A 65,684-nucleotide genomic window follows, 5' to 3' on the forward strand; every position below is an offset into this window, starting at 1 on the left:
AGCAATTCCACTGGGTTTTAGATGTGAGATCAATAGTTCTTAACTCCTGTGCATTTGTAAACCCTTCTTTACTGTTAGAATGTACTTCCTCCTCCTCCTCCTAGAAGCTCTCCATTAGAATGTAAGCTCTCTGTGGGCAGGAACTGGTTTTCTTTTTTCATAATGTGATCAAATGAACTTAACATTTGCAAAGACTTTTGGAAACCTTCAAGTACTCTATAAATGTCAATAATAATAATTATTATTATTCTAGAACTGGTTCAACTTACTATAAGCACTTAAATGTTTTTACATTCATTCATTTCTCCTCTTCTCTCATTTCATTTTTATGCTCCAGGAAGAATTAGCTTGGGTGTCCCCTTTTACCCAGCCCTCCAGCTAAAAGTTTCTGCCCTCAAGAGCTGAAAGGGAGTTCAGAAACCAATTAGTCCAGCCCCACCTCCTTTTTCAGGGGAAGAAATTGGTTAATTGACTTACCCAAAATTCACCCAGGTGGTAGACTCCAATCTGAGTCCCCTGACTATAGAATTAATGTTCTTTCCATTGTACCAAGCTGACCCCTAAGTGTTCTCTTCTTTCTAAATTTTTCCAGAGCAGTTCATATGGATCTGTTTGCTTGAGACCAAACCCTAACTCAGATATTTAGTAGCTGTGGGACCCTGGACAAGCTGCTTTCTGCCTCAGTTTCCCTATCCCTATCCCAGAATTGTTGTAAAGATTAAATACAATAATTTCATAAAGCATTTAGAAAACACTAAAGCCCTATGTAAATACTAGCTAGTATTTTTATTTTATTTCTTAATGTTTTATCTTTATTTTATTTTAATAACAAATTTCCACATATGCTTTCCAAAGTTACATGATTCATGTTGCCTTCCTCCTTTCTTCCTTCCCTGTTCCCAGAATTGACAACCAATTCAATCTGGATTATACATGTATTATCACACAAAACACATTTCCATATTATTCATTTTTGTAAGAGAATAATTTTATTAAACCAAAACCTCAAATCATACTAGCTATTACTTTTAAAATTATATATTTATTCATTTTTTTAAACCCTTACCTTCCATCTTAGAATCAATACTGTGTATTGGTTCTAAGGTAGAAGAGTGGTAAAGTCTAGGCAGTGGAGGTTAAGGGACTTGCCCAGGCTCACACAATAAATTTATTTTTATGTTTATTGATAATTTTGATTTCTTTAACTGAAAATTGCCTATTCATGTCCCTTGCCCATTTATCAATTGGGGAATGGCTTGATTTTTTTGTACAATTCATTTAGCTCTTTGTAAATTTGAGTCATTGGACCTTTGTCAGAGTTTTCGGTTATGAAGATTTTTTTCCCAATTTGTTGCTTCCCTTCTGATTTTAGTTGCATTGGTTTTGTTTTTTAAATGTATTTAAATTTTTTTTAATTTTTAAAATTTTGAAATATTTTAAAATTTATTTCATTATACATATTGTAATCCCTACACCCTCAACAGAATAGCTGTTCAGGGACTTGGTCATATTTTTTCTTTGTATGCCTAGAACCTAGCATGATTCTTTGCATATAGTAAATGATATGTAAGACTGACTGTATGAATGACCTATCTAAATAAGTTCAGGTATTACTTTTTGGTGGGGATAAGGAGAAGGGAAGCTATTCCTTTTTGGCCACAACACTGGTAGCTGGCCCCAAAGCCCAAAAGAGTCCAATCTACCTTAGGGGAAGGACTGATGACATCACATATCCTTGACTTACTTAAAAATGAGTAAAACATCAGGATCCTACTACTTCTGTGCCCAAATCCTCCTTCTATGCCAGCATCCTGCCTCTTAAACCCTATAATCTTGTTCTTATTGATGATGGGGTGCACACCTGGTCCTCCAAGGAAGGCCAAGAAAATTTCTATGGATTAGTTCCAAACTGGGCATGATACAACCTGTCTGGACACTTCTAAATAAACCTGTTTTCTCGGCTACTACCTATCTTCTCATTGCTGGGGTTTTTTGTTGTTGTTGTTGTTGTTGTTTTTTAATTAATGTGCCTGAGTGAACAGAGCCCACCTCACTTGATGACCACTCAACTGTCTTCAGATGTTCTCCAGGATAATCTCAGTAGGAACATTTTCATCAATCCATGATCCCAAAGCAAGGGAGCTTAAAAACACACACACACACACACAACCAAAAAGCCCCCAAAGAAATGATCAGTCAATCAACATCATCATTGAAAAAACATTCCTTATACATCAGGAATGATGTTAAGCAAAGGACATACACGATAAATAAAGGCCAACATGGCCTCTGTTTTGCAGAGATAAAGGGAAAAGCTTTAGGGAATATTCTGTTCTGACTTGACTTTTTTTCCTTTTCATTAGCTTTCCATGGTATTTAGAGTCAATGGGTGTATTTGGTTACAGGTTAGTACTTGTGTTTGCCCTGTGACCTAGGGAACAAATAAGTTATGAGAACAAAGAACATGAATCCATGAGAACCAGAGGTTCAGAGAAATGGGAGAGCTGGCCAGAGAATATGGAACACAGGAACAAAGAGACTTGGAGCTGAAAGTTGGAAGAGAAATTCCAGTTGGAGGGTCTGTAGGACCCAGAATGTCAGAGCTGGGAGAGATCTTAGAACAGAGAATATCAGAGCTGGGAGAGAGCTTAGAACACAGAATGTCAGAGCTAGGAGGAACCTTAGAACACAGAATGTCAGAGCTGGGAGAGATCTTAGAACAGAGAATATCAGAGCTGGGAGAGATCTTAGAACACAGAATGTCAGAGCTGGGAGAGATCTTAGAACAGAGAATGTCAGAGCTGGGAGAGATCTTAGAACACAGAATGTCAGAGCTGGGAGAGAGCTTAGAACAGAGAATGTCAGAGCTGGGAGAGACCTTAGAACAGAGAATGTCAGAGCTGGGAGAGACCTTAGGACATGGAATATTAGAACTGGGAAAGTAATTTAGAACAGAGAATGCCAGAGCTGGGAGGGGGCATAAGAAAGTGAAAATATTAGAACTGGAAAAGTCCTTAGATCACAGAATGTTAGAATTAGTTTAAGATCAGATATCAAATGCTAGAACCTGAAAAGGCTCTTTAAATCCTTTTACAGACATGTACTGGAGGGAGTTTTTCTCTCTCTTTCTCTCTCCATCCTTTTTTCCCTTCCTCCCTCCCTCCCTTCATCTCTCTCTCTCTCTCCCCCTTCTCCCTCTCTCTCTGTCTCTGTCTCTGTCTCCCTCTCTCCCTCTCTCCCTCTCTGTCTCTCTCTCTCTCTCTCTCTCTCTCCTGTCTTCCTGTGACTGTCAATCTGACACTCTCTCCATCTTTCTCTGTTACTTTCTGTCTCTCTGTCTCCATCTGTCTGTGTCTCTCTATCACCATCTCTCTATCTGGCTCTCTCCCCCCCACTCCTTCACCAGAAGCAGAGCTCTTAGTCATTTCTTAACTTTCCTCAACACCAATTTCATCTCTCAAAAAGGGAAGAGAAACCACTAAGGGGTATTAATATCCTGGACCTGATTTCTTCCCAAACAGGCAAAATGTCATCTCTAGGCAGAGGCCTGACAATCTCTCTCTGAAGCTCCAGTCCTACAATCCCACTCCCTTGCAGGACTCCAGCATAGGCATCCCGGGCCCAATATGTCCAAAAGGGAACTCATTCTCTTCCTCCTCGACCTGCTCTCTTCTGGACTTTCCTATTTCTGTTGGGAGTAAGCTATCCTCCCCATCATCCAGAATGATCAGCCTCCCCTCTAGCCTTTTCCCATGACTCACACATACAAATGAAACAACCTGTGTAGAGCCTTTGGCGAACCTAAAAGCAACCTAAATTCTGATGGTTGTTTTCATTGTTATCATGATCCAGGCATTCTGTCTGGTCCTTCCACCATGGCATCTCTTCGGCCTTTAAGTAATGATGTGTCCTTGTTGCCTGACTGACCCCAAAGCCTCAGTGGCTCCCTACTGATTCTGCACTGAAAGCCATCACAATCTGGCCTCTACCCACTTTATTTTATATTTTATTTTTTTAAACCCTTACCTTCCATCTTGGAGTCACTACTGTGTGTTGGTTCCAAGTCAGAAGAGTGGTAAAGGCTAGGCAATGGGGGTTAAGTGGCTTGCCTAGGGTCACACAGCTGGGAAGTGTCTGAGGCCAGATTTGAACCCAGGACCTCACATTTCTAGCCTGGCTCTCAATCCACTGAGCCACCCAGCTGCCCCCTCCTACCTATTTTATTTTATTTTATTTTTAAACCCTTACTTTCCATCTTGGGATCAATACTTTGTATTGGTTCCAAAGCAGAAAAGTGGTTAGGGATAGGTAATGGGGGTTAAGTGACTTGTCCAGGGTCACACAGCTGGGAAGTGTCTGAGGCCCAATTTGAACCCAGGATCTCCTGGCCTCAGGACTCTAGGCCTGGCTCTCCATCCACGGAGCTACCCAGCTGTCCCCCCTCCTAACTATTTTAGAAAATTATTTTTTCACAAGGCTATGTTCCAGCCAGTTTGGTCTATCTTGTCCCTTGAACTTGACCACTTATGTCAGTACTTTTGGCTCAAGCTCTCTCTCTCCCCTGCAAGAATACACCACCTTCTTCCTTCCCCCTACCTGCCTTAGGAGCTCTTTATAATTCAGCTCATGTGCCAACTCCTATAGAAAGCTGATCCTGACTTCACCAGTTGTTCTCTCCCTATTAAATGGCATGAAAGTGATGAACCTGGAGACAGGTTCAAATGTGACCTCACATCCTTCCCAGCTGTGTGACCACAGGCAATTCTACTTAACCACTCTATCCTTTCCTTCCCTTCATTTTGGCAGACAAGGAACTGAGGCAAATGGGGTTAAGTGACTTGTTCAAGACCACATAGCTACTAAGTGTCTGAGGTTGGATTTGAACTCAGGAACATGAGTCTTTCTGACTCCAAGCACAGAGCTCTTTCCATGTACCATCCACCTAGAGATGATACTGAAATTCATTGAGATTTCGGTAACCAAGAGAGTGAAAGGTCATGCTGTATAGGGAGTTTGAGGGACTAAGAATGTTGAACCTGAAGGAAATATGTAGGGGAAACATGACAATTATTTTCAAATATTTGAAAGGAATTTACTGTTATCAAGATGGTATAAAATTGAACACTTTTCAAAATTTGGCAATTTTTTTTAACCCTTACCTTCTGTCTTGGAGTCAATACTGTGTATTGGTTCCAAGGTAGAAGAGTGGTAAGGGCTAGGCAATGGGGGTTAAGTGACTTGCCCAGGATCACCTAGCTAGGAAGTGTCTGAGGCCAGATTCAAACCCAGGTCCTCCTGTTTCTAGGCTTGGCTCTCCATGCACTGAACTACCTAGCTGCCCTCCAAAATTTGGCAATTTTGATGAATGAAGGGACAAAGACAAGGACAAATGTGAGAACTATACATGAAAAAAAACACTAAGAAAGTAGTCCACTTAATTATCAAGAGCTACTATGCCCAGTTATATGGCACCAAATATGATAATCTAGGTGAAATGGACAAATATTTATAAAAAAAAATAAAATGCCTTGATTAGCAAAAGAGGAAATAGAGTACTTAAATAATCCCATCTCAGAAAAAGAAATTGAATAAGCCATCAAAGAACTCCCCAAGAAAAAAATCCCCAGGGCCTGATGGATTCACAAATGAATTCTATCAAATATTTAAAGAACAACTAATCTTAATACTACACAAACTATTTGACAAAATAAGCAAAGAAGGAGTCTTACCAAATTCATTTTTATGACACAAATATGGTGCTGATTCCCAAACCAGGAAGACAAAGAAAGAAACAAAGAAAGAAAACCAAAGTAGTACACAGAGAAAATGATCTTGCTCAGGTAAAAGCTGCCCGAGTGCTTTGTTTCCTAGCTGTTCTTTATAATTCATAGATTTTATAATCAACATGTTTAAAGTTAATAACTACAACACCAAGAACCCAGAACTGTTTTGTGGTTATTGGACAAATGTACACTGCCCAGTTATGGCTTAGCCAACAGAGTTGAAAATTTCGTAATTTGATCACTTTCAGTTGGAATGAGGTCTTTCTACTTTGAAGGAAGAAGACTGGTCTAATGAAAGAATTCAAAATTATGTGGAAGAAAGGCAAAGCCTCTGTATTGCCATTTGCTACCAAAGAGAGCTGGTTGGCAAATGGGAGGCTGTATCTATCGGTTTCCTTGGAGGCAGAAATTTTTCAGAACCTAGTAAGGAAAAAAAACTAGAGAAGCTTCTGTAAATTCCAGGCTAAGGATTTTTGCTTTTCCTTAAGCAGTACATAATGACCTAGCAGAGAAAAGGATTAGCCAGGGGAGCCTATTCTTACAGGAGCAAGAGGACTTATCCCAGCATATAAAATAGTATGACCCAGTGGCAAAGCAGCCTTATTTTGGAGCAATCCAGCGTAGGTTCTTTTTTTTAAACCCTTAACTACTGTCTTAGAATCAATACTATGTATTGGTTCAAAGGCAGAAGAGTCATAAGGACCAGGCAATGGGGGCTAAGTGACTTGTCCAGGGTAACCCAGTTAGGAAGTGTCTTGAGGTCCAATTTGAATCCAGGACCTCCCATCTCTGGGCCTGACTCTTAATTCACTGAGCCACCCAGTTGCCTCCCCAGCATAGCATCTGGACAGCCAGTCTTAGCAATAATCACTTGTCCAATACAAACACCACCCTCATTAATGAAATTTATAAAAGGACAGGCAAATCTTTTGATAGAAAAAAAAGGAGTTCCAGAGTTGTAAGTCACTTCAGTCACGTGTTCCCCTTGTGTGTATCTTATTACCACATTAGTTTAAATTTGTGCTACTTTCTTCCACAAATACTGAGGGGATTGGTTGGAGAATGTTTCCTACAGTCTACAGGTAGAATGTTAAGTGATCGTTCCTTACTTTACCTTTTAAGTAAATCCTTTTTGTGTCATCTGGCTCTGTCATTAATGAGTAGTCCACCAGTGGGGGCTCATTAGTTATATTATTAGTGGAGTAAGCTACCTAACCTTAGAATCCTGAGAGTAGTTGTGGCAGATGCCCTTCTGGGAAATTCTAAAGTGCTAGCATGGGTACAGGTGGGAGGAGGGAGCCAAAACAGGAAGAGAGCCTGAGGGTGGTTTGGACAGCTGCTAGAGTGGGATTAATTTATTCTGCTTGATCCCTAAAAGCAGAGTTAGGAATAATAGATAGATGGTGCAGAGAAGTCCTTTTAGCCTAGATTAAAGGGGGAAAAGAACTCTAACCATCAGAGTTATCCAAAAGAAGAATGGTTCCTTCAGAAAAGCAGCAGCAAAGATTATTAAAGCAGATGACCACTGATTGGGGATATTGCAGAAAAGATTTCTGCCCGGGTCCTAATGGATGCTACTGCCCAAGGTCCCTTCCTACTCTAAGATTCACCTACTTCATATTACTAACTGACACTTAAGGCAAGGAAGCCCTTAAGTAAGGATTTGTTTCATTCCAGATTGTTTTAGGCAAATCTACAAAATATTCTGTGGGTTAAACCACATAGCTTTGTGATCTTCCCTCTCCCCTTACCAGCTGGCCAGGCATCTATCTTGGGCTTGCCTTCCTCATTGAGGGTTTCCATTTACTAATAAGTTCTTTTATAATCACCTAATTGGTGTGCCTTATCCCATCTTCGGTTCTTGGGGTCCTGGAAAGGTATGTTCTACCCTTTCCGACCTCAATACTATTATGGCACCGACTAGTGAGGCAGCAGAAAGAGTAGGAGAATTAGCTCCATGACCAACAGATCAAATCATATTAAATTTATTAGGAGGTGCTTAATAAATGCTTATTGATGATGAGGAGAAGGATTTGGTCATTGGAAACTGTTTCAACACAGAGACAAACTACGTTGCCCAAGAACTACGGACTTGAGGGGCAATGACCTGTTTAAGGACTTTCCTTTCAAAATTCCAAATTATTGAGGGCAGCTGGGTGGCTCAATGGATGGAGAGCCAGGCCCAAAGATGGGAGGTCCTAGGTTCTGTAACAATTAAAATTTTGGGAAACTGAGGCAGGTAGAAATTAGTTTCTCTCTGCAAGGAGTATTATATTTTTATGAGGTTTATTAAAGGTTTAAAATATGAAGAAAACACAAGTAAGAAAAACACGTGTCTAGGCCCAGAGAGCCTATTCACGACCACTCACATCTTGCCTGCTAGGTGGAGAGCCATGCGTGTGCTCCGAAGCTGAAGTAAAAAAGAGGCCGAGCCTATTCACAACCAGGTTTAAATACCCCATCTCCCTCTCGGCCCAGGTGGGAATTCAGTGAGATTAGAGGGCATTCTGGGGAAGTGGGGCAAGGGTTTCTGGGGATTGAAGTCCTGGATTTGAGTCTATTTTTACAGTTCATATCTGGCCTCAGACACTTCCCGGCTGTGTGACCCTGGGCAAGTCACTTAACCTCTATTGCTTAGCCCTTATCACTCTTCTGTCTTAGAATTAATACAAGTATTGATTCTAAGACAGAAGGTAAGGGTTTAAAAAATTTTTCAAATTATTTTCTAGAATTATGGCACTAATTTGCAGCTTCATCAACAATGTATTGGTGTACTTTTTTCCCCACAGTTCTTCTATCACTGACTGTTCCCATTTTTTAACATCTTCTCCTATTTGAGGTGTATGAAGTAAAACATTGGAGATGTTTTAGTTATGCATTTCTTTTATTAACAATAATGTGGGACATTTTTTCATTTGACTTCATTTGCATTTCTTCTTTTGAAAACGATTTGTGCATATCCTTTGATGATTTCTCTAATGATAAATCTATGGTCTTATACCAATGTCATTGAGGGAGGAGTGGGAAAAGGGGGAGAGGAGTGAGGAGCAAATCACTGTACTTGATTGTGTGTGGATGCAACATGGAATCTGGTGTCTGAAAGGTTAGGTTGAGAAAAGAGAACCAGGCCTAGAGTGAGGAAGATCTAAGTTCAAATTTAGCCTCAAATACTTATTTGTTGTATGACTCTGGGAAAAATCACTTAAGCTGTTGGCCTTATTTTCTTCATCTGTAAAATGGGGCTGAAATAGCACTTACCTCTCAGGTTGTTGGAGAGGATCAAAATGAGATAATAATTTGACTCTGAGTTATGATTCTTCCTCACTACATGACCCTAATGTAGAACTTCTCCATTAAGCCTCAGTTTCCACATTTATAAAATGGACCTAATAATGCTTACACTCCCTACCTCACAAATTTATGACGATGAAGGTCTTACAAACTTGGAAAACCTCAAAGCCTTGTGGAAATATGATGTTATTAGCAATAAGATGTCACAGTTCCCAGTCATATAGACATTGTAAACCACCCTCTATTAACTCTGCTGATTAGCTGACAAAGTTCCCTTTTTTTCCATAGTGTTTGAAGGCATGCCAAGTACTTTACGTATATTTCTCCATTTGTTCCTCACAACAGCCCTGCAAGGTAGATGCTTTTATTATCTCCATTTAGGAAACTGAGGCAAGCAGAGGTAAGGTGACTTGTTCAGGATCACACAGCTAGCAAATGTCTATGGTGGGACTAGAACCAGGTCTTCCTGGCTCCAAGTCCAAAACTCTATCCATTCAGATACCTACTGACCTCAAAGCAGAAAACTCTAGTTTGTTATCAAGTCAAGGAACATTGATTAAGTATTTCCCATGTTCTAGGTCCTGTGGAAAGTGCTGAGGAGACACAGAAAGGCTAAAGCTGTCCTCTGATGCTCCCCCTCCTCTGCCCATTCTAACTGGGGAGATAATATGTGAAAAGTTAGTAAATGCAAGGAATATACAGGGTAAATTGGGGATCCTCTCCAAGGGAAGGAAGGGTCTCACTTTCCTTAGTCCATCAATCCCAGAGATTCCATGACTGCAAAAGAAATCTGGCCAAAGTCACCCTTTCATCTCATGATGAATCGCTCAGATCTTTGTCAAATCTGTAATTAATTTGTACCTCCTCCTCTTTCTTGAGTCACAAAAGCATATGTCTTTATCTGCCAGCCCAGGGGGAAAATATCCAGGTTGGCTTTTATCTTCTGGTTTCTTTCTTTCTTTTTTTTTTAACCTTTACATTCAGTCTTGGAATCAGAACTATGTATTGGTTCCAAGGAAGAAGAGTAGTCAGGGCTAAGCAGTTGGGGGTTAAGTGACTTATCCAGGGTCACCCAGCTGGGAAGTGTCTGAGGATAGATTTGAACCCAAGATCTCCCATCTCGGGGCCTGGCTCTCCATCCACTGAGCTACCCAGCTACCCCCTATCTTCTGGTTTCTATGAACTCCATCCAAGCTCACGGGTATCCTTAGAATGTTGAAAGAGGTGTTGAAGACCCTCAGTAGGTAAGGGGGTACTCCATGGGGGATTTATCACAGAACATGAGAAAGCATGAATGGCACAGCTTCTGAAGGTGCCATTTGCTGTCGAAAACAAGGAGAACAGAATGATTGGACACGGATAATATGCTGGGTGGATGTATGTAGGAATGGATGGAGTAGATGTATATGGGATCATGGTCTTCTGGAGGGCTGTTGAACTGGAAATGTAAGTGACTCACAGGGTGGTGGAAAGAGGTGGGGTGGGTGAAATGCATCGCAGCCATTTGCTATTGATAATCTGGCAAGAGAAGGAGGTGAGATGGTTATGTTGCAGAAAAAAGTGATAGAGAGCAAATGAATGGCTCAAGTATTGAATTGAGCCTCAGTTTCTTCCTTTATGTAATGAGAATAATAATATCGTGATACTATTATTATCATCGTCATCATCATTATTAGTATTATTAGGTTTGGTAGGAGGCTCAAGGGAAATCATAGGATCATAGGACAAAAATTGCAAGAGAATATCTAATCGAATGCCCTCATTTTCTTCATAAGGAAATTAAAATTTCCTTTAGAAGTAATTGAGGCCTAGAGAATGGAAACCCTGGCTTCAAATCTGGTCTCTTCCCAGCTTGATGACTTTGGGCAAGTCGCTTAACCTCCAATATTAGCCCTTACCACTCTTCTTTCTGCCTTGGAACCAATATATAGTATTGATTCTAAGACTGAAGGTAAAAATAAACAAAAAATTTAAAGGCTGTATGACTGCTATTTGGGAGCATTAAGAGTGGTTATATGCCAAACTTATTTATCTATTTAGTGCCATACCCATTGAACTACCAAAATACTTCTTCACTGATTTAGAAAAAACCATAACAAAGTTCATTTGGAAGAACAAAAGATCAAGGATATCCAGGGAAATAATGAAAAAAAACACATATGATGGGGGCCTTGCAGTCCCTGATCTAAAACTATATTACAAAGCAGCAGTCATCAAAACAATTTGGTACTGGCTAAGAAACAGAAAGGAAGATCAGTGGAATAGACTGGGGGAAAGCGACCTCAGCAAGACAGTATATGATAAACCCAAAGATCCCAGCTTTTGGGACAAAAATCCACTATTTCATAAAAACTGTTGGGAAAATTGGAAGACAGTGTGGGAGAGACTAGGAATAGATCAACACCTCACACCCTACACCAAGATAAATTCAAAATGGGTGAGTGACTTAAACATAAAGAAGGAAACCATAAGTAAATTGGGTAAACACAGAATAGTATACATGTCAGACCTTTGGGAGGGGAAAGACTTTAAAACCAAGCAAGATATAGAAAGAATCACAAAATGTAAAATAAATAATTTTGACTACATCAAACTAAAAAGCTTTTGTACAAACAAAACCAATGTAACTAAAATCAGAAGGGAAACAACAAATTGGGAAAAAATCTTCATAGAAACCTCTGACAAAGGTTTAATTACTCATATTTATAATGAGCTAAATCAATTGTACAAAAAATCAAGCCATTCTCCAATTGATAAATGGGCAAGGGCCATGAACACGCAGTTCTCAGATAAAGAAATCAAAACTATTAACAAGCACATGAAGAAGTGTTCTACATCTCTTATAATCAGAGAGATGCAAATCAAAACAACTCTGAGGTATCACCTCACACCTAGCAGATTGGCTAACATAACAGCAAAGGAAAGTAATGAATGCTGGAGGGGATGTGGCAAAGTAGGGACATTAATTCATTGCTGGTGGAGTTGTGAATTGATCCAACCATTCTGGAGGGCAATTTGGAACTATGCCCAAAGGGCGACAAAAGAATATCTACCCTTTGACCCAGCCATAGCACTGCTGGGTCTGTACCCCAAAGAGATAATGGACACAAAGACTTGTACAAAAATATTCATAGCTGCGCTCTTTGTGGTGGCCCAAAACTGGAAAACGAGGGGATGCCCTTCAATTGGGGAATGGCTGAACAAACTGTGGTATATGTTGGTGATGGAGTACTATTGTGCTAAAAGGAATAATAAAGTGGAGAAGTTCCATGGAGACTGGAACAACCTCCAGGAAGTGATGCAGAGCGAGAGGAGCAGAACCAGGAGAACATTGTACACAGAGACTAATACACTGTGGTATAATCGAACGTAATGGACTTCTCCATTAGTGGCGGTGTAATGTCCCTGAACAACTTGCAGGGATCCAGGAGAAAAAAACACCATTCATAAGCAAAGGATAAACTATGGGAGTGGAAACGCCGAGGAAAAGCAATTGCCTGAATACAGCGGTTGAGGGGACATGACAGAGGATAGACTCTAAATGAACACTCTAATGCAAATACTATCAACAAAGCAATGGGTTCAAATCAAGAAAACAGCTAATGCCCAGTGGACTTACGCATCGGCTATGGGGGGTGGGGGGGAGGAAAAGAAAATGATCTATGTCTTTAACGAATAATGCTTGGAAATGATCAAATAAAATATATTTAAAAAAAAAAAAAGAGTGGTTATATGTCAGAAAAGGGACTTGAATTCAAGTCTTCTGAGCTCCTGAGCCTGCTCTCCATCCATGATGCCATATTTCTTTTCCATTAAACAAATGGAAACCCAATGAACAAATTCAAAGAAATAACAGAAGACTTGTATGAAATAGTCTATAATAATTACAATTATGGAAAAGAAAATGCAATACTATATAAAAGATGCACAGAAAAAAAGTTAAGAAGGAAATGTATAAAGAAACGTGCTAATTTTATTATATTGTTACTAAAATGAATAAATACCTTATAGCATATTATAACATTATACACGATCATTTTTTTAAAAGCACTTTGTGGGGTCAGCTGGGTAGCTCAGTGGATTGAGTCAGGCCTAGAGACAGGAGGTCCTGGGTTCAAATGTGGCCTCAGACATTTCCCAGCTGTGTGACCCTGGGCAAGTCACTTAACCCCCATTGCCTAGCCTTTACCACTCTTCTGCCTTGGATCACAGTACAATACACAGTATTGATTCCAAGATGGAAGGTAAGGGCTTAAAAATAAATAAATAAACAAACAAACAAACAAATAAAAATCACTTTGTGAACTGCAATAATGGATTTTATTCATAATTATCAGTTTAGGCAAAAACTCTTTTTCTAAATTCATTATTTATTTATTTATTTAAACCTCTAGTTCTGGCTTTCAATCCACTGGCAAAAACTTAAAAAAAAAAAATCAGGGTAGAGGGCAGCTGTGTCACTGGTGGATTGAGAGTCAGGCTAAGAGTTGGGAGGTCCTAAATTCAAATCTAACCTCAGACACTTCCTACCCTTGGGCAAGTCATTTAACCCCTATTATCTAGCCCTTACTGCTCTTCTGTCTTAGAACCAATATACAATATTGACCTGAAGGTTAAGGGTTTAAAACAAAAAACAACCAGTGTATTCTGGAAGTGCTGAACACAATGGTATGAGCTCTTTAAGAGAAGTTTTTCTTTTGCCTCAGTGCTTAGCCCACTGTCCAGCACATAGTAAGTATTTAATAGATGGTTGTTAGTTGACTGATTGATTAAAATCTGAGGGGAATGGGTATGAAGGATAAAGCAAGGCTTCCTGGAGGAGGTGGCATTGCCTTCTTGTTACCCATGTGGCTTCCCACTTGGATTTGCCCTCCCTGGGTAGGGCTTTAAGATCTAAAAGAGTTAGATCCTCCCTTAAAACTCCCATTTATGATAAAGCAATTCAGAGTAAGTTATGACAGTAGGTAAGTAGTTAAACTAGTTCCGCCCTACTCAGAGGCTCCCCAACCAAGTTATGGGGATGCAGTGGGAGCTCTTGAAACTTGACCTTTATGGTATAGCCACAGCTGCTCATCAAATCTTAAGACTTAGGGATTCTTAGAATCCTAGGCTCATGGAATTTTCGAGTCATCAAACATCAGGGTTTTTCAAAAGTAGCTATAGTTCCGGCTTTGACCTTACTAGCTGGGGACTGTGAGCATGGTATTCAGAGTTTCTCAGCTTCAATGTCCTTATTCATCTGCAGAATGGGGAGAAGGATGCCCAGACTCCCCAATTTACAGTCCTAGAAAGGAAATCAATCAGCAAACCTCAAAGCTCTGTGGAATATGGGGTGTTATTCAAATCAGACTCACAGCATTTTAGAACCTTAGAATTTTTAGTTTAAGAGGTGCCTGGGCAGTCATTTAGTCTAACCCCATGATTGATGCCTGGTGGGTTGATGAATAGGGGGACGCCCTCCCCTTTCCTTCCCCCCTTCCAGAGGATAGGAGAATCAGGTGGTTTGGTTTTAAAGGCAAACAAACATTAAATGTTTTAAGGCCTAAAGAAGACTAAGAAATCTTTGTTTATTTTTTTTCTCCTTAGAGGACTCTGCACAGAGAAGGAACAGATAGGAATAGATTCTCTATGAAGAGTTTATTTGGAAGCATTCAGAAGCACAGTCAATGGAATGTTAGAACTGAAAGAGACTTTAGACCACAGAGTGTCTGAAGATAGAATATCTGAGCTGGGAGAGACTTCAGAACCTAGAATGGCAGGGCTATATTAAAATGGAGGATGTTAAAGCTGAAAGTGACCTTAGAAGAGAGTTGAATATTACAGCTACAAAGGATCTTAAAGGGAACATCTAGTTCAGTTCAGCTTTCAAGCTCTTGGTCAGAGCGGCCTTAGCTGGCCGTCATCAACATGGTGTAGCTTAGTTCTCCCACTCACTGGCTGTATGACTTTGGACACATCACCTCCTTCCCCGAGTCTCAGTTATTTAATAAAAATGAAGGCACACGACTTAGATAATTACAAGGTTTCTTTCTAGCTCTAAAAGGCAATTGTAGAGAGCAGGGAAATGGTCAGAGTGTCCTCAACATACCAGACTTCTTTAAGCCAACCCAATCTTACCATCAGACTATCCTAGGACCATTCCTAATTGTTTTTAGTAAGATGATTTCCATAAGCCAAATACCAAATATTTTCACAGCTATGGTCCCAAATGAAAGTCAGCGTTGTGTAGTTGTGTAATGAACAGAGGATCAGACCTGGAGCAAGTCACAAGCTCTTAGTACCCCAGGAAATTCTTTAAAACACTCAGTCGCAGAAGAATTGCCCTTTCAATGAAGTTACAGGTACAGTACCAGAGAATGGCTCAAATATCTCATGATGAAATGATCAGGGTAACAGGGACCGGTCAAGATTACCTGCTTCCTTCTTTCTTTCCTTCCTTCCTTCCTTCCTTCCTTCCTTCCTTCCTTCCTTCCTTCCTTCCTTCCTTCCTTCCCCCTCCCTCCCTCCTTCTTTCCTTTCTTCCCTCTTTCCTCCCTCTCTCCCTTCCTCCCTACCTTCCTTCCTTCCTCCTTTTTTTTTTAAACCCTCATCTTCCACCTTAGAATCAATACTAGGTATTGATTCCAAGGTAGAAGAGTGGTAAGGGCTAGGCAATGGGGGTCAAATGACATCTCTGGGCCTGGCTATCAATCCACTGAGCCACTCAGTTGCCCCCACTTCCTCCTGTCTTTTTTTCCCTTCCTCCCTTCCTCCCTTCCTTCCTTCCTTCCTTCCTTCCTCTCTTCCTCCCTCCCTCCCTTCCTTCCTTCTTCCCTTCCTTCCTTCCTTCCTTCCTTCCTTCCTTCCTTCCTTCCTTCCTTCCTTCCTTCCTTCCTCCCTTCCTTCCTTCCTTCTTTCTTGTGCAAACATTACATGCTTCCTGAGCATGGACGGTGCTGGGCACTTTGAAAATGGACTCAAACTTTTCAGTTTACAGATGAAGAAACTAAGGCCTAGAAAAGTGAAGGACTTCCTGAAAGTCCTGTGGCAAATAGATTAGCAGGATAAGAAGCTCCCCTTTTTTACCCCCAATTCTATACTTTTCCCAGTGAAGCACTCAGTGGGCACTCACCAATGGAATTCAGAATTTTAGCATTGGAAGGGACCTCTGAGGGTATCCTGGATAACTCATACATGAACAAGAACCTCAATGAATGTTAAGCCCAAAGGGGTTGCCTCCAGCCTCAGCTTGAAGTCCTCTAGGAAACAGGGAGCTCCCCATCTCCCAAGCTCATCCATAGTATTTTTGGACAGCTCCATTAGGAAGTTTTCTCTGGGAAGTTGTCATTTCTCACTTCTAGTTTCTGGCCTCTGGGGCCAAACCTCATCTTTTTTCCATGTGATTGCTAGAGAGATGTTCTCTCTAGGCATTCTCTAAACCAACAAGCATTTATTGAGTGCATATTAGGTGTGGGCTAGGGGCATCAAGATGGCATAGTGGATAGAACATTGGTCTTAGAGTCAGGAAGATGCCATCCTGAGTTGAAATCTAGCCTAGACACTTACTAACTGTGTGACTCTTTGAAAGTCACTTTATCCTGTTGGCCTCAGTTTCCTCATCTGTTGAGTGAGCTAGAGAACGAAATGGCAAACCACTGCAGAACCTTTATGTGACTCTTTGAAAGTCACTTTATCCTGTTGGCCTCAGTTTCTTCATCTATCAAATGAGCTGCAGAAGAAATGGCAAACCACTCCAGTATCTTTGCTGGGTGACTGTGAAAGTCATTTCACCCTATTGGCCTCAGTTTCCTCATCTGTCAAATGAACTGGAAAAGGAAATAGTGAACCACTCCAGCATCTTTGACAAGCAAACCCCAGTTGAGGTCATGAAGAGTCAGATACCACTGAAACAATTGAACAGCCCCAACACTGGGCTAGGCACGGGGATATAAAGATAAAACAAATTAAACAAACCAAAAGAATCCCTCCTGTCCGCTACAGTTCCTTCCTTCCTGATTCTTGCCTGGCATTCTCCCTGGTCCTTTCCCCATTGGAAGAGAAGCTGCCTGGTTAAAATTAGAGTGAGCATCATGGCATATTTTCGAGGAGGAACTGGCATTTCCACCTCATTCACCGAGGTACATCTCGCTTTTAGAAGCCTAACACAAGGCCCAAAAGGACACCTCCCCGCATGAGTGTGGAGCACACTCCCTGCGTGTTGGACTGGGCTTTGGCCTTTCCTGGATGGATGGCTGTGCAGGAGGGAGGCCTGCCCTAGGGAAAATTGCTTCGGTGGCCTGACAAGTCGGGCCAGTCCTTTGCTGTTCCAGAGGAGGTGCATCTTCCTCTCCAGAAAAACCAGTTTGGACAACACCACGCCTAGTGGAGCCTGTGATGCAACTGGCTGTTAAATGTCCAATTGCATCAGGGTTTTCGATCCAAGTGTCCTTCCCTCCCTTCCTCCCGTGGGGGCGGGGAGCGTCACCCTTGGGAGAGAAAGACCTCTTCTCCCCCAAGGTTCTCTCTGAAGGTTGGCCAGGCTGTTTGGGGCTAAACACATGGCGTGGACAAGTATCAACATGCTATTTCCCGGAGGGCCCGGGATGCTGGCGGGTTAGCTGAATTCTGGTTCATGCCACTTTGAGCTTCAGACGCCAAGCGACCTGCCTCCCGTTGGGGAGGGTCCCGGTGCTCCCCCCCTTCCCCCCCCATTCTTTAGGCTGTAGAATCCGAGCAGGACCAGCCTGAAAGCCTGTGCAGGAAGGCAGAATTTGCTGGAGTCGGCCCGGGAGCCCAGGGGTCACTCCTCCCTATTCTGGCTGAGAATCTGATCCCAAAGGGTTTTCCCACTTCAGCTTCCAATCTAAGACACTGAGGACAGTCTCTGGAAGAGCCAGAATGCTTTCAACACCTCCTGGGTGCCCAGCAGATACAAAGTCTCCTTGAGACAGTCCCTCCCTTCTGAGAGCGGCCACAGGGTCAATCCCAGTGGAAAGGTCAGGGGATGAGCAAGTCTCAGAGTTGCTCCAGAAGCCAGAGCAGGAAGATCCCGGGGACTAGCCTTTGGGGCTAGCGAGTGCTGCTCAGGGCCTCTCATTTAGCTAGAGTACAGGGTAGAGGCTGGATGGCAGAGGACAAATGTTAATTTTATTCATTTTCAAATCCTTACCTGCCCTCTTAGAATCCATACTAACTATACTAAGAAAAGGCATTCCCAGGGTTACACCCAGGTCACATTTGAACCCAGATCCTCCCAATTCCAGACCTGGCACTCAATCCTCCTAGCTGCCCCTACCACTGTGGATTAAGCGCCTACCGTTGGCATTTTCCTTTTGACTACAGGCATTTTTTAGGTGCTAAGGATACACAGAAAGGCAAACACAAGAGAGGAGGCTTCTCATTAAAAAATCTTTTTTTCACCTTTTAGACTTCTAGGATCCTGAAATTTATTTTTTAGTCACTAAAGGAAGAAAATGAGCTGAAAGGAGGATCCTGGGATTCCATATGTAAGAGAGCCCTTGGCATCTTTTCCAATCCCCTTGGGCTTCAAGGACTCATTCATTCATTCATTTATTCAACAAATATTGCTGGAGGGTTACTATTCAAATTCAAAAATCTAATTAACATCTTTTCAAGGCTTCAGCCTTCCAGAAGCTTCCTTTCTAACCAAAGGTCATTGGGGGAGGTCACCAAGTCCAGAGGCATCCTTGGAGTAGAAGTCCAGGGACTGACTTGGCCTAGGTGAGGGGGACCCAGGGATAGGTGGGATTTGAACCCTGGCCCTCTGAGATCACACCTAGAAGCATTTTGAGGGTCTGTGGTTTTATTAGCAGGGCTGGGGGCTGGGAGGGGGCACTGCCTCTAGGGTCATTTCAGTCCTGTCTGGCTCTTGGGGACCCTGTTTGGGGCAAAGACTGGAGTGGGTGGCCACATCCTCCTGCTCATTTTACAGATGAAGAACCGAGCCAAATAGAGTTAAGTGACTTCCCCAGGGTCATCCAGCTAGGAAATGTCTGAGGCCAGATTTTAACTCCAGAAGGAATGTTGGGGATTCTGGCCCTTCTATCTCCTCTGCCTCCAGGGCCTCCGTTGCTCTAGCTGAGACCACTCATTACTGGGTAGTCAGGCCAGAGGCCGCTCTGGCACTTTCAAATCCGTGGAGCTCGGTAGGACCTCCCTGGCCTTTGGGGAGCTGAGGGCCCCTTCGGCACCCCAGTGGGAAATCTGAGGAAGACTTTGGTAGAATTGGCAGTCTGTGATGAAGGGAGCTAATTCAACTCCATAAACATGGATTGAGTGCATCCTTTGTGCCAGAGACTGCGCTGAAGGCATAAAAATGAGCATTCACCGGGCAGCTGGGTGGCTTAGGTCTTGGGTTCAAATGAGGCAAAGTCACCTGAACCCCCTGACAGCTCTTCTGCAGTATGGATTCTAAGAGGGAAGCTTAGGGTCTAGGGGAGAAAAGAAGATTAAGGCTTCTTGCCCCGGAGAAAGGGGTATAAAGGAGATGCAAATAAGGATGTTATCGCAGATCTGGGATAGGTGAACTTATTTTGTCCTTCCAGGGCCCTCCCTGCAGATTCTCTCCCTTCTGCCCTTTCTCTCTCAGTCTCCCTCCCCGGATCGAATCCTGGCCAGCCTCGCCGGAGTCCGCACCTAGAAGGCCCTTCCGTGTTTACTGGCCCACGGACTGAGTGGACCATGAGGGCACAAAGCCCAGTGCGAGGCAGGCTCCTTCCGATCCCTTGGGGATTATGCTTGCCCTGATGCCCCTGCGGTGGGTAGCACGAAGAGAGCCTGGCCGCACGGTCCCAAGTTTAGCCTCCCACACTTCCTCTGTCCTCCTCGCCAGCAAAATGGGCATGAGAAAACCTCTCCCGCGGGCGTCACGGAGGAAGTCCCAAAGTGCCCTCGAATTGCCCCCCACTATTGAATAAAGTTGGTACCCACACAAGCGGACACACGGCCTCCCTTGTGCTGATTCGGTATCATTGTTTATTAGTTATCTCTGAATGCAGACTGAGGCAGCGGTGCCCTGGGAAAGAGCTGCCTCCGCCCGGGGTCAAAGGCTGGATTCTGGCTTTGCTGCTTGGCACTCAGGATTTCATCGCTGTGTCAGTCTCTTCATCGGCAAAATCCGAGGGGTGGCCGGACCACAGACCTCCGGCGGAGCCCCTTTGGCTTTACATCCGCGATCCCGCGGTGACCCTCGCCCGGGTCTTCTCTCCCTTTCTTACCCCCCACCCCGGCTGCCCTCACGGTAGGAACTAAAGGGAACGAGAAATGGGAGCCGGCGTTATCATTCCCTTGGCCAAAGCGGAGCCATTTTCTAGCAAAAGTCCTAAAGCGACAGCTCAGACTTGGGCAGGAGAGCTGTTTTGCGGCATCTCTGCCCATGGGCCCGGAGCGCGAGGTCGAACCCTCCGCATGCCTCTACTCTCCGGGGTTCTGGGGCACCTATTCCTGGGGAGTGCTCCCAGATCGTAGCCCAGCCCCCAACCTGGCCTTCCCATTAAGTCGAACCTAGCGTTGGGCTCCCACCTGAGATGGTCGTCCCCCCCCCCCCCCCCCCCGACCCCCCGGAAGGAGCGGTTCGGAAAGTTTTTGATAGAACTCAGACATCCAGAGAAGGGGAAGAGGAGGGAGCCCTAGGGTGCCTCGTGGGCCCCCACCAGGAGGGCTCCGAGCACAGACTCGGCCCGGGGTGGATGGGAGGAGGCGTAGGCAGCCCGAGCTACGCCGGGGATGGGGGGGTGGGGGAGGGAGGGAAAGAGGGAAGGGGACCGGTCGGCTTGCGGGCCTTTGGGTCCTCCAGACCTGGAGAGGGCGCGGTGGGGAGGTTCGCTTCCCCGGCTCTCCTCTAGCTCGCTCGTTTTCCGCTGCTCGTCCATGTGTTTCTGTTTTGTAGTGGAGCATTTGTCCTGGAAGCTCGTATTTACATTTTAAGTGTATCTGGTGAGTGGGTTGAAAGCCTTTTCTTTCCTGGGATGGGGAGGGGGATGCGGGGTGGTGGTGGTGGGTAGCTTGAAAGGAGAGGCGTCCAATTCCTTTTTTTAAAAATCGGAGGGGGGGCGGTTTTCATCACTTTAAGTCCAGGTGGGGGGTGGGGGGTGGGGGTGGGCTGAAATTGAAGTGCGATCAGTTTTGCGAGCTAAGGGGAAAGTTTGGTGTTTCCTTCTCTTTAAAGAGAAAAGGTTAAAAAAAAACAAACCACCACCCAACCTGGGGAAAGAGAGGAGGGGGGGTAGGGGGGAGGTTTGAATGAATAAAAAAGGGAAGGAAGGCGGATCCACGTGGTTTAATCGGAGACAGACAGAGATCCCATTGTTCAAAATCAATAAAAAAAAAAAGGCAGACAGAGCAAAAGAAAAGAGAAGCGCCGGAGGAGAGGCGAGGGTAGCCCGGCGAGCTCTGCAACCTGGGACCAGAGAGGGAGAAAGCCGTCTCGGGGGCACCCGTCGAAGGGAGAGAGAAGGACAGGCTCAGAGTTGGGGGCACCTAGTAAAGTTGCGGAATTTTCTGGTTGGAAGGAAAACAAAACAAAAAAAAACAGGTGGTGCTTTTTTTCTTTTTTAATGGGGAGAGGTAGGGGTTTTTTTTTCTTCTCTCCGGGAGAAATGTCTTTTCTCTCCACCAGCACCCCTCCCTTATTGGGGTCCGGCTTATCCCAGAACCCCCTCTCCCCCAGGTTAGTCCCTTTGGGATGGATGAGGCCGCAGACTTGGCTTGGGATAGACCCTCCAGCCGTTTGCGGCGGGGGAGGGAAGGAGGTTAGAGGAGAGGGGGAGGGGGAAGAGATAATTGCTATTAATTTCACTGTGGGCTTTTAAACCGGGTAGGAGGGTGGTGGCAGGCTGCCTCTCAGACAAAAGCAGCAGGTGGGGGAGTCGGTTGGCGTGACCCCCCCCCTTTTTAAGCTCGAACACCCTACCGGAGACCCTCCTGGAGCTCCTTAGAAGTGGCTCCAAATGCTTTGCATTCAGGATTTGGGGGGGGGGGAGAGGGTTTAATCTTAAATACCCTCCCCGGTTTTACTTTGGGGGGGATGTCGCTAGGGGCAGGGGCCTGCAGTAAGCACTTTTGGGTGACTTGCAAGCGTTGCATAGGTCTCTCTAAACTTGCCCCTGTGGGGCTGGCTCGGGGACGCGGGTAGGTTCGGGTTGGACTGGTTTCGCTTTCTTCCCTTTCCTAAATTGACCCCCCGCTTCTATTGTGTCTTGGATGTGCCCGCCTGGCTGCGTGCGTGTGTGTGTGTGTGTGTGTGTGTCTGTGCGCGCGTGTGTGTCCCCAGCCGGGAGACCCAGCGCGGCCGGAGCAGGAGCTAGAGGACGCCGATCGGGGACCAGGATGCCCAGGAAGAAGCTCGGCGCCGGGCTCGGGGCCGGCGCGAAGGCGACGGCGGCCTGGGAACAGCAACAGAGCTCGGGCAACGGGACGGCGGCGGCGGGCGCGGCTGGGGGCCGAGGTGGCCCCCCGAGGAAGGCACGGGGTGGCGCGGCTGCGGGCAGGAAGCGAGAACGGCCCGAGCGCGGCAGCTCCAGCGGCGGCGGTAGCAGCGGTGACGAGGACGGCCTGGCCGAGTTGGACGGCGGCAGCCTCGGCCCCGGGGCCAAGCGGGCGGCCAAGCCGGCGCCGCCGGGCAAGGCGGGGGCGGGACAGGCCGTCGTCATCACGGAGCCCGAGCACACCAAGGAGCGGATCGTGAGTGCGGGGCCGGGAAGGCCGGGAGGGCCGGGCGCCGTCTCTGCGGGGGGCCGCCGCGCGCCGCCCCGGGCTCCTCTATACTCCCCACCTCCCACGGGCAGACCGGCGGTGGTAGGGGGGAAGGGGGCCAGACCCCGCGTGCGCCGGGGGTCGGGGGGGAGGGGATGGAACGGAGCGGGGAGCAAGGGGGGTCATGGCCCCGCCCCCGCCGGCCGCTGGGAGCTGCCTCCTCCCCTCCCCCTCCCTGGGGGGAATTGAGTTTTTAAGTTCGGTTATGAAGGGGGGGAGGAGCCGGCGGCGCCTCCGGGCGGGAAGCTGGGGGGGGAAGCCTCCCAGTCTCCCTCCCCCCTGCGCGCGGCGGGTTAGTCATGGCGGGGTGGGGGAAGGGGAAAGGAAAGGAAGGGGAGGGAGAAGGGGGGGCCGGCGGCCCGCCCGCCCGCGAAGGCTCTGCAGGGAGCAGCGGTTTTGCCGGGGCTTTGAGGTTCCCGCCGCCTCGGCTCCGGCGCTCGGCGAAGGGGAGGGGCCGGCGACGCTAGTCAATGCGCATGCTCCCTCCATCTCGCTCCCCGCCCCATTCCCGTCGTCCTGGAAGCTAGGGGAAGCCCTGCTTCGGGGATGGGAGGGCTGAGCCGAGAGCGCGCATGCCCTGTAGGGCACGCCGCCTTGAAAGTTGGGGGAGGCGGGGGCGCCCGGCAGTGAGGTGTTGGGAGCTTTGTTTCCTGGTTTGTCTTCCCCACGAGAGTGGGAGGGGGCGTGGGGATCCCCCGGGGACTGCTGAACTCCTAGTCCCTGTGGGATACCTGAAGCCCCTCCCTTCTCCTGGAAGGGTATTAAATAGCTCATTCTTAATGCTAACTGGGGTTAACTGCTGAGACTGACTAATAATGGTAGCTGGCATTAATGTAGATTTTTGTGGTTTGCTAAGTGTTCCTGGTCCCTCATCCCACCCATCCTTTTTTTTTTTTACTGGCGTGGGTCACTGAGGCTTCCTCATCTTCATTTGGTTGACCCCTGTCTATGGCTAATTACTCTGCTAGACTTCCTAAGCCCAAAGTGCAATAAGGTTCTTCCTCTCAGATAGTGAGTCTCCCTTCACTGGAGGTCTCCAGGCTGAATGACGGCTGGCCCAGGCCCGGTCAAACTGAGCTGCCCTTCTCACTCCTGGAACAGATGTCTTCCCCAGAGCTCTTTTGGGACTAGGTAGTGAAAGTCTCATGATACCGGTTTCTCAGAGGAGAGAACTGAAGTCCAGAGTGGTCCGAGATTTTCCTAGTAAGCCACAGTGTCATGTCAGGACTGGAATCCAGGTCTTTTATACAGCTTCTGCCCTGAGAAAGGAGACTACAATGACAATAATTCTTTCTCCATTCCCAGCATACTCCTGGGTGTTTTAAGGGCTTAAGTGTAGTGCTCAGGATGTCCACAGAGACGTTAATCATTCCCGAGCATAAAACATCACTGGAGGAAGGAAGGAAAGCCGCTTGTGGCAGTGGCAGAGAGGCCTGAGAGCAGAGATGGGGTGCAAGTCCTGGGACCCTGTGGATCCTTCTCTGCCCACACCTTCCCCATGCCTGTGACCAGTGACTTCCCTTTCCCTATACTCAGCTTCCTGGTCTCCTAAGTTTCACCCTGATGGCTGGCCACATCCTCTTGCTCCTGGGGCTCTGATGAACTGACGGTGGGCCCTATTTGCTCAGATGGTGCCAGGGAAAGCCCAGAGGATACACCCATAACTGGGTATTTGTCTCAGGTCAGCTTCAGGCTCCTTCACCCCCACCCCCACCCCCACAAGTTATTAGATAAAAGCTGGTATTTCAGATGCTCACCCAGCCAGTATTTCCTTTTTAGTTTTCCCTGAAATGAAAGTGAGGGTTCCTCCAGAGTAGGCTGGACCCCTGACCCATTCTTCCTGCCTTCATGGGTGCAGCGATCTTTTCTAAGAGGCAAAATAATATTCAGCAGCTTTTTGCTGCCTTATTCCAGGGATTTGTTCAGAGAATTCCAAACAATCCCAGAAAGAATGGGTTTGGGTCAAGGCATATATTTCTTACCTGAGCTATCTTTCACTTTCTCTCTTTTAACTAAGAAATCTTTACACATCTCTGGGAAGATTAACATTTAGAAAAAGGCACCACGGCACAGTAAACGCAATTGCATCTTTTTTGTTTGCTTTTTAAACCCCTTCCCTCTTAGCATTAATACAGAGTACCCTTTCCAGGGCAGAAGAGAAGGGCCAGGCAATAGGGATTCATTGACTTGCCTAGGAAGAAGTGTCTGAGGCTAGATTGGAACTCTGGGACATCACCATCCCCAGCCTGGCTCTCAATCCACAGATATAGATAGTTATAGGTCCCTCTCTTTTCTTTTTCCTTTTTTTTTAAAGCAAAATAGCTGAGCGGCACAGCGGATAAATGTCTGGTTCAGAATTCAGGAAGACCAGATCCTGCCTCAGACATGAGCTCTGTGATCCTTAAGTCATTCCCCCCAACACCCCCCGCCTCGGTTCCTTCATGTGTCAAATGGAGGTGGCAATAGCACCCCCCTGCCCAGGGTTGTGAGGATCCAGTGGGGCACACAGGCGGCATTTAATCAGCACTTACACCTTTCCCCTGGCAGGATGCGCCCCATGGCAGGTGAACAGAGAAGCCCCTGCAGAGTAGATCCCAGCGAGAGATGGCCAGCACAGACTGCGGGCTTGGACGCTTTTTTCAAGCCCTTCCTTTTGTACAGGTGACAGTTCTTGAGGGCCCAGAGGGGCTTAGTGACTCCTCCAGGGCCACACCAGGAGGATGTGTTGGAGGCCAGCTTTAACCTTCCTTCCGGCCTGGCCCTCTGACCCCTTCCCAGCTGCCCGCCGCCATGCCATGCCAGTGTCAGGGGACCTCGGGAGCTGCCATTCTGTTTTATGCCCCGTTATGTCTGAGGAGGCCCACGTTCTTATTCTTCTGCCCACTGGCTATGTTCTAGAAAAACTGCTCAGGAAACAGCCCAGACTTGTGCATGAGAGAAACTAAGTATTCATTAATTTGGTCCTCCTTGCCAATCGGAATGTAAGGGGAAACCTTCCCCGGGGTTATCATTTGCATTCGGCCAGTGATGAGGAGATGTGGGCCGCCTGGCTTTTCCTGGGCTTGCCTTCCGTCGTGGCTTTGGCCATCATTGGCCTCCCCTTAGGAACAGGGCAGGAAGGGTTTTTTTAAGAGCTCAGAAATCTAGGGAAAAGGAGGAGACCACCAAGGCCAGAAACCCGTCACTGACTTCCCTCTGCCTCTTCCCCTGGTCGGCCGGGGACAGAGAGGTACAGTCGCACGGTCGCCGGGTTTGTTGTGCTGACAGCGGTAGAGAGGGGCAGAGAAAGACCTTTCCCTCATTTTACGAAGCGCCCGTTCTATCCCGCCACATAGCCAGGTTCCGTTTGGGACATGCGGTCCGCTTCTTAGAAATAAGGTGAGTCTTGGGGACCCCCGGATGCCGCCCCACCCCCACCCCCGCGCTTTGTCATATTAGAAAGATTAACATGGAGAGATTGGTGAGATTAGTGAGAAACAGCAGGCAGATGAATAGAAAAATAAATGGAAAATAGGAGCACAGTCATTTCTTGGGAAGGGATTAGCTGCAGGGGCTTAGAGGGGAAGTGGGCACCCCAGCCGAGTTTTGGAAGGAAGATTTTTTTTTTTTAAATAACCATTAACCCTTTGCCTTGGAGTCAGTATTGATTCTTTCTTAAATCTCTGACCTTCTGTCTTAGAATCAATACTGTGTATGGGTTCCAAGGCAGAAGTGTGGTCAGGGCTAGAATGGGGGTCAAGTGACTTGCCCAGGGTCACATGGCTACGAAGTGTCTTGATCAGATTAGAACCCAGGACCGCCCATCTCTAGGCCTGGCTCTCCTTCCACTGAGCCACCCAGCTGCCCCCAATAACAATTCTAAGGCAGAAGAAGAGGAGGGGCTAGGCAATGGGGGTTAAGTGACTTAGCTAGGACGGGCTCAAGGCCAGCTCTATCTGCTCAGCCACCTAGTTGCCTCTAGAAGAAAACAATTTTTTAAAATTAAATTAAATTTTTTTTTGGAAGGAAAACTTCAGAGAGGAGGGGGCATGGGCCCAGAACAGGGGCTGAGGAAGAGTGTCGGGGACCTGGTTTCCAGCCCTGACTGCCAGAGAGAACTTGCGTCCCTTCCCTCTTGGCCTCGCTCCCCAATCTAGGGGGGCCAGAGCTGCCCTCTAGAACTTGGTGTCTTCAGCCTTCCCCTCTGAGCCTCATCTGTAAAATGGGGATGATAATACTGTCCCCATCCTTGCCAGGGAGGCCCTGCATCCCCTGTGCTTTAAACAGGACTGGAAGGCTGGGCAAGGAGGCTCCATGCTGCCCTCTAGGGGCCACACAGCCTTGGATGGGGACCAAGCCACCCCCTTCCCCAGGGCAGAGGGACCTCAGGGCCCTGTCCACCCGCCCACACTGCCAGGCCAGGTCCCTTTTGATCCTCCCCCCACCCCATTTCTCACTCCTGTTCAGGCACAGTTCTTGTTCATTGGAACACACCGTGTCTACCCCATGGTGGCTTTTCCAGGCCAGAATGTGATGAAGTTAGACCCCTGGTCTTGGGTTCAAGTCCTGACCTGACTTTACAGCCCTGTGACTGCCATTCTGCAGCACATGGGGCGGGGGTGGGGGGGACCGCTGTGGAGAATCATTCAATGGGAGCCTCTCATGTGTTAGAAGTAACATTTAAAATAAAAATTTAAAGAAATGGAGCCACTAAGTCTACTGTCAGGTAATTTAAATGCAGTTCTGGCAGAATCGTTTTCTAGAAGAAACATGAAAAGTGTTTTAAGCAGCTCCTGAGCCTCCTCCTGGCTGCCTTGGTCCCCTGGGGTAAGGACTATCACTAATAATATGGTTAATGATCCTGTGTGTGGTGCGGCGCAGGTACGGCTGCTCTGCTGGGCCCTTTCCCAAAGAGTGCTGAAATTGGTTGTGAACGCAATCCTGGTAGGGAAGTGCTGGTATTAACTCCTTTTTTACAGCTGAGGAAACTGAGGCAAGACAGAAATGGCTTACCCAGGATCACGTGGGTAAGAAGTATCTGAGGCCAGATTTGAACTTGGAGTCTTCCTGGCCCTAGGAAGGGCCAGCAGAATATCCACTAAACCGCCTAGCTCCCTTGTGGAAGTGGGATGATTTGGATGGGAACGTACTCATTTATTAGTCCTCACTTTTGTATCAGGTCTAAGACAGAAGAGTCCATGGAGGTTAGGCAAAAGGGGTTCAGTGTCTGGGGTTGCATTTGTTTTTATTTATTTTTAATGTTTTATCTTTAAAAAAATTTTTTTAAACAGATTTCTAAATAAGTTCTCCAAAATCATAGGATCCACATTGTCTCCCTCCCTGCTTCCTTCAATTAGGGTTATACATATATTATCACACAAGACATAATTTTTCTTCTGAGGTCAAATTTGAACCCAGGTCCTCCCAATTCTGGGCCCGCAGCGCGCTCTACTGTGCTACCTTAGCTGCCCCAATGAGAATGTGTTTATTAAAAATTGTAACTCCTATGGATATTGATGCCGACGAGCATGTGAACCAGCTGGGGCCGAGCACTTTGCCTGGTGGGGGAGGGGGGCCCTTGACCCAGGCCTGACCCTAGTCTTCCCTTTCTCTGTCTCCCAGGGTATTCTCCTGGGTTTGGGCCCCCTGGATATGCAGGAACACAACCATTCCCCAGTTTGGGGTTCTATTGTTTTCCCAATGCCAAAAAAAGCTGCTGACCCTGGAGGGGACCCCGCTCAGAGCCCATCCTCTCATTTTACAGATGAGGAAACAGAGTCCCGAGGCGGTGACCTGACTTGCCCAGGCAAACAGGTAGTAGGCCTCCAAGATGAGATTTGAAGGATGACAGACAGAGGTAGGGCTCTTCCCGCTGGACCACCCTGCTTGGTCCTCAGTAGGAGAGTCTCCAGGTCAGAGGGTTTTTTTGCATGAATAAGTAACTTCCCTTGCCTGAGATGCTTCTTCCTCCCTCCCTCCCCCTTTTCCCTTTTTTCTTTCCTTTTCCCTTTATTTCTCATTTCCTTCTTTACACCCCCTTCTTCTACCCCATCTCTCCCTCCTCCAGCCTTCCTTCCTCCCCTCCCTCCTTTCAGACTCTTCCAAAACTAGCTATAGTTGGGGGTGATCCAAAATCACATCTGAATGCTGGTTCTTATGGGCACCTGCAATTGCCTACAATTTACCCATTAACTATCAATAGCGATTTCAATGTACTTTATGAATATAATAATGAATAATATCACCATAGTAATATAATAACCAGGTAGTAACTAAAGTAACTTTTTTGAAAGCGGGGCCAATGGCTCTTAGCCATTGCAGAATGGTTAATTTATTATGTCCACAAATATTAGCCTGGGCTCCCGGAGCCTTAAAACACAGCCGGTCGGAGCTGGAGCTGGGGGCAGGGGACCCTTAGAGCTCCTCTAGCCCAGTCCCTTTCACGCGATCGCCGCAGACTGGAGGGCAGCTGGTAAATGGCCGAGCGAGGCTCCTGACCTCGGCCAAGTGTGCTTTCTCTGCCATACTATGCTGCCTTGAAAGCGTCAGACGTCGATTTTTACAGCTCTGAGCAGTCCCGGCTGTAGAGGATGGCAGAGATCGTTCTTGCCTGACTACCTGAGCCTCTTCCAGGCAGACAGACCGCCTTATTGTGGAGAATAATGGTGGCTTTGGTTCCCGTGCCCTGACCTGGCCCTCCTTGACGGCGTCCCCTCTCCAGGGGGAGGCAGTCAGCCGCAGAGCAGAAGGCATCTCGGGCTCATTTTTCCAGGGTAGCGCTGCCCAAGGTGTAGTGGACCCCGAAACGAATCCGTCCAAGTGGAATGGAGCAAATAAATATCTTGGAGAACTGGGCTGGAAGCCTGTTTTTAGCTGATAGCCCATCAGGGAATTTATTGTTGAAGGCATTTTTCTGAACAGCCTTGCGTCCTAGGGGAAAGGGAGAGAAGAGAGGCTTCTAAATGAATGTATGTTAAGAGGTTGACTCTGAAACCCTCCAACATGCTTCTTGGACTTGGGCAATCGTTCAAAAGTCACTTTGGACCAGAAATCCCATTCTGTTGATTGAAGAAGGAAGCTCAGTGTATTTTTTTTTTTTAGTTTTCTATGGCTGTCTATCTCAGCCCAGGTTATGTGACCAGGGTGCCGGAACAGCAAGATTAAATGAAGTTGGGCTCAGACACTTCTTAGCTGTGTGATCTTGGGCAAGTCCTTTAACCCCCGTTGTTCAGAAAACTCCTTTTAAACATTTTTTTTGCCTTGGAACTGGTTACTTAGTATCTGTAAAAAGTTTAAAAATTAAATCCAGGGGCAGCTGGGTGGCTCAGCAGTTGGAGGCCTAGAGAGAGGAAGTCCTAGGTTCAAATCTAGCCTCAGACACTTCCTAGCTGGGTGACCTTGGGCAAGTTTTTGAACCCCCATGGCCTAGCCCTTACGACTCTTCTGCCTTGGACCTAATACATAGTAAAGGGTTAAAAAAAAGAACTAAATCCACTTACCTGGGTTCTTTTTTTTTTTTAAGATTTCTTACTGCAGCCTTTGGATATGAGCCATATTAACCAAAGCCAGCATCAGCCAGTAAGCAAACTGCCCCATCAGTGACCAGTAAATGAAACCTCTAAGGGTCAATTACCATTTCTCCCACCTGGCTTCCCTCCCTGTGAATGCCTCTTGTGGGGGGCACCTGCTCCTCTGTGATAGCCATTATCTCATTGCAGAGTCCCTACCCGGAAGCTGGCCAGTCTCTTCTTTGGAAAAGGGCAGAAATGGGGAATAAGGAAGTAGAGGCTGGCTCTTAGAGCGAGTGAGGACAGGGACAATGCAGGGAGGAGATTCTCTCTCATCTCCAGCCAGTCATGGCTCATTTGAGCGCCTGCTGTGGGCCAGGCACTGGGGAGAGATGCGCAGGTGGGAATGAGGCCGGCTCTGCCCCCAGAAGCTTCTTTTTAGAACACGTTGAAGTCTCCAGCCATGTCATTGTGAGCAGACCAGCAGAGAACTTCTAGATCCCTTAGAACAAATGGGCCCGGGGCCATAGCATAGCCATCCTAGTTCCTACCGGAAGGGGGATGGGTTCATGGATAAGAAGCCTTCAGCAACCACTAGTGTACATTTTGGTTCCCCCTAGCTTGGCCTTAGAGGTTACCAAAGATGGACATCCTGGCAGGTCAGAAGAGTCAGGACATCCTTGGGTACAAATCCTGCCTCAGGGCAGATTGCTTTAATCTCCGTTTGCCTCCGTTTCCTCTCATGTAAGATGAGGACAAAAATAATGCCTATCTCCCAGGGTGATATGAGAGCAGGACATAGTGGTAAGGGCTCAGCCTGCTGCCTGGCACACAGTAGGCTCTTTAGCACTGTTAGAGCCTCTGTTTGAGAGGAAGGATTTCCTCTGGCGACCCAGAGTTTGGGCAAGATTTTTTCCTCTAACCTTTCTCCCAAACACCTGGCTCAGTGAGTATCCTGGCCCGGAATGGGTGCTCGGTGAGCATTTGTTACAGGAAAGAATTGATTTTAATCTTGGGAGAGCAGCACATCTTGCGGCTTCAGCGCATGACCAGGGCTGAGTGAGGTGCCCGACAGATGCGATTGATGGTTGATGGTTGTCTGTGGTCCTCAGCCATGGTCCCGAGGGAAGGCCCCTCCCTTCCCCCTTCTCCCCCTCCCCCCAGACATTAATGTTCTCCCTTTGGGTCTTTCCCCTTTTCAAAGCCCCTCCCCCTCCCCTTGGCATCTTAGAGGCCCTAGTTTCCATTACTGCTCAGTTCAGATGTCTCACTAATTGGGGGGGCCGAGGGAGCCTGTCTGTTGAAACCTAGAGACACCCTCTCAGTGATGTTTTTAAATGCACATGGCACAGAGGATTCCTGAGAGCACCCATTATTTTGAATTAAAGATGTGGTTTTTTTCCCCCCATCCAAGGGCATGGGAAATCTGAAGGATTGAAAATCCTTGAAATCTGTAGGAGTTTGGGGTCCCAGGTTAAGAACCCTTAGTCTTCTGGAGGAGGCCTTTCTTGGTCCTTCTCTTTCTAGAGCCCCCCTCCCCCAGTCATGTTATTCCCTAGATCACAAGTTCTTTGAAGGCAGGACCTTCTATCTGGAGCCCCTAGGAGGGGACTCGTCTGTAAATGCGGCTCGATCACACTTTGTCCAAATAAGAATACCTGGACCGTAAAACTGGAGAAGCATTGATTGAAACTTCTGTGGCTTTTTCCTTAAGATATAAAAGGTGATGTAATCAGCTGTTGGGTTCAGCATCCCTTATGGTACACTAACTCATGACATTCTTTACTTGCTCCTAAGCCAGACTCCACCGGCTTAGCATAAGGAGGGCAGATAACCAGGGGAAACTGGTCTCGGAGTCAAGTAATCTGAGCCTTGGGTATAGGAGAGGTTCTAGTTCTTTAATTAAGGTCTAACTAAATAATTAAGTATAAGTGAAGTCCTTTTCTGGCTAATTCTCTCTCTTTCTCCCCCTCCCTCTTCTCCTTTTCTCCTCTCCTTCTTCCCCCCTCCATCTCTCTCCCTTTCTCCTCCCTCTTCCTTCCCTCTCTTTTTCTCTCGCCCTCTCTCTTCTCTTTTGCCCTCCCTTCTCTCCCCCCCTCCTTCTCTCTCTTGTCTCCCTCCCCCTTCCTTCTACACATGCTCACACACACCTTCCTACCATCTCTAAGACTAGGCACGTGGTGTAATTGGACCAGCTCTTTCATGCCCTGTTCAGACTCCAGCCAGAGGGCAGGACAGAGGCCATGCCATTGGGAAAATCTGTTCATGTCAGATTTGGGGTTGTTAAGTTATCAAGGAAATACTCTATTTTCCCTGAAAATGTGCTCTTAAAACATGATTAGGGACCCGTGTGGAAAAGGGAATTTAAGATATAAAATCAGGATTAGTGTCTGCGCTTTGACACTTCAGAGCTGTGTACACTCGGAGCAGGTCAGTAATCTCTCACCTTTAGTTTCTCCAACTGTAAAATGGGATTGCTTGGATGAGTCTCTGTTTCCCCTTGCCAAACTAGGGGAAGTTCATCCCTTCCTTTCTAGACCCTCCCATTTCTGTCCTTGTACAGAAGGCACTTTGTAAACATAGAAATGCCAATTCATAATTAGTTGGAATGTCAAGCCATTCTGTTGGTTGATACCATTCAGAGGTTAGAAGGGTCATATTTAAAAGTATATCTCACTGTATTTTTTTAAAGCAAAGGTCTCCAAACTACAGCCTGAGGGCCACATGTGGCCCCCTAGGACCATTTATCCAGCCCCCACCTCACTTCCCAAAGAGGCACCTCTTTCATCAGTGGGCAGTGAGGAGCACTGTACGTGGCAGAGCTGCTCACGTACAGCACTACTTCCGGTGACATAATCCTTTGCCTTGTTCTGAAAGTAACTGAAGGAGAACAAGGTGCCATGCAAAGGATTATGGGGCTGCACAATGGAAGACTTAACAGCATGGTGAGCCGTGATCTGGGGGAGGGGATTCCGCACTGTGTATACTGCTGCCCGGTATAGTGGTGGTGGTGATGGGCCTGTGCAAGGTGTGACATCACAGCCAGCGCTGCAGCCTCCGCTATCCCAGATAGCGGCATACAGATTTGTTCAGTTTTTTTTTTAATAGTCTGGCCCTCCAATGGGGGAGGGACAGTGAACTGGCCCCCTGTATAAAAAGTTTGGGGACACTTGATTTCGAGTCACTGAGGCTTAGAGGGTATAGAGAGCCAGCCTTATAGTTGAGGAGAACTGGGTTCAAGACCCTGGGCATACTGCTTCTGTTCCCAGGGTCCCTGGCAGCTCCCTGAAGGTGTGGGCCACATCCCCATTGACAAGGGAAGTTTCCTGATTTCTTCAATAAAATCTCAAGTCTGGGCCAAAAAAAAATCCTTATTTTTTCCTCCTTTTTTGAACTTCCAGAAAAGAGTTTCTTTAGGTAAAATGCTACCACTTCATTTTCTAGGGATGTATTCTTATTGCCTTTCCCATCTACACATGGGTAAGTAATAAATATTATAACTTAGTCCTAGCAATCTAATGTTTACAGAATGTTTTCCTCCCAGGGCCTTTCACCAGGCTAGAGGTACCTGCATTATTAAAGATGAAATAGTCTCCATTCCTTTCCTTTTCCACAAGTGGAATGAACAGACAACTTTTCTTTATTATCTTTTGTTTGTACATCACCCCTGTCTTCCCTCCTGTATTTCCCTTCTCTTCCAGAGAGCTGCCCCATAGAACAAAGAGGATGGAATTTAAAAAAACAGACAATTTTGGGCAAAAGTGACCACCACAGCCATGTTGGACATGGTGCCTGGTGTTGGCGGCCCCCTAGAGTTGGGAGAGAGAAGGGAGGAGATCCTTGCCTGGATTTCTGCTTTGATCCCCCTGTTGTTGTTTTGTGGTTTTTTTTGTTTGTTTGTTTTTAACCCTTACCTTCCATCTTGGAGTCAATACTGTGTATTGGCTCCAAGGCAGAAGAGTGCTAAGGGCTAGGCAATGGGGGTCAAGTGACTTGTCCAGGGTCACACAGCTGGGAAGTGGCTGAGGCCAAATTTGAATCCAGGACCTCCCATCTCTAGGCCTGGCTCTCCATCCACTGAGCCTTGGGCTGGCCCCGTTGTTGGTGTTTTTAAGGGAATTCAGCATCCTAGATCTCTAGGTGAAAGTGCCCGCAGGGGCAATTTAGTCCAATCCTGTTTGTTTCACAGACCCTCCACCAGGGAGGTGGACTTTTCTCTCTGGATGCTAAAATAGGATCTGTGGCCACAAATCCTATGGATGGGGCTGTGGTAGAGGGGAGCCTAGAACTGCCAGCTTCTCCCTTACCCATCTGCGCCCTGGGGAATACCCCCATTTCAGTCATCACTGATTCCTTTTGGCTCGTGGAAGAGCAAAAGCAATGGCCTTTGAAGGGAGCCCCATGTCAGGCCTCCTGTGCCCACGTGGCTCCTTTCCTCCAAGATGTAGGAGTGGAGAGAAGCCCTGAAGGGTTCTAGATATTCTTTTCTGGCGCCCCCTCCCACTTGGCCCACTGGCCCAGGAGGAGAGGGAACCCAGTCAGGTTTAATCACTATGCAGAAGTGAGGCCCAAGCCCGGCGCTGGAAATCTGTGTCAAGCTCTGTGCTTGCTGATAGGAAAAATGTAGATTTGGCCCCAGGACAAGCCAGCTTTAATACTCTCTATGGGGATCTTGCAAATACCTGTGTTAAGTCATTTGGCAGGGTGGGAGGGAGGGAGTGTCATTTCGGGGGCGGGGGGGTGGTGGTGGCTTTTCTTTTCTTTTTTTTTTTTTAGTGTTTTGCAAAATATATTGAAATAAGAAATGGAGAGGCTCCAAAAAGAGCCGTGGGCATAACAAATGAGGTGCTGTGTGCAGGAATGGGATTACACGTATTAAGGCATGGAGATTAGGTTGTGTGATTGCTGAGGGCCACTTCAGTGAGGCCCGAGAAGCGGGCCAGCTGGGTGCCAGCTACTAACGAGGCATCCTTCCCTTTGCTTCCTGCGGAGCCCGGGAGGTCTGCCCGCAGAGATGGCATTCAAGGCTGATACTTTCTCCTTTCTCCTCCCTCCTTTGTAGAAACTTGAAGGCTCTAAGTGCAGAGGGCAGCTTTTGATTTTTGGGGCGACCAACTGGGACCTCATTGGTCGGAAGGAAGTGCCTAAACAGCAAGGTAGGAGAAACAACGACAGTAAAGAGCCCCCTCCCTGGTTCCCCCTGCCTTTGTGAACCGAATCTGCCTGGTGGGATGCTTGCTTTAACCAGAAGAACAAGAGTGAGTGGCCTTGCTGGATGCGGGCCGTCCCTCCCAGGCCCCGTCCCCACCCCCAGGCACTTGCAGAAGGGGGTGTCATTCCTCGGGAGGACGCCAGCTGGGTTGCAAGCCCGTCCAGAGAAGCCCGCTTGGCCCGCGTCCATGCTTTATGATAACACGCTTTCGCTTGGAAGCATCCCAAAGGACTCTCCGCCGGGGCTTTCTCCCAGTGGACAAATATTTGCACACCGGCACTCCCCACAGGCGGAGATGGGGAGAGGGCCACCTTCGACCTGGAGAGGTGCGGGAAGGAGTCCTGGGGGACCCACGGCCCGGCACGTCCCCTCCCCGACGGCCCTCTCGGCTCGCTGACGCCAGGCTGACCGGAGGAGGCCCTCGGCCTTGGCGCTTTGCTTTCCTTCCCCTCTGGGTGCAGTGGACGGTCCCTCTTAATCTCCCGTCCTGGTGCCTCCTTGTTTGCCGCCATCCCGCTGAGAGGAGGCCCTGTTCTTGCTTTCCTCAATACTTTTGGGGGGCCCAGAATTAGGCCCTGAAGAGACTCTTCCTCTGCTCCATGGGGAAGTGAAATGAGGGGGAAGGGCAGCCCACAGAAACAGCCTTATTATGCATGCTCGGGGCCTGGAAGAGCAAAGGAGACTGGGATGGAGTCAGGATCCAGGCCCACCTGCCTCCCTCACTACCCGTGTGACTCTGGGGCTCCTCTGTCCCTGGAAGGGGATGGGTTAGGCCCTGCTGACTAATCTAGGCTTTCATTGAGGAGGCCCCCCCCCCCCCCAGGGCCAGCACCCCCATACGACACTGTTGTCTCCTGCCCCCCTGGGGCCCTGGCCGGATCTTATCCCATCAGCTCCTGCTGAGGCCTCCTTAGCTTACAAGATACTCCATGACTGTGGCACATCTGGAGGCCGGGAGAACTGTCTGTCTGTCTGTCCATCCTCACTGGCGGGGTTCCCTGGGGCTCTGGTCCCCCTCTCTGGGACTTGCTCCCGAGGCCGACCAAGAGACTCCCTCTCCCCCTCTCCCGGCGGCCGCCCGAATGCCACTCATTTGTATTCGTGGCACCGCCACGGAGAAGGATGCTCCGGCCGTCTGCCCTGCCACCCATGAAACGCTTTGTGGTCGGGTGCCCTCTTGGCTCGGTGTCAGGTCGGCCCAGAATTTGGCCAAGAAACAAAAAATAGGCCATGCCGATGTTGGCTTATTTTCTATGACAAGATCGGTCCTTGATTGAGATCGAGGGATGGAAATTGTTGACCTTGAACCCTTGAGAACGGCTTGTTGTCATGGGCCCCTGTGACGGGGTGTCTGGTGTGCTAAGGCTAGCTCTCCAGTCTGTCTGCAGCAGGCCCGATTTCTGCATGAGATGACTTCATTCATTCATTCATTCATTCATTTATCCGATCATTCATTTATTTATTCATTCATTTATTTGTTTGTTTTTTGGCCCTTACCTTCTGTCTCGGAATCAATACTGTGTATTGGCTCTAAGGCAGAAGAGTGGTCAGGGCTAGACAATGGGGGTAAGTGACTTGCCCAGGGTCACACCGCCAGGAAATGTCCAAGATCAGATTCGAACCCAGGACCTCCCGTCTCTAGGCCTGGCTCTCCATTCACTGAGCTACCCAGCTGCCCCCATGAGATGACTTTAATTTAAAGTCAGGATGGGGACCCCTAAGGGGCCCGATGCTTCCTCCTCTCAAAGACAGTCAGGGTGAAAAACCAAAGAAATCATGGGATAGTTGTCGTCTCGCTCTGCGCTGTGCCAGGGCGATGATGAGGGGAGGCTGTCTTGGCCCAGCATCAGGAGCCAGCCCGGCCTGAGATGCTTTCTTCAGCAGCCCGGGCTGCTCGGGGCTTCGTGGAGGGCCTCATCCAGGCTCTGCATGCAGTGGGTGCTGCTCAGGAGGTGTGAAATACAGGCCAGCCTGGGGGTGAGGATGGGTACCCGCAGTCTGCAGGAGAATAGAAGCGTAGGGGCAGCGCCGGGCCCTTGGCAGGCCTCTGCTGCCTCGTGCTGATGCCTTCCCTTCCTGTTGTGTGTTTGTTGTTGCAGCTGCTTACCGCAACCTGGGGCAGAACTTGTGGGGACCCCACAGATACGGCTGCCTCTCGGGGGTGCAGGTGCGGACCGTGGTCTCCGGCCCCTGTGCGGCTCACAGCCTCCTCATCACCACAGAAGGGAAGCTCTGGAGCTGGGGTAAGTGGCGGGTGCCTCCCTTTTAGGAGGCGCCCCTTTTGTGGATTTCTTTTGGAGGCGCTCCTTTTCTTTACCTTCCCTTTCTGTGCCAGGAATAAATAAGCCCTCTTGTTTCCTTCTCTGTTAGGCCTTTGTGCAGGACCACATGTTTCCCTCCTTTTGTTGTCCAGCGCGGGGTGTCTCCACCTCACTTCCCCTTCATTGCACCTCCTGGGGAGGGGCCTCGCCATCACATTCCCTTTGGAGGCTCTATCTTCAGCCCAGGCCACCTTCTTGCTTCAGAGCACAGTGTGACACAAGCACTCTGTACTTGTCCGTCCCCCCCCCCCCCCCCCCCATCATGTAATCTACCAAGCATCCTTCTGCCGCCCTCCCGCCTCCCTGCACTCCCAGCCAATCAACGCCGGCCCACTGGAGTCAGTCACTGCTCCGGGTTCTGGCTCTGAGGCTTCTGCCACCACCGAGGGCTCCTGCTCCCCCCCCCAAGTGTTTTCGTTTGCCCGTGGCCACCACCCTCCCCATGTCTGTTTTCTGAGTTTATTTTATTCTTCCTTTTTTCTTGGCCTTTTTCTCTCCCTGGGTGGAAAAGTTGGCTGTTGGGGGAAGAGGGAGTGGGGGGAGGGGGAGTGGTAAGAGCCTGGGCTTGGCTAAATTCAGCTCTTACCCCAGGCATTAACTGTGATGCTGGCAAGGCCTCTCAATCCCCCCCCCCCCCCACTCCCCTTTTAAAAATAACCTTTCCAGCTTAGAATCAATACTGGGTATCACTTCCAAGGCAAAAAAAGCAGGGCTAAGCAATGGGGGTTAAGTGTCTTAAGTTCAGATTTGAACCCAGGACCTCCCGTTTCTGGGCCTTGCTCTCTATCTACTGAGCCACTTAACTCTCCCTCTCCTCCCCAGGCAATTGCCTCTCACTTTCCTCACCTATAAAATGGGGATCATAGTAGTACTTACCTCCAGGGATTATTGTGAGGATCAAATGAGATAATAATCGTAAAGGGCTCGGCGTAGCACCTGGCATGGAGTAAGAGCTATGAGAACTTCAATGATGATGACGATTATTAATTATGTTCATGGACCCTTTAGAAGTCTTGGTGAAGCCTACTCAACCTTTCTCCCCATCCCTCCTCCTCCCTTCCCGCTTTCCTTCCTTCCTCCCTCCTTTCCCTCTTTCCTTCTCCCTCTCCCTCCCCGTAACCTTATGCCTTGTTAAGTATCGCTTCTAAGGCAGGAGAGCAGTGAGGGCTTTGTGATTGGAGTCAAGTGCCTTGTTCAGGGTCATACAGCTAGGAAGTGTCCTCCCTCCTACGTCCAGGCCTGACCCTATCCGCTGTGCTGCGAAGGTACCGAACCGGACTGAGATCTATCTGTCCCCAACTGCTTCTGGGAGCTCGCAGCCCCTTTCCTTCTCTGGGTCTGCTGGCATGGGACTCCACCCTTTGTTTTTGAGCCTCTGGCCGGCTTTGGGTCCAGATGACTCTATTTTTATTTCAGTCTGTTTGAACCATTTTTTGCAGTTTCATGAGATGCTTTACCAAAGTCCAAATACAAGAAACAGCTGTTGTGTTCCTTTGGCTGCTAATTTTGTAGTTCCGCCGAAGAAGGGAAAAAAAGCCAACAAGTTTGTTTGGCCCAAATTATACTTTATGGCCCCACAGTGACACTCGTACAGCTTTAAGGAAGGGCCTGGTTCTCTCCCTTGCTTAAAAAAGGACAAGTCCCTTCCAACAATAGTCGCCAACACCTTCCTATTTCCGGGCCTGTGTAAAATAATTTTACGTCAGACTTTGCAGACCTAATTGTCTTTTTAAAGTAATCTGGTTGTCCTTTTACTTCCTCTGACCACCCTAAGTCTGGGACTTCATGGTCCAACCCCGTCATTTGACAGATGAGACAACTGAGGCCTCACTTGTCCACAGTAACTGCCAGAAATGGGATTTGAACCTAGATCTTGTGACCTTTTGATGATGTGGCCTCAGGGCCAGCTTGTTCTCGATTCAAAAAAGCTGATGGGCTATAAGAATCTCAAAAGTTGGAAGACATCAATAAGTGATGAACCCAACTGTGTCTGGACAGGAACCCCCTCCAGAGCATCCTCCTTCCACGATGGAGAACTCATAAATTTTCCGTTTGAGCCAAATATGGAATGAGTGCTTTTGACCAAATCTTTGGGAATTGTCTCACAAGAGAGTTATTCATTCAGGTGACATGCACCCCCCCTCCCCCATACTCTGGTCCCCTATAATATGGAAAACGAGAGTGTTGGGCGAGACTCAACCATTGAGGACATTCTGGGCCCCATCTGGCCCAGAATCCTCGGCAGGACTTTTCTAGGCGCTCTTCCTTCTCGCTCAGGTAGGCTGTACACCATTCCAGCTGGACAGATGGTCTGCTGCACTTGCTTTAACATTTTCCAAAGATAAATTCTGTGACTTGGATAAGGCATTGATTCCAGTGTTCAGTGGTGGGATGTCTAACCTAAAACCTCCGTTAATTCAGAATCACTTCTCAGAACCGAGTCTCTTGGTCCATTTGATAATCATCCGTGTATCTTTAGATCCGTCGTTCAGTCCCTCTTTCTTCCATGCTGCGCTCTCTTCATTCGGAGCTGTTGCGTTGCAAGGCATAGCCTTCAACTCTGTGATGGGATAGATGAGGAGCCTGAGAGAATAGGGACCAGTACATTGATTGGGCCAAGTCCCTGCGGTTGAGGTGGGATTTGAACCCAGGGCCTTGGACTCCATACCACCCTCTGGCTTTGTGATTCCGTTATTTCCGTTGTGACCCCATTTAGGGTTTTTTGGATAGATATTGGAGTGGGTTGCCATTTCTTTTTCCTGCTCATTTGACAGATCAAGGAAACTGAAGTAAATAGAATTAAGTGGCTTCCTCAGTTTAGTAAGTGTCTGAGGGCACATTTGAACTCTTTGTAAGATGAGTTCCTGACTCTAGGCTCTCTGCTGTGCCAGGTAGTAGGCGCATAGGAGAGCTGTCCAAGTTCCCTCTCATCCCAGGATTCTTTTGGAGCCCCATGGCAGGGTCTGGTGTAGTCAGAATAGTGTTTCTGAATGTAAAAAGTCCAGAGGAAATGGGTTTTGTTGGAAAATAGTTACCGTCGTATCTCTATGTATACATCAATAAATCAGATCTCCCAGATTAAGAGCCCTTGCTCAAGATTAAAGACCTGTAAAGGCAGAATTGGGATGCTTTTGGGAATCTTAGTCCTGGGAGGGGCCTTTAAGGTAACCTAATCCGATTTATCCCCACATGCCATTTCATAGAGAAGAAAACTTGAGGTCCACAGGAATGGAGGAGGTAAAGAAGGAATAGCATTAGTGGGCCACTAGCACCCCAATTTCTATACTTTCCTGGATTTGAATGCTTGTGGCTCCCTAGGCCAGGAGTGTCAAACTCATCTAGAACTGGGGACCCTCTAAACCATCCCTAAAATTCAAAATTTTATCTATTTCCTTATTACATTTTAATTTGGTACTAGCCCTGGGGCGGGTTCCATTGCTAGGATGATCCCCCCCTAGGGAGTGGAGTCTCCTTGAGCTTCCAGGGATGGGGATAGGTGCCTGTGCCTGGCCTCCTGGTGGCTGCTTTTGTTTAGCCACCAGCTGACTGGAGGACTTGAAGGTTTATAGTCCTCAGAGTTGGCAGGGGATGTGAGCTCCATTTATGAGGTAGATAAAAATAAGAGAAATGACGGGCGTGGTCCCAGTGGGCTGTGGGGCAGGCTTAGTGCACGGAGGCGATTAAACACTTTAGAGGCAGGTGTCAAAAACTACTCCTGAAAATAGATCTCTTAGAAGTCCAGGGATGGACTAGCCCTGCGGGGTCCTGACCCTTTTCTGGTGAGATCTGTTCTGCAGATGCTGACTCTGTTATTTTTGTATTAACTTTTTTGTGTATCTTGTCTGTACTTATATATGGATCCCTGGATGGAGGGATGGATGGAGGGATGAAGGAAAGAAGTGATAGTGGTGGTGGTAGGGGAACGTGGCACAACCATTTATTCAGTGCTTTACTCTACACAAAGTGCTAAGGATACAAATAGGAAATCCACTTAGTTGCTCCTTTCTGGGATCTCCCATTCCTGTGGGGAAAGAGCAGAGAGAGGAGGTGCAGGGCAGTTGGAAAGGCCCTTTCCTATATCTTCCTTGGTGTCATTTCCTTTAATAAAACTATAGCTATTTTTGATATTGAACTTAATTTCTGTTTCTTAAAGCATCCTTGGGAATTTCTTTTGGGCCAGAGGTTCTTAGCCTTTGATTCATACACTTAAAATATCTTCTGATAACTGCTTTTCAGGATAGTTTTGTTTTCTTTTAAAAGTTGATGTGTTTGTCAACAGTTTGTTTCTTACATCTCCATACAATCCCATTTGTCTCCATCCTAGAAAGCCATCCTCGACGTTTTTAATAACATTCTGAGATTGGGTCCAAACTAAAACCTACCTGTTAGGGGGGTCTGTGACAGCAGAGAGTTTAAGGACCTCTTTGAGAAAGCCTCAGTTTTCGTCTCTTTCCTGCCTTGTTGATTTCCCTCTTGGTCTTCACAGGTCGAAATGAGAAGGGGCAACTTGGACATGGAGATACCAAGAGAGTGGAAGCCCCCAAACTCATCGAGGTCCTCAGCAAGGAGGTGATTGTGTCTGCAGCATGCGGGAGGAACCACACTCTGGCTTTGACAGGTATGGGAGACAGTCCTTTTGGGCCAAAGGTAGGCCTGTGTATGGTTCAGTCACTGCTTGCACACTGGAGCAGAATTGGCAGCATCAAGGCTTCTCCGGATGGCCTGGGAGTAAGGAGGGCAGACAGTATCTTGAGGCATTTGGAAGATGGAAGTCTTGGAAACAGGAGGCATCTCTACTGTTTCCATTTGCAAATGGGAACAAGACATTTCTTTGTGTTCTTGTTTTGTGATACAAAATGGAGATTTTGGAAAGTATCAGCTTATTCCACCTTTGGAACACTCTGTCTCATTTATTTCCATCCTCTTTGGCAAATGAACAGTGTTTAATATTTCTGTACTTGAGGCATCTTTAAGTTACTATCACATTCAGAATGTTCACTGTCTTCCCCATTTTATTTTGTTCCTTCTTAGAAACTGGCTCCGTTTTTGCATTTGGAGAGAATAAGATGGGACAGCTGGGCCTTGGCAATCAGACCGATGCTATCCCCAGCCCTGCACAGGTAATTAGCCATCTCTTTCCTTGTGACTGATGGGTTTGGGGCCTTTTTATGCCCCTGTTTTGGTTTTGTTTCTCAGAAATGGGACCTTGCGTTTCTCCTGTCCTACTGAGAAAAAGCACATCAATTTTCAGTGGGATGCAGAATTCACATCTCGTGCTTCTTAACATTATTTTGAGAATTTATCTGAAAGCTTCTCCCTTTGGGGAGATCTTTCTCTGCTTTTCTCTTTCATTTCATCCTTTGTTAGATAATTACATGTGCATAGGAGATGGAAGACCATTCTAAAAGCCGAGGCAATCCAAGACTCAGCCAGGACAGATCACAAGGGGTCAAACTCCAGGTTTAAACATCTGGAAAACTCTTGATACAGGCCCTGGTCCATAGAGACGAGAGCTCATTAGATACTGATATGGTCCCTGGGAAAACTACGTACCCTCTTAGTGCCCTGGACACCCCTCTGAATTCAGAGGAATTCGGAGAAGGTATTGACCTATATTGGTAGAGTTGTCTATTTTACCTTCTTAGCAGATCCTGAGACTTTTAGAGTGACAGCATTTACCTCCACTAGGACTCCTCCATCCCCTTCACATATTGTTTAATTCTTGAATTTTCAGAATTCTGCCATAAAACCATCCATTTACCAGAGTGCACACCCCCCCCCCCCCATCTGTCTCTGTCTCTCACTTGCTCTCACACACACACACACACACACACACACACACCCCTTTATCTATCTGTCTGTCGTGTCTGTCTGTCAATCAAGATCTATAGAGATATACAGACAGGTTTCTATAGACCTAGAGAGAGAAAGATGGATGTTGATCCTTGAGCAAGTCACTTCCCTCTTATGGAACTCCTGTTCCCCACCTAGACTTTGAGGACCTCTTAGGTCCCTTCCAACCTTCCAACCTTCATCTTTGAGGTCTTTCCTACCACTTCCCTATTTCTTGCACAGGTAATAGGCCACTTTCCATTGTTTTCTTTCTTGTTTTCACCCAAGATTATGGTTTTCACGGTGTACCATTGTGTAGTCATAGGCGTCTTGGCTTTTTATGGGTGAAGACAGTGGCTTAGTATTGCCCACTTTTCTCCCATGCATCCCAGCCTATCTCAGCCAGTTTTGACCTTAGTTAATTGTCCATCTCCTGTTGAGATTTACCCAGTGGCCAAATTCAGTTGCCTGCTTTTCCTCTAACTAATTTAGCTCAAGCATATTCATCGCCTTATTTTTTCTTTTTTTCTTTCTTTTTTTTTTGTGGATGGCTGAGACTGATTGCTTTGGTATCGCCATGGATGTCATTAAGTATATCTCCTCACCTAGTTCTCATCTTTTCCTCTTTATTATACAACTGTTGCCTTCTGTTCTGATCTATGTGACTCTTCCACAGTCATCCCTTGACAGCCCCTGCTTACATGCAGGCCATCATTGGTAACAGGTTGCAGAGGAGACAAAGATTTTCATTTTAAAATAGAAAACAATGTGTTTGGGAGCCCTTTAAATACCCATGCAACGTCTCTTTCTAATATAAAAAGTAAGAATCTTTGTGGACAGTCAGTGAGTGGTTTCTTGACAAAATGCTGAGCACAGGATTAGGGGTACGGAGACATTTGTGTCATGGTCCTGTATGTAAGCAGCCGGCTGTCTAATGGGGAAGAAAGCATTACGTAGATAAAAATATGAGCAATTATAACCCACTCATAGCACGTGGCTTTCATCAAAAGTGCCCCTTTATAATAGGTAGTAGAAATAATTTATATATTTTACAGATGACAATCCCAGGGAGGGAACTGTCAGAATTAGCACTTCTTATTCCCAAGACCAGGGCTCTGGGCTTTTATATATATATTAGCTTGGCATCCCATATTGGCCCCTTCTTCATACCCAGTGAACTGTACATGCATGGGAAGAGGTAAAGGATAGGAGCTATTGATACCAGTGTTAGAAGACTTATCTTTCCAAGATTCAATCTGTGAATTCAAAGGGATGAATTGAAAAAACTATTTCCAATGCTTCTGGTGCCTTCTTTTCCCTCTTATGGATTATAAACTCCTTGAGGGCCAGTCTAGGGCATGGTCAGTCAAGTAAGTGTTGACTGCTTCAATCTGGCGTCTCTAGAGAATGTGGGAAGATCTTGGGGATCTCTGCCTTCAGCTGGGAGGCAGGCCAAGACATTGGAAAGGGTATATAAAGGATGTGGCACGGGTTGGCTCCCAGCCCACCTGTGGTTATAACTGAGTGGCCCCTCTTTTCCTCTTCTGTAAAATGGAGTTCAACTACATGATCTTTTTAAAGCCCCATCTGGGGCTACATTTATGATCCTATACAGTTAGGCAGCCTCACAGGGGTCTCTGGATCACCAAGAAGACACCTAAAAAACTCTCTTAATTTCCTTTTATGGGCCACCCCATGTTCTTCCCCTTCCTGGTTGCCATTTGATTATTTTCAAAAGCAGAGTTACTATCCCTTGACCTCTTCTTCAGAGAGATTTTCACGAAGATTCAAGGATGGATGGGCCTATTCTTCCTTCCCTTTAGATGCCACCTCTGGGGGCTATTTTATTTCTCCTTAGTGCCATAGGGGCTAAAAGAGGCCAAACTGGAGAAAGTCTAGGAGAAGCTTTCCTGCATGACAAATTTAAACCCAAGGCTAAAGTGATAGGCTTTTCTTTTCTTTTTTTTTATTATTCTCTGTGGATTTCATTTAGCTATTATATCTTTCTGCTCTTCTATGACCATACCGTTCATTTTTTTCTTCTTTCTAAATGCCTTTTTCCCCCTTGTACTCTCTTGACCCTTCCCTAAGAGTTGGGCCCATTAGGTTCCCTTGATGTCCTTGTAAATTTTTCATGCTCTATTGCAAAAGATTGATCAGGGGTTGGTTTATTTTGTCAATCAGTCATAGCTTCCCTTTCCTTGTCTGACTTTCTTTCTCTCACTCTTTCTGTCCACTCTTTCTCTCTTTTCTCCTTTTTCTCCTTCCCCATTCCTTTCCCTCTTATCTTTTCTCTCTTTCTCTCCTCTCCCTATTTTCTTCTTGCTTCCTATTCTTTTTCTCTTTTAATTTAAAAGCGTTACTTATTTTTTCTTTTCAGATAATGTACAATGGCCAGCCAATTACCAAAATGGCCTGCGGGGCTGAATTCAGCATGATAATGGACTGCAAAGGAAACCTCTACTCCTTTGGGTGCCCTGAATATGGCCAGCTGGGTATGGTAACCTATTCTTTTTAAAAGCTTCGTTATCCCACTGCATATTTCAGACCAGAAATCAGTGGAGGCTCCACACACATGTTTTAAAAGTATGTCCATTGATCTCAGATAATAGCCATTCAAGACTAAGTGTTTGTAAGCTATCAGCAGAACAGGGCATTGTAACATAAGGTGTGGAGGGTGAGACTCTCTGTAGCCACCACAGGGCAGAACTTGACAGGGCCCTACTTCATTTTTCATCTCTTTGGCCCAGGCGCATTTTCTGAAGTTCCCCCATCATTCATGTCCCATTTTGTTTCCTATCCTAAGCCAGGAAATGGAAAAAATGTGAAACCAAGCTCAGTAAGGGAAGCTGACACCTTAGCATTTTTTCTCCAGTTATTCAATCGTCCAGAATGTTTTTCATTCCAACCCCCCCCCCCAAAAAAAAAAAACCCACAAAAACAAAATCCAGAGGAAGAGGGATCAGAATGATAGAAAAAATGCTTTTGTGCCAAGTTCACAGCCACACTCTATTGGCCAATTGACTTAAGGACTTGTGGGGTGGTGTCTTGAGAATGGGGTCATCATTCTCAAGTGGGTTGCCTTGGATTGACTTTCTCTAAACTGGAACAATGTAAAACTACATTCATCCCAATACCAGCCAAAAATGAGGAAGGAAAACTGAGCCCGAGTGGGTTTTATGGAAGGGAGGAGGGTTCTTGGGAAAGATCTCCCGGGAGGCTCCCATAGTCTTTTGATCAGAGATCATGATGTGTATTGAGCAGTTGACAAAAATGAGTGTGCTTCCCTGCCCTCTGCAAACACTCATAATAAGGAAGACCTGTAAATGGCTCATTTCCAACAGGAAGCCGTCGTTCAGTATTTGTGTGGAGAACATTACGGAAGGTGCTAGGGTTGGGGACGGGCAGGGTGGAGGGAATAGAAAATTGTGTAAAGAGCTGATCTCTGCCTTCATGGAGCTTAGAGCAACCAGACAGCGATGGCCAGATGATGATGATGAGTATGTTGGGAAGCAAATTGCTGCCTGAGGTCTGGGGGAGGGCTGTTACTGATGAAGGTGATCAAAGGAGACTCAGTGAAAGGTGACATTTGAGCTAAGACTTCCCAGAATCCTTTGAACTTCAAAAGAGGAGGAGAGAGAGAAAGTGAGAGAGTCTGTGTAAGTGTGAAAGCGTGTGAGTGTGTGTGTGTTTGTGTGTGTGAGAGAAAGAATGAGAAACAATTCCAGGGCAGTGAGGAAGGCAGTGGACAGCCTAGGCATGTTGTTAGATTAGAATCTAAATGAGACAAGACTTGAAAGGGTGGCTGGAGAGAGGTAGTAGAAGCAAGACCTCCTAGGGAGTTAGGGTTTCCTGCTAGACATGGTAATAAGGGGGTCCTAGACTAAGAGGGCAGCCCTGGGGCCAGAGATGTGTAATAGTTAAAATTTTGGGGAGACTGAGGCAGGTAGAGATTAGTTTCTCTCTGCAAGGAGTATTATATTTTATGAGGTTTATTAAAGGTTAAGGATTAAAAGAAAATACAGAATAAGAAAGCACATGCCTAGGCCAGAGAGGCCTAGACAAAATAACCTCACATCATGAAAGAGACGCGTCCGCTCCAAAACAGAAGTTCAAAAGAGACCGAGCCTATTCACAACCAGGTTTAAATACCCCATCTGGCTCTCCACCCAGGTGAGAATTCAGTGAGATTAGAGGGCATTCTGGGGACGTGGAGCAAGGGTTTCTGGGGATTGAAGTCCTGGATTTGAGTCTATTTTTACAGATGGGAGAGTAACGCACTTGCATATCTGGTTATGCTTACATAAGAGGGTAAATCGAAGCAGCCTTATTGGACATATTCTGAGCATTTCCTTTCAGCATTCCCGAGGCAGAGCGGTGCAGGACGGGCTGGCAGTACAGGTTTAGGGAGTTGTGATTTATGAGATGTCTGCGTTGGCTCAGGCACTGGGCCTGGGTGCTGGGGATCTTTGCTCTCAGGGGGTTTTAATTGAGGGCCAATAAGTCAGGCTATACAAGCAGTCACTAGAGGTGTCCTGCCAGACCCAGTCACCTGGCGTTAGTCTGCTCTGCCCCAGGAGGCATGAACAATGGGCGATGGTTGGTCTCCTTGCCTGATGCCACTGCTTTTAAAATCTTGGCTCTTTGTATGGTGGCAGGACACAATTCTGATGGGAAGTTCATTGCCCGGGCTCAGAGGATAGAATATGACTGCGAGCTGGTCCCTCGCCGAGTAGCCATCTTCATTGAGAAGACAAAAGATGGACAGATTTTGCCAGTCCCCAATGTGGTGGTCCGAGATGTGGCCTGTGGCACCAATCACACGGTAAGGTTGGCTCTATGGTGTTCTTTTGCATCGTCACTGTGGAGGCTTTGAATTGAGACCAGAAATATATTGTCCCACATCAGGTTCTCTTAAGAAATCCCACAAAAGCCTCTGCAGGTCAGACCCGCTCCCAAGACCACTCCCTCACTGTCTGACCAGTCTAGACATGATCCCTGGACCTGTGCTCCTCTGTAGGAAGGGCATCCTGGGGTCTGATCCGTGGCTAGGAGAGGAGGGCATGTGGAAGGCCATCATGGATGCCAAGAAGATGAAAATTCATACGCGTAGCAAGTGGCAAATTTGCCAGGATTTTTATTGGACTCCCAAAGCTGATTTATAACAGAAATAGACTGAGGCTGCGGAACACTGACCCAGAAAACCTGGGTTCAAATATACCCTCAGACACTTAGGGTGACCCTGGACAAGTCACGTCACTCTGTTTGCCTCCGTTTCCTCATCTGTAAAGTGAGCTGGAGAAGGAACTGGCAAACCACTCTAGTATCTTTGCCAAGTAAACTTCCAACAGGGTCACAGTGATTGAAATGACTAAACACCGGCAAAAACACTTCACTAGGTGAGAGGTGTGCCTGTCTCTGTGTGCGAGTGTGTGTGTGTGTGCGAGTGTGTGTGTGTGTGTGTGTGTGTGTGTGTGTGTGTGTGTGTTTCTAAAGGATTCAGAAAGTGACCCGCTTCTTTCCCTGCTGCTTCGCTCTTTCTGCAGTTGAATCAATATCAGAATATGGAATTGAATGCGTTACTTTGACTTTAAACAATTAAGATGAGAGGAGAAAATAGGGAAGTTGTAGAGAAAAATAGCCCGTTGCCCTGGGATCTGATGTGTCACCTCGGTGCAGAGGCTCCTGTGCCAGCTGCCATGCCCAGCCCCGCAGGCTTGTCTCTGGCTTCCGGCCTTCTGTCTCTTAGCTGCTTCTGGCAACAGGCGCCTCTGGGAGCTCGTCCTGTCGGCCGGGGACTCGCCGTCTAACTCGCCTTTGGTTCTCTTCTGCCCCCCAGCTGGTTCTGGACTCCCAGAAACGTGTGTTCTCGTGGGGCTTCGGAGGCTACGGCCGCCTGGGCCACGCGGAGCAGAAGGACGAGATGGTCCCCCGCCTGGTGAAGCTCTTCGATTTCCCGGGGCGCGGCGCCGCCCAGATCTACGCCGGCTACACCTGCTCCTTCGCCGTCAGCGAAGTTGGTTAGTGGTGGTTTTCCTGGCTGGGCTCTGGGTCTGAAGGGAATGAGAACGAGATCACTGTGGCCCTGCTGGCCCAGGCCTCGGGCAGAGAGTCGCACAGAAGTTTTTCATTTTTCAAAATGGTGGAAGACCCTTATTTCTGCTCAAAGCTGCTCTGTGGTGTGGGGGGGGCCCAGAGCTACGAGGAGCCTTTGCCGGCTCTGGCCGCTGTGTCACGCCGCACACATGCTGCTGGGGGGCGCGGAAAGCCCAGTCTGAGTGGAGCGCTCCATGCCCGCTCCATGCCCGCCGTCACCGGTCCTCTTCCTTTCCCTTTCCCTGGGGTGACCCGCCACTGTTTGGTGCTCGCGCTCCTCCTCCCTTGAATGAAGGAACCATTGCTTACTGCACACTGTAGACAAGCAGTGCTGGCCCTTCCCCAGCTCCTGCCATAGCGAGGTGCACGCAGCATTTGGGCAGGGTCTTTGGGCCTAGATGCCCGATTCCTGGGAGGGGTCCCAGTGTTGTCACTGCCTTGAGCATTGGCCCTTTGTGTGTGTTTTCTCCAGGTGGTCTGTTCTTTTGGGGTGCTACCAATACTTCTAGGGAGTCCACCATGTATCCCAAAGCTGTTCAGGACCTTTGTGGCTGGAAAATTAGGAGCTTAGCTTGCGGGTAAGTAGCCGCCGCCCTCCCTGCAGTGCCCTTCTCTCCACTGGCCGATGCCCTGGTCCGTGGCTCGCTCGTGCTCACTGAATGGGATCAGTCTGCCAGCCGGGCACTTGTTGTTCTTTTTATTTGGGGATCACGTATCTTGTAGGTCCTTTCTCAGGACATAGGTCTGAATGCATCCAGCCAAAATGACTTCTATTGAAATGCAGTTTTCAAAATAATAATAAAAATAAAGGGTTCCCTGACTCTTAGTCCTTAGCCGAGGGGTCACTAGGGGGGTCGGGAGATTGAGAACCACGGCCTAGAGACCGAGGGTTGTGGGTTCAAATCTGGCCTCAGACACTTCTTAGCTATGTGACGCTGGCCAAGTCTCTTCCTTCCCATTGCCCAGCCCAACAAAGCACCATTGGGGTGATTCCTATCCCATTTCCCAAAGAGAAGCAGAAGAGTCAGAGATGTGGTGCGAGCAGGTGCAGGGGCAGGCGAACCGAGAACAGTCGGTCAGGGCTGAGAAGAGAAGAGTCAGCTCTGCTTCACCAGAATTGGCTGTTGCCACCCTCAGGACAAGCCTGACCACTTGACATCTCATTGCCCTGAGGATCAACTCGACCTTCTCCCCTCGGATTGGAGGATGGGGCGGTCGACTCTTCCCAAAGCCTTCCCTAGTTGAGGCTTGGGCCTCTCCAGGGCCTCTCCATTTACTCCAGGGGACATCATGGCGCACGGTCCCCCTTGCCGCTGCCCCCTGTGCTGTCCTCCCATAGGCTCCTGGAGCCTGGCACAGTGGAGGTGCTTCATGAACATTGATGGCATTGAAAATGGCGGTACGAGCAACACATTTTAGGAGACTAAGCCATGGGGAGAGATGAGGTGCCATTAAAGGAGACTCCAGTCAGGCAAAGGGAACTGCAGGACGTGCTTAGTGTGGGTGCTGAGGGGAGAAAAGCTCCAGCATCCTCCATCCTCCATCCTCCATCCTCCATCCGGAGATGATGAGATCATGAGCGGGACTCCTTGTCCCATGAAGACTAGTCAAGAAGGAACTCTTGCAGTTGAGATTGTGGCACCTGTTTGAGGGGCTGCTTCCAAAGCCCTTCGTTCTAGGGCGGTCCTGTGGTTCCGTGGTCCACAGGGCATTCATCTTTAGAGTCACTCCGACCTGGTTCAGATTCAACGTAGGGCACTTAATAGTTGGAGGGATCTTGGTCAAGTCTCTTAATCTCTTGTCTTAGTTATAAAGTGGAGATAATAGGTCAGAAAGGTCATTGTGAAGAATAGATAAAATCAAAATGGTAACATTATGGGTTTTTTGTTTTGTTTTGGATTTTATCAATGCTTTTTTTTAAAGCCTTTCCTTCCATCTTAGAATCAACACTGTGTATTGGTTCCAAGGCAGAATAGTGGTAAAGGCTAGGCGATGGGGGTCAAGTGACTTGCCCAGGGTCAAGTGGGAGGTGTCTGAGACCAGATTTGAAACTAGGACCTCCCATCTCTAGGCCTGGCTCTCCATCCACTCAGCTACCCAACCGCCCCTGTAGCAATGCTTTTTAAAACGGATTCATTTTATAATATCCCCTCTCCTTTCCCCCTTTCTATTCAAGAGAGCTATCTCTTGTTTTAAAAAAAAGATTAAAAAAAACATTTTAGCAAATTGTCAGACCATGTCTGACAGTTTCTGCCATACTCTGAAGGGAAATGCTGTATTTTGTTTTGAGGAGTTTAAAATCTGGATTAGATAGAGGAGGCTTGATAGGGATGCGATTTCCATTTTTAGGATGTTTATGAAATCTTTGGTCTTTTCTTGGTTGGAGGGAAGAGCTGCAAATTCAGGAGATTTGTGAGTTCAAATCCTGCTGTAATCCTGCTGGCCAATATTTTCCACACCTTGGTACCTCTGTTTCCTTCCTTGTCTGTGACATGGATATAATAGGAGGTCACAATTGCAAGACGTTCGGTTTTTACAGAGTGCTCTGCGGCCCAGTCATTTGCCATCCAGGGTTGTATGGAATGTACCTGTGGCCAGGCTTGGGAGGTGCAAGCCTGGGATCCCTGCTTCTGGGGAGTGCTAGGGAGTTCTGAGCTGCAGTCATCTGAGCCCCTGGGCATCTGCAGTACGTGACCACAGTATGTGGGCAGCCTGGCCCAGAGCTTTGGCTTTGGGGTGGAGTCCCTGTGGCTCTGCTACTGCCTGATCTCAGGGAAAAAAATTGGGGCCAGAGAGAAAGAAAAAACGAGGAATACAGGTTAGAATGCTGTTCTGAAACATCTTGAATATTTTAAAATTTAAATAAGAGTAGTTGAAAAACTTATTTTGTTTTAAATAATAAACAAAATATATTATTTATATTAAAGTATTTTGGGGTCTTAAATGCTTTTCCCCTTTTTCCTTGGCACATTTGTTCACGCTGTCATTGGTTCATGGAAATGTGGTTGTGGCTCTGTGACACTCCTAAGGGCTGGCCAGAAGGACTGGCGGTCAGGTAGTCAGGGCAGTGGGGCAGGCCAGCTGACCAGCAGTGACCGCTTCTCTCTGTTTCAGGAAGAGCAGTATTATCGTGGCTGCGGATGAGAGCACCATCAGCTGGGGCCCTTCTCCGACCTTTGGGGAATTGGTAAGAAGGCAGCAGGGAAGGGAGGGTCAGCCGTCCATTCATCTGCCTGGCTCCAGGTCACATGGCCTCATCTCCCCTGTAAATGAGGGGCTCCCTCCTACACCGTCCTAGTATCCTCACACTGGACGTCTTCTGTCTGCCAGATCTGAAGTGTTTGTCTCTTTTCTTGAAGCTTTCATTAATTCAGTTAACAGACATTTACTCCGAGTCCTTGTTCTCGGGGATGGGGGCTGGGCTGATCCCTCTCCTGATTGTGGTCCTGCCTGCCTCCCTCATGGGGCCCTTCTCCCCTGGGCTGTGTGATGGAGCGAGGCTGAGGGGACTGCCAGGGGCCTCCATCCTCTTCCGGGGGAGGGAATGCTGCACTTCCTACAGGTGACTTGCGCAGGAATTCACAAGACCCATCATGGAATCCATCACCCTCTTTTTTTGTCTGTGGCTAGTCATATGCGACTGTGCTGAGATTCAGACTCCTGTTGACTGATCTGTAAAATGGGTGTGATCAAGAGTGAGAGGTCTGACCCGGCATCTGAGAGCTTTTAAAAATGTCTTTTCAGATACTTGGGTTTTTGTGTCATCTTCTTTTTACACACCGTAACCCCTCTCTTTCTGTCTCCGTGCCATTTCTTCCTTTTTTTAAACCCTTCTAGCTTAGAATTAATGCTGTGTATTGGTTCCAAGGCAAAAGAGCGGTAAGGGCCGAGCCATGATTAGATCACCAAGCTAGGAAGTGGCTGAGGCCACATTTGAACCCTCAAGGGTTGTTTTAATAGGATTTTATTGTAAAATTCATTCTCAGCAGGCAGGCTGGACTTGGAAACCTCTTTTAGATAACTCTTAAAGAATTTCTTTCTTTTTTTTAAATCTTTTGCATCTGACAGTCCCAGGGCTAGGCCCTCAGGGTTAAGGGGCTTCTCCCAAGGTTACACATCTAGGAAGTGACTAAGGCCAGATTGGAACCCGAGACCCCTCCTGTCCCCAGACCTCGTTCTCAACTCAAAGAATCATGTCCACTCCCCCCACTCCCTCCCTTATTATTTTAAAACTGGCCCCATTTTTATATTGGGGAAAATGGCCACTTGGAATTTTGATGAGTTGATGTTTTTGTAGTGGTCATTTTTACCCAATGGGAAAAGTGAACAGAGGGAGCAGACAGCAAGCATTTATTAGATGCTTACTACATGCCTTGTGCCTTGGGAATAGTGTCATAGAGGAAAAGCAGATTCTGTAGGGGGTGGCTCTATTTCCCCCCGTCCATTATAATATGAATAGTGGAAAGGAGGAGAGAACCTACCCTAAGAAACTGATGTTCTTGGGAAGGGTGGACTATATAAAGTGGGGGGAGGCCAGGTAGCTCGGTGAATTGAGAGCCAAAGCCTTGGAGATTTTAGGACCTGAGTTCAAATATATAGACTATCGATATTATACTATATATAGACTATAGGTACTTCCTAGCGGGGTGACCCTAGACAAGTCACTTGGCTCCCACTGCCCAACCCATACCCTTCTTCTGCCTCATATTTAATACAGGGTACTGATTTTGCCATGGCAGGTTTTTTTGGTTTGTTGGTTTTTTAAAGAGAGATAGACATAGCGGGGGAGGGGAAGGAAATGGATGGCGGTCATGGGAATTGGTTTAAGTTCCCGGATATATTTCCAGATCTTGTCTACCTGCTGTGCCCGTCTAATAGCTTTAGCAATGCATATATGTGTGATATATATAGCTCTCTATGCAATCTATATCCAAATATATAAATTAACACATGCACATGCATATCCATAAGCATCTCTGTAGATGTGGAACCCAAGTATTTCCTAGTCGGAGCTTGGCTTTGGTCACCCCGCTAAGATGGGCTGCCCGGCCCAGAGCTCTGCCCGGTGGCCCTACCCAGCTGCCGCTCCTCCTGAACGTCCTCACTTCCAGGCCCGTCTGGGTGTTCTCCCTCCCCTCCATCCTCCTCTGCCCAGGAGCACAGGGCCACAACAGGAGCACAAGCCTGCTTGCTTCACACTCCCGGGGCCGCAGCTGGTTACTTTTCTAGCCAGGCCCTCGCGTCGCTCCGATGTGTGCTAGCCAGCGCCTTTCTGTCCCGGCCGCCCGGGCCCTTCACCTTCTTGCGGCCCCGAACCAACCATCTGGTGTCTTGAGTTCTCTCCCAATTGCACCCCGCCTAGGCTGCGGCTCTACTTAACCCTTTCTTCAAAACACCGCGAGCTTCACAATGGAGCCCTTCCACAGAGTGGGGAATAAAGGCGAGCTTGTCTCTAGCACGCACCTGGCCAGCTTCATAGTTCAGTATCTGACTCTCAGCATCCTGTTGTCTGCCTTCTTTTGGCCCTCTCTGGTGCTCTCTCTGTCCTGTCTCTATTTCCGTCCCCCCTCCCCCAATCTCTCACATACTCGCTCTCCGGCTCTTCCTCCCTATCTCCGACCTTCTCTCCCTCAAAATCTTGGCCATGAAGAGTCGAGCAAAAGGAGTCCCTAGATTGGCCATGTCTGAAAGCCAGCGGAAGGGCAACCCTTTGCAAATCTCTTACTCAGTCAGGAATCCCATTGATCATCTTTCTTTCACAAGTTGCTTTTCTTGATGTTCTATTAGAAATTTGTCTCCTGCTTCTAACCATTTCACCATTCATTTGTGCTAGCACGAGCTCATGCCATTCTGTTTATATTCTGTAACTTGTTCCTCTTTCCCAATGAGTGGACACTCCCTTAGCTTCTATTTCTTGGTGGCATTACAAAAAGAGGGCATACAATTTTTATGCATATACAGATCTTTTTCTCCCATCTTTCCCCTCTTAAGGGGGGCCGGAGGTGAGAGGCCTAGTAGTGGCATTGCTGGGTTCGTAGTATTCAGAGCTTAAGAATTTTCTGCATCCGTTTCCAATTGCTTTTTAGCCACAGAACTCTTTCTTAACTATTTCTTCGATTTTTCTTAAACCCTTACCTTCTGCCTTAGAATGGATCCTGTGTCCTTTCCAAGGCCAAAGGATGGTAAACACTCAGCATTTGTAGTTAAGTGACTTGCTATGGGGCACCCCGTTCAGAAATGTCCGAGGTCAGATTTGAACCCAGGACTTCCCATCTCCAATCCTGGACCTCTATCCTCTGAGCCACATCGTTGACTGTCCACAGGACCCTGTTTCTCTCTTGAATCTGCCCTTTTACCGTCTTGGCAGCTTTTCTAGTTTGATGTTAACACCCTCAATTCTACATTATCTGGTGCTATTTAGACATTAATGTATAATTACATAACTTTAAAATGTGTATTTATATAATATAAAATGATGTCTACATAATTAACAACAGAAGTGCTAAATCCTTTCCTGCCCGTCGCTTTTATCTTTTCCCAGTGTCCTGGAATGAGTTCTGGATCTGAGGTTGGGAGCCTCCCTTTGCATCCTGGGTGACCAGACAGGGTCCTGCTGGCCCTGGGAGTCACTGGTGCCCGGCTTGTGCCATCTGTGACCACTCGGCCCCTCTGAACCCCCTCCTGGGATTTCTCACCCCGCCAGGGCTCCCTTTCTGGGCCAGAGAGGAGGGCCCTCAGACCTGTGTCCGGGAGGCTCCTAAGTTGGTGTGGTGGCGTGTTCCTGCTCTTGTTTTGTCCTCTCCTGCCCACAGACCTCCCCGCAGAGAATACCCTCCTCATACCTGTGACGGGGCCGGCCCTGCCTTCGCCATTCACCTTGGACCCTCTGGGACACGCCAACAAGTTGCTCAACCCGCTTGAGTCTTGTTTTCTTCTGCTAAGTGAAGCGGTTGTTTTAGGCAGCCTTGAGACAAGGAGGTCCAAGTTCAAATCCAACTTCAGGGAAATCCTAGCTGTGTAAAGGGGTCCTTTCACTTCTTTTTTTTTTTAAACCCTTACTGTGTATTGGCTCCAAGGCAGAAGAGTGGTAAGGGCTAGGCAATGGGGGTCAAGTGACTTGCCCAGGGTCACACAGGCCCTTTCACTTCTGTCGGCCTCAGTTTCCCATTTGTAAGCTGGCCCTCTGCAGGGCCTGCCTCCCGGCACCAATGGAGTGCCCGATTCCTCCCAAGTCATTGGTTCTCTTCTTGCCGTCTCGTTCTAGTTCTTCCATCTTACCCTAAGAACTTCCAGGCTTCTCTTTGGCCTTGGCCTCGGGTCCTCCACAGTCTGCGTAGGGTCTGCCTTCTGACTTCCTCCCGCAGCGCTCTGGCCAGAGCCTCCGGCGCTTCTGCTGGTCTTCTGCCTCTGGGACCTCACCGGGGCCCAGGGACGTGCCCCGAGCTCAGAACTCGGAGGCCCCTCATTCGTTTGTGCTGTTGAGGACAAGTTAGGAAGCCGCTTTCCCAGGGGGAGCAACGTGGGTTGGGGAGGAGAAGCAAGAGACGAAGGGCGAAGCTTCTGCCTCTGGAATCGGGGGCTGGGGGTGGGCAGGCTGGCGTCCCACCCCAAAGGAGCGGCACAGAGGTGGGGGGCTCGGGTGCCCAGGAAGGAGCCGCTTTGCCCCACTGGGGCAGGGAGCAAGGCGGTACAGCCACGAAGACTGCCGGTGATGGAAGTAGCACGAGGTGTGTGTCGGAGCCGGACCTTCACCTTGGGTTCTAGAAGTCGGCCAGGGCGGCCAGTATGGGGGAGGGACGGCAGGGAGCAGAGCGAGTCAGGACTCCTGAAGGTCCTCCTTGTTGCCGTTTTGTGTCTGGCCACCTAGATCCTGCCCCTGAGCGCCTTTTCTGCGCAAACTTCAGTCTGTGGGAGAGTCTGAGGCCCCCGGACTTCACTGTGGGTGGGGGGGTGAGTCTCCAAGGTGAGGCACCCCCACCCGTGATCCTGCTCCGTGTGCGCCCAGTCTTTGCTTTCACACGCTGTCTGCTGGCAACCTTTGGCACCCTGGTGTCTTTCAGTTGAAGGAGTCCCCGGCCCCGATGGCTTGCAGCTGTGTTGGGCAGGGATTCCTGCTGTGGCGCGGTGCCGAGCCCAGGGGTCCCTGCGTGCGGGCCTCACGCCCCTCCCTTGTCCTTTTTGCTTCTAGGGCTACGGCGATCACAAGCCCAAGTCTTCCACCGCGGCCCAGGAGGTGAAGACCTTGGATGGCATCTACACAGAGCAGGTGAGCCGCGGGGAGACCTGGGGCGGGGGAGCCCGGCGGAAGCTCCCAGCACCCCAGAGAGGGTGGGTGGTGGGAAAGCAGGGGTGCTGGCCCTGGAGGGCTCAGAGAGGTGATCCTGGACCAGAAATTGGGAAGAGCTGGGTTCAGATCTTACCTTGGTTGCCAGCTGCGTGACCCTGGTCAAGTCCCTTTCTCTCCAACCATGGCCTGACTTTCCTCCCAGCTCTCATCCACGATTCTCATTTTCTCTTAAGGGAAGGAACTCCTTCCTCAGTCCCTGTCTGTAGGTTCTTTATGATCTTGGGGGACTCCTTGACTTTTGTGTAGAGTTCTGGCTTTGATGTCAGGAGTCTGAGCTTCGAGTCCAGGCTCTCTGTGGCCAGGACCGTGCGCTGCCTGGCTCGGGCTTTCCTGGTCCTGCTGCGTCCTAGTTGCTGCTTTGGCCCAAGTCCCGGCGGGAAGGGACTGCAGAGTCCCTGGCCTCCCCTCATCATCCCTGGCTGCAAGGATGTGTGTCTCCCCCTCCCCCGGGGCTGGGCAGATGGGCAGCCTGGAACAGGGAGAGCGCGAGGGGAGGAGCAGATCGACGCTCCCCGCTCCCTCCGCACACAGCCTGGAAGCAGGCTCCTCAGCTTCCATCTGCAGCTCCCCTCTCACCTGGCGAGCTACCCGGGAGCGCCCTGCCATTCCCTGCAGGGGGGCCTCTTGTAGAGGGAGGATCTGGGCCCAGCGAGGCTCCAAGTTGTTCCGTGGGACCCTGCGTGGCGCGCTCCTTCCTGGCACCTCGCGCTCTGCAGGTGGCAGAAACAGATGCCGCGGGGTGCAAGTGATGGGCCAAGGTCACACCTAGAGTTCCTTCCGGTTTTTAAGACCCTCCCCTTAGGTGTGCATTTGTTCCCAAGCAGAGGAGGCGAGGCCATGGGGGTGAAGTGGCCTGCCCGGGGTCACAGATTCAAACCCCGGACCTCTCATCACTCGCTCCTGAGGGAGCCACTCGCCACCCTCCCTTCCATCTTTATATAGCGGCCATGGATGGATTTCGTCATTCACGGGCCTTGTCTTACATAGGAAGGAGATTGTCAGAATACGTGAGAACCCTGGCTCCCTGGGGCTTACTCCTTGTTTCTTTTTAGGGGACAATAGATTTAAGGATCCCCCCAAACAAGAAAGAAAAGGAAAGGCAAAGGGACCGTCTAGGGACCCGTGACCCCCTCATTTTACATGTCGGGAAACTGAAGCCCAAGTTCACAGGGCCCCAGACAGTAAAGAGCAGAAGGCCGGAGGTCAGCCCGTTGGGGATTAGACTCGACCAGTCAGAAAACAATAGAAGGGCCCTGTTGGCGTTCTTGTGGCCCGGGAAGCCCTCGCCAGAGCCCATCCGGGCGGCAGCCAGTGGGCTTTCCCCTGAGCCAGTCTCAGCCCCCAAGTCTGTTGACTTGTCCATAAAAGGGGACACTCGGACAGCCGGAGCCCATCACTGTGGGCCGAGGGGGGTCGGAAGGCCGTCAGACTAGTGGGCGCTTCTGAGGCCATTCCCTGAAGCCCTGCAGTGGCCTGCGTGAGCTGCCCACTCTGCAGGCTTGTGTTGACCCACCGTGCAAGGCTGCTCTTGGGATCCTGCGTGTAGAAATGGGGAAAGAGCCCTTGGAGGGCATCGTGGGAGGCCGGGTGCTCCAGCAGGAAGGAGGGCTGGTCCTCGTTCACCCATCTGGGCCTCAGTTTCCCTATCTGGGGTTGGCGGTACTCTGAGCTCCCTTTCACTCTCCATCTACAGCCTTAGTCCCACCTCTTCCAGAAGACACACTTAAGGTCAGCCAGACAGAGCAGGGATGTCAAATCCCACATCTTTGGAACTCCAAATTCGACCCTCTTCCAGAAGTACTCTGTAGGCCTCTGGCTTTTTAAACCTGCCTTGGAGTTCCTCCGAGTCCTGGGCTTTGGGATAATAAAGCACTTAAATGAGAAGCAAAGCAACTTCCTGGTGCCACCCAGAGACTGGGCAAGCCCGGGGTGCTGCTCAAGGGGTGAGCACCCCCTCCCCCCACCGAGGCTCACGCTGTTGATTCTTTCTCCTCAGGTTGCCATGGGCTACTCGCACTCATTGGTGATCGCGAGGGACGAGAGCGAGGCCGAGAAAGAAAAGCTAAAAAAACTCCCCGAGTATAATCCCCGCACCCTCTCCTGATGCCGGGGGAGCGAGCGAGGCTGCTAGCGGGCTCCCAAGGCCACTCCAGGCAGCTGTCATTTGCAATGTGCACTGGGACACAAAGAAGGCGGCGGATGAGAAGAAGAGATTACGCAGCGAAAAGGTGGCCCGAAGCTCCTATTTGTTAGTCTTCCCGAGGTTCCGTTTTATAAGCAAATTCAACGTTTACTACCTTTTTACTGTACGATTTCCAAAGCGTTTCTCGCTCCCTTTCTCTTTCTTCCCTCCCCCATCCCAAATGTTTAATTAAAATATTTGCTCGTAGTTGACGAGTTAGCATTCCTATGAAAATGGCAGGAACTTTTGAGCCTTGGTTTGGGTTTATTTTCAATTGTTGGTTTGTTTTGGGTGGGAAGGGAGGAGGGGAAGTGTTGCTTTTTTGTCCATTTATATACATATATATATTTTTTGCTTCATTTCCTTTGTATTTTTCCACGAATCCCTTCCTTACTGTGTTGACTTGTGTGGTTGACAAGAGGGGGACAGAATCTCCGATGGGTGAGGATTATCCATCTCTGTCCAAGGAGGTCAAGGGAACTTGGTGAAAACATTTCATCCAAGGGCTGATTTTTGTCCTTGGGAACCAGTATCTTGGCATCGGATGGTTTCCCGTGTTGCCCTTTTCCAGCTTTTATTCTTGACCCTCTTAGGAGAGTCGAGGGGGATTGGTCATGCTCTCTGATCGCCTTCAGTCCATCTCTCTTTTTTTTTTTTAATTTTTTTTAAATACAGGGAGCTTTTTAAAGACCTGTGAATATCCATCCATTTGTCCCTTGACTTGACTTCTGATCAAAACCAATGAATAAGGACCGACTCATGTCACTTGTCCCCTGCCCTCCCCCCAAGAGATTTCCCATGGAGCATCAGTTATCCTCAAGGCAGTCTGTCTGAGAGGCAAGGGGATGAATTCTTTCCTCTTGGAAGTTTGAGCTTTATGGGATCCCTTGTGAGCAAGGCCTGCTCGCAAATGATTATCCCCGGGATTGGTCTGCTGGCAGTGCAGAGGGAATCGCTTAGTGATGGATCAAGCTTTTGTGCCTTTGTCGGTGAATCTGGGCTTTCTGGGCTGTTTGTTTGTTTGTGAGCAGTCCAGACTGAGTCCTGGGACCTGGTGCTCCAAGGTAGATTTTGCTTAGCTCCAAATGGTGCCAACGGCTGAAAACCTTTCTAGCATGTCAGAACAGTCCCTGCCTACCGGCCTCAGGTTTTCTCCTCTTGCCAGCCCCCTGCTGTCCCATGTGGGGAGGGGGGAAAAGTGGTGCCTTGCTACAGACCCCTGTTCTCATCCCACCCAGTTGACCTAGAAAGTCTTCCTCGAAGGCAGGTGTGTGAGCCGGGTTCTGTCCAGCGTGCTGAAGTGGGTGGACACCGAGCTCCGTTCCTGACATGGGGAAAGCACATTTCCTGGGGTCTCTTCTATGCTATTGTTGCCAGTGGTGGATTCTCTTCAAATGTTAAAAAATGCCAAAAATTTATCCTCATCAAGTAACTTGTCTTGTTTTCCCCTTCTCTGGGCACCCTGTAAAATGACCTCCCTTTGCTGGATGCAAAGTTAAGTGCTTTGGACTTCTGTGGGTCAGCAATGGCCCTAGGGGCTCCTACGGGACAAATGCCATAGAAAAGTCTTGTTTCCTCCGAAAGAGCCGCCTTTATCCACTCACCACTCAGCCGGTTTTGTTCCACAAGGAACCTCTGGGGGTGAACCTCATGCCCTGCCCTCACTCTTGGTTGTTGGTTGTACCAATCCCTGGGTTGGGGGAGGGGGGAGACCCGAGACCCCTAGGCCTTGGAGGAAGTGTGCCTGAGACGGGGTGAACCTTGCTTCTTTTTCTCACTCTGGGGTTCTGCTTATGAGAAACTAAGGTTGGATTGATTGGGGTTACAGGGGTGGGGGATGGAAAGGAAGGGACATTCTTTCAACAGAAACCCATTATCCTTGACAGGTAGATGATTGGGGGTTCAGAGAGTGGGGTGAGGGGAGGGTGTGGTATATTTGAATTTCAGTTGACCAAGGGTGCAAATACAAAGCAAGTCTCCTAATTTCTGGTCATGATACCCCATGATGCCAAAGGGACTGAAGCCAGAAAATGGAGGGGGGTGGGGTATGGCAAGAGTACCCCCTTCTTCTATTACTGTATTGTGAAATAAGAATTTTCCCAATTAGTTTAAAAAAAAAAAACCTTTTAGAGTAAGATTTGGGGGTCAGTGGGGGAATAAAACCAAAATGTCCTGTACACCTTTTGTTTTTCTGGATCCCGGGACTTTCTGAAGAGAGCCGAAAAATGACCCAGGATCCATCAGAAATCATGTTTTCCAGTGGATGTCCCCTTCCCTCCCTCCCTTCCTCCCCCAAGAGCCTGCTGCCAGGAGGCTTTGAATGCAGAGGGGTGGAATGGGGTAGGCTGGGGAAGAGAAGCTTCCTTGTTTAGTGCTGTAATTTGTCTTTTTTATATATATATTTCTTGGAGTAAATGTTTTAAATAAATGACATCACTGTTTACTCCTTTCTGGCTCTTTGCTTTGTTATTCAGCAGAAGTCCAGCTAGAGCAGGAGTTCCTAACCTGGAGTCTTGAGCTGCCATTTACAAATCTCAGCAGGATAGGTTTCCTCTAGAGCTCTACATGCCATTATGCATTGAGACACATTCACAGCAGTCCTAGTCTTCGTCATGCTCCTGAGGGATTCCGTGACCCAGACAAGGGAAGTGGAAGAACCCAAGTCTTGGCCTCTTCTGCCTTCATCTCCTCCAGGTGCCCCAACGGGCTCTGAATACCAGCCTGCAAGGCGGGGTCAGCCCACAAGCAAAGGGGCTGATTCCTTCTAAGCTCCTCTGGAGACGGATTGTCTCCCCGGGCATAGAGCAAGATTCCTGGAAAGGTTGAGACTAGGTAGGGCAGGGAGAGGTGGCTTGGAGCCAAGGCCAGGTGGAGGCCTGGGATGCACAAGTCACCTGGAGGTCATCCAGAGGGACACTTCTGAACACTTAAGCCTCTTGGAATGTATAGAATGTAATGTGCAAATTCCATAAAGGAGAAAGTAACCCTTAAGACAATTCTGTTCTTTTGTAGCCTCAGAATATTAGAGCTATGGAGCATAGGCTGAGCCCTGAGATCTTAAAACAATATCAGAACTTGGAGAATCTTAGAACAGAGAATTCAGAGCTGAGAGGAGGCTTAGAACATAGAATGTCAGAGCTTGGGCGGAGGGGAGCTTTAGAACCCAGCCCAGAGCTGGAAGAGTCCTTAGAACAGGGAATATCAGAGCTGGGAGGGTCCTTAGAACAGAGAATGTCAGAGCTGGGAGAGACCTTAGAACAGAGAATGTCAGAGCTGGGAAGGAGCTTAGAACAGAGAATGTCAGAGCTGGGAGAGATCTTAGAACAGAGAATGTCAGAGCTGGAAGAGATCTTAGAACAGAGAATGTCAGAGCTGGGAGAGACCTTAGAACAGAGACTGTCAGAGCTGGGAGAGACCTTAGAACAGAGAATGTCAGAGCTGGGAGAGACCTTAGAACAGAGAATGTCAGAGCTGGGAGAGACCTTAGAACAGAGACTGTCAGAGCTGGGAGAGAGACCTTAGAGCAGAGAATGTCAGAGCTGGGAGAGACCTTAGAACAGAGAATGTCAGAGCTGGGAGAGACCTTAGAACAGAGACTGTCAGAGCTGGGAGAGAGACCTTAGAACAGGGAATGTCAGAGCTGGGAGAGAGCTTAGAACAGGGAATGTCAGAGCTGGGAGAGAGCTTAGAACAGAGAATGTCAGAGCTGGGAGAGACCTCAGAACCTAGAATGCCAGAGCTGGAAGAGTCCTTAGAACAGAGAATGTCAGAGCTATGGGGTGGCAGGCCTCTAGAACCCAGAATATCAGTTGGGAGGAGGCTTAGAACTCAGAATGTCAGAACTGGAAGGGGGCTTAGAAGAGAATGTCAGCTAAGAGGGAGCTTAGAACCCAGAACAAGTCAGAGCTGGGGAGGGTGGGGAATGTAGAATGTCACCTCTGGGAGCAATTGTCCAGTCATTTTCATTTTTGCACTGAGTCTTAGTGAGCCATTAACCCAAGGTTAGTGCCATGGTCAGGACTTGGCCTTTTTCATTATCTTGGCCCAGTGTTGAACCACACCATGTTGGCATCTGAGATTTTTGTATCCTTAGAAGCAGAGAAATGGAATGGGGGAAGCCCACTACTCTGAGCCCCTCCATGGTCGCTGCGGATTCCATCTCAGAATTTTTGCAGTTGAAAGGGACCAGAGCTGCTCCTGGAATATACCCAGCAAGAGGACTGGCTGTCACATCTGGCCAGGGGAACCAACTCCATCCTTGGATTGGCTTTGGTTACTGGAAGTTTTTCTTGACTTTCAATCTGTGAGACTTTCAATCTGTGCTCTTTGGAGCTCAATAGAACAAGCCCAATGGCTCCTTGTGCCTGTCCTTTGCCTTCTGAAGACAACCCCTTGGGCTATTGGCCCTCTCTCACCCCCAGTTTTCTTTAGACTAAACATTCCCAATTCTTTTTAAACCCTCACCTTTCAGTTTAAAGTCAGTCCTGGGTATTCCAGGGTTGCCATGCAGAAGAGCTATAAGGAGTAGGCAATGGGGGTTAAGTGGCTTGCCCAAGATCTCACAGCTAAGAAATATCTAAGGTCACATTTGAACCCAGGACCTGATTCCAGGCCTGGTGCTTTAACCATCTAACCGCCCTATTACTCTTCCAGTCTTCTCTCCTGCTCCCAACTCCTTGTCCCCACCTCCTGACTCTAGGCATTTTCACGGAAGGTTCTCCCTGCCTGGGATTCTCTTTGTCTCTACCTTCTGTTTCCTGATTCTGGAGAAATCTCTTTCTACATGCCCCTTAATGCTAGGAAATTTCTACCTTAATTATCTTCTCATGTATCTCCATTAGACTGTTAGCTCCCTGCAGGGGAGCTTTTCTTTTATCAATATATGGATTGACTGATTGACACCGGGAAGGATAGGAGGAAAGATAAATTGGAAGGAAATGAAAGTGATAGAAATTGTAATTTTTATTATATGATCTCATGTATAATTATGTTTTATATAATATATATTGTATAATTTTATTAATATAAATATAATGTTATATAAAGTTACATAAAAGCAAATATATAGCAAAAGAAAAATTAAAGTAAGGATATTTGCCCTCTAATATCATTTTCCCCTGTCACCATCAGTCAGTCAATTAAACATCTCTTATCATTGTTCCATCCCTTTGGAAGAGTACCTCTATCCTTTGGGTTCTCTCTCATGCGATATCATTTTTAAAATCCTTAGCTTCCCCCCATTCTCAGCTTTTACCACTTCTAAGAGCAGGCCACACCTCTCTAGTACTCTCTTGGTGGTGGGGTGCAATTTACATTTTTATGTCTTCCCAGCGCCTTTCATGACATCAGCATATAATGGTTGTTCTTCATCCTGGAAGATG

The 65,684-nt window shown here is 47.9% G+C and overlaps 1 protein-coding gene across 3 annotated transcripts; it reads left to right on the forward strand.

Annotated features, from left to right (window-relative positions):
- The first annotated feature begins 20,860 nt into the window (after positions 1–20,860).
- RCC2 (regulator of chromosome condensation 2) lies at positions 20,861–60,510 on the forward strand. Of its 3 annotated transcripts, none has more exons than XM_056795699.1 (13): positions 20,861–21,008; positions 22,345–22,754; positions 35,376–35,469; positions 37,625–37,768; positions 42,333–42,464; positions 42,878–42,966; positions 46,059–46,173; positions 48,337–48,503; positions 49,518–49,698; positions 50,247–50,352; positions 52,889–52,961; positions 57,963–58,040; positions 60,118–60,510. In XM_056795699.1, exons 2-13 carry the CDS (start codon positions 22,401–22,403, stop codon positions 60,223–60,225), a joined length of 1,641 nt encoding a protein of 546 aa, XP_056651677.1. In that variant the 5' UTR covers positions 20,861–21,008; positions 22,345–22,400; the 3' UTR covers positions 60,226–60,510. The 3 variants fall into 3 exon arrangements, with proteins under 3 accessions (XP_056651677.1, XP_056651676.1, XP_056651678.1); XM_056795698.1 differs by lacking the exon at positions 20,861–21,008 and adding an exon at positions 21,326–21,606; XM_056795700.1 differs by lacking the exon at positions 20,861–21,008 and adding an exon at positions 21,910–21,931.
- The last annotated feature ends 5,174 nt before the right edge of the window (positions 60,511–65,684 follow it).

Source organism: Monodelphis domestica, chromosome 4 (genome assembly GCF_027887165.1).
Source record: "Monodelphis domestica isolate mMonDom1 chromosome 4, mMonDom1.pri, whole genome shotgun sequence".
Classification (NCBI taxonomy): domain Eukaryota; kingdom Metazoa; phylum Chordata; class Mammalia; order Didelphimorphia; family Didelphidae; genus Monodelphis; species Monodelphis domestica.

Coding starts and splice junctions, on each gene's coding strand:
- RCC2 (XM_056795699.1), top strand. CDS start 22,401: ATGCCCAGGAAGAAGCTCGGCGCCGGGCTCGGGGCCGGCGCGAAGGCG. Junction 22,755..35,375: donor AGCACACCAAGGAGCGGATC/GTGAGTGCGGGG, acceptor CCTCCTTTGTAG/AAACTTGAAGGCTCTAAGTG. Junction 49,699..50,246: donor CTTCGCCGTCAGCGAAGTTG/GTTAGTGGTGGT, acceptor TGTTTTCTCCAG/GTGGTCTGTTCTTTTGGGGT.